At 49.4% G+C, this 68751-nt stretch overlaps 9 protein-coding genes across 9 annotated transcripts; 5 read left to right on the top strand and 4 right to left on the bottom strand.

Annotated features, from left to right (window-relative positions):
- Positions 1-20466: 20466 nt before the first annotated feature.
- LOC131207378 (outer dense fiber protein 3-like protein 2) lies at positions 20467-21225 on the bottom strand. The gene is made up of 2 exons (XM_058199990.1): positions 20801-21225; positions 20467-20734 (listed from the first exon to the last, which is right to left on the bottom strand). Exons 1-2 carry the CDS (start codon positions 21223-21225, stop codon positions 20467-20469), a joined length of 693 nt encoding a protein of 230 aa, XP_058055973.1.
- A 936-nt stretch (positions 21226-22161) lies between these two features.
- On the top strand, positions 22162-24002 carry LOC131209779 (pyridoxal phosphate homeostasis protein). Its single transcript, XM_058202917.1, has 5 exons — positions 22162-22350; positions 22763-22975; positions 23042-23198; positions 23263-23504; positions 23624-24002. The coding sequence occupies exons 1-5, from the start codon at positions 22258-22260 to the stop codon at positions 23699-23701; spliced, it is 783 nt and encodes a 260-aa protein (XP_058058900.1). The 5' UTR covers positions 22162-22257; the 3' UTR covers positions 23702-24002.
- Positions 24003-27412: 3410 nt separating this feature from the next.
- On the top strand, positions 27413-29552 carry LOC131212501 (myosin regulatory light chain 2). Its single transcript, XM_058206392.1, has 3 exons — positions 27413-27570; positions 28421-28630; positions 28735-29552. Exons 1-3 carry the CDS (start codon positions 27568-27570, stop codon positions 29146-29148), a joined length of 627 nt encoding a protein of 208 aa, XP_058062375.1. The 5' UTR covers positions 27413-27567; the 3' UTR covers positions 29149-29552.
- A 715-nt stretch (positions 29553-30267) lies between these two features.
- LOC131207377 (uncharacterized) lies at positions 30268-34086 on the bottom strand. Its single transcript, XM_058199989.1, has 5 exons — positions 34023-34086; positions 31929-33873; positions 31694-31865; positions 31000-31605; positions 30268-30936 (listed from the first exon to the last, which is right to left on the bottom strand). Exons 1-5 carry the CDS (start codon positions 34084-34086, stop codon positions 30268-30270), a joined length of 3456 nt encoding a protein of 1151 aa, XP_058055972.1.
- Positions 34087-34897: 811 nt separating this feature from the next.
- LOC131208532 (uncharacterized) lies at positions 34898-38404 on the top strand. Its single transcript, XM_058201315.1, has 4 exons — positions 34898-35325; positions 35488-35895; positions 35957-36181; positions 37595-38404. The coding sequence occupies exons 1-4, from the start codon at positions 34993-34995 to the stop codon at positions 37802-37804; spliced, it is 1176 nt and encodes a 391-aa protein (XP_058057298.1). The 5' UTR covers positions 34898-34992; the 3' UTR covers positions 37805-38404.
- Positions 38405-47028: 8624 nt separating this feature from the next.
- On the top strand, positions 47029-48578 carry LOC131207376 (odorant receptor 47b-like). Its single transcript, XM_058199988.1, has 6 exons — positions 47029-47117; positions 47205-47568; positions 47642-47955; positions 48026-48230; positions 48297-48452; positions 48525-48578. The coding sequence occupies exons 1-6, from the start codon at positions 47029-47031 to the stop codon at positions 48576-48578; spliced, it is 1182 nt and encodes a 393-aa protein (XP_058055971.1).
- A 3746-nt stretch (positions 48579-52324) lies between these two features.
- On the bottom strand, positions 52325-53026 carry LOC131207375 (histidine-rich glycoprotein-like). The gene has a single exon (XM_058199987.1). It carries the CDS (start codon positions 53024-53026, stop codon positions 52325-52327), a length of 702 nt encoding a protein of 233 aa, XP_058055970.1.
- A 7226-nt stretch (positions 53027-60252) lies between these two features.
- LOC131210955 (uncharacterized) lies at positions 60253-63994 on the top strand. Its single transcript, XM_058204283.1, has 5 exons — positions 60253-60497; positions 62255-62992; positions 63141-63273; positions 63472-63793; positions 63864-63994. The coding sequence occupies exons 1-5, from the start codon at positions 60253-60255 to the stop codon at positions 63992-63994; spliced, it is 1569 nt and encodes a 522-aa protein (XP_058060266.1).
- A 74-nt stretch (positions 63995-64068) lies between these two features.
- LOC131211129 (uncharacterized) lies at positions 64069-64790 on the bottom strand. Its single transcript, XM_058204487.1, has 2 exons — positions 64419-64790; positions 64069-64347 (listed from the first exon to the last, which is right to left on the bottom strand). The coding sequence occupies exons 1-2, from the start codon at positions 64788-64790 to the stop codon at positions 64120-64122; spliced, it is 600 nt and encodes a 199-aa protein (XP_058060470.1). The 3' UTR covers positions 64069-64119.
- Between the last annotated feature and the right edge of the window lie 3961 nt (positions 64791-68751).

Below are 68751 nucleotides of genomic sequence, written 5' to 3'. Positions count from 1 at the left end.
AATTGGTGGCGGCCACGAAAGGTGCACCAACCTGCCAGCTGGCCGTGCGGACATCTCCGGGGACCCCGAACCCCCCCCCTCCTCGGCAGCCTCGGCTTCTGGCAGGCGCTGGTAGCCAGGCTGGGGTTGCCCGTGGTCCAAACGATGCGAAGCAAAGAAGCGGAAAATTATGAGCGCACTTATCACGGTATCAAAACTAATTTGATCATATTACGTTACTCGGTGTGATTCTTCAAATGTAGAGAAAGAGAACCCACGGCCACGAGAATGGAGCTGGCGGACAAAAGGACTGCCACTTAGCTCGCTGAATGGCTCAGTCGCCTTGGACGCCTGGATCTCCCCTCCAGGATCTCGTAGGGGTCCACCTCCGCCTGCGCCCAGAGCCCCGAGGCTCCTATTTACACAACGAGCCACGGAACGCTGGTCCGCTGGTCCGATCGGTGGTCCAAGATATGCAAAGAATGAAAACGACCACAACGTTTCTTGCGACCCCTTAGGAGACACAATACACGGCCAGTCTGATTAGGAGCGGCCGGTGCAACGGGTCCGGGGGAAGGTCTCGAGCTTGATCCTATACAGGCCCCTCACTAAATAGATGACCCCCCGTCGGGAGGCGCTGGACTCGCCCAGATTCGTCCACACACCGGTTCACGCCTCTGTTGAGCATAAAAGCGAGGCGGATGGTGAAGAGTGGGGTGAGCTGAGAACACATCGTTTCCAAAGTCCACAATCACGACTTTGGAGCCCGTGGCCCGCGCCCGGCCATTCTCGGAAGATGTTATTAAGAGATTAGCATCCAACATATTAATTTCCACATCATTATTAAACGTCGCGTTAAATTGAGTCTATGTTTGACGTTCTCGTTGTTGCTTTGTTGTAGCAGCGTTCTTTCCACCCCGTTCTCTCTCTCCCTCCCTCTCTTTCTCTCTCTCTCTCTCTCTCTCTTTTTCTCTCCTTTGGATTTTTTCTTTCAGACCTCACTGGAGGGGTTTAAAGTAGAAAACGTATTATAGTCCGTAGGTTAGTGGCTAGGTCCGGCTTTCTATTACCTTTGGGGCTCAGTTCGTCCTACGCTCGTGCCCGACGGAACACGAGAGACATTCACCGCAGCCAAAGCGAGCGAGAGAGACGCCAATGGCAGAAGGCAAGAGAGATGTTAAAGTGTAAAATATGATGTCATGATATGACTACAATGTCATAAGCTTGTTACCAAAACGAAAATCAGCATCATGCAATCACGACGCCTGATGATGGCGTCCCGTCCGTGCCCCCTGGAAATCCGCAGACCCCGCAGTGGTATCATTTCAACAGGAGACGTGGTGTCTTCGTGGACGTTGCCTCGCACACGGGGCCCAAGACGTTAATCTTGCGTCCGCAAGCTCTGCGGACGATCGGATCGACGAGCGCGCCAAAAACAGCGGGAATGCTGGGGCGCGATAAACATGGCAACGCACCACCAAAACCACGCCAGCCAGCCCAGCCTCAGGCCGTGCATCGCGTTGGTGCGACATTGGTGCGATTTCCGTGGAACTGGCGGGTCTCATCTTTACGTTTGTTTATTTATGGAGCGGAATTAATTGCGACAGCAGCCGCAAGCTCAGGCTGCCTACAACGGTTGTAACACTTTCGAAGCTTCCTTACCAACAAATCGAACGGCGATCCCTCAATCGGCTTCGATCGCAATATTTGCTGCGCATTTAATTTAGTTTCTGAGCAAAGACAACAACGAAAAATTTAATTATTTTCAAACAAAGAATTCATCAAAAGAGTAATAATTGGGTATCATCTTCGAGTCGTGCAATTTTCACTTCACCAGATAATCAAATTCTTGCGTTTTACGCCTTTTTGCCTATTCTGAGCATCGTTTCCATAATGGAAAGTGGCTTAATCGGGCCAGAACAATACACAAGTTATTTGCTTCCATTTGATTATTGCTTAAAGATTGTTGGATTATTGGGATATTATTGTCTGTTTTGGCAACTCTTCGTTCTCGCGGGTGACTCATATAACATGTATGTTTTTTTGGGTAATTTCCTCTTCATTTTGATCTTTCACATCGGCATGGTAGCTGACCTCGACACGATATAACACTGTGTAACATTTAATACCGAGAAGTTTATTCAAGTCAGCTTTAACGTTTAATTCATCATCTATTTCCATAAAGTCGAATCGTTCGAGCATTTTAACATACAGCTTTCGTGCCCTGGTTTTTGTTCTATCTTCCTTAGTTGAATAGTGTTGCATGCCTTATGTTCTGCATTTTCATCATTTTGGTACCATCTTTGACAAAAAGTTTCATTTTTCGTGTAACAACCTAACACCACAAAAAATCGAAAATCAGACATACGTAGCCCGCGTAAATGCAAAATTATCACAACTTTTTCAACACACCTCTGCTCACATCCGGAAGTTGGTTTCGGATCAATAGGCAAGCGATTGTGGAAGCATTTGCAATCTACAGTCGAGGGAAGCGAGCAATATGTTAATAAGCCATATACGGATTTTCAACACTTTTTGCAGATTTTCTTCACGTACATAATGTTCTATCGACTCTATTTTCAACGCATAGTGAAAAGAAAAAAATGCTGATTTCATGCTGATAACATCGAATGAGGTTTCTTCATAGAAAATATTTAGCAGATTAAATCGCCTAACTTTGGTTTCGCAATAGCAATAGCTTTTGTAGTGCTTTCAGTTCAACATTCCACATGTTCTTGTAAATTCCTTATGTTGGAAGAAGAAGAAAAAATTTGAATTTTGGAAAAAAGAGTATTAAAAATGAAATGAAATACAAAAATCTCAACCGACCTGGACTGACCGAAACCTGTAACCGATTATTTTCTCCGCGATCCAGTGCGATGATTCACGGCTCGCTCGGGTGTTCATGTCCGACACTCTGTTCCGTTGCACAACACCACAATCCCTTTATCGGGTGTTACTTATTGCCACATCGAATGCCCCACCCGGCCCACCTAACCTGCCGGTCCACTCTCCTGCCTGGCCGTATCCTAACAAGGAGCGTCCCGTGCCGTGCGATATCGAGCACAGCGCCGCGGATCGGGGCACCGATTAGAACACATTCCAGGCGCGGCGGGAGACTTTCGGGAGACCCCGAAAAATGTCCGATGGGCCACACGCTGCTTTTAAGACGTCTTTATCCTTTTAATATTTCGATAAGATAGATATTAAGATAATGTCCAAATAGGCGTCTTTATAATGGGGCCAGCTCACGCGCCCTCTTCGCTCTCCTCCACTCACCACCCCGAACCCCCCCCGATCAGCCACCCGCACCAACAGGGGGCCCCTACATCGAGCGGCGGACGTGCAGCAGCGAAGTTCACACTTCGCGCCGGCCATCGGAAGGCCCGGCCCGGACCCGGTCCCGGGCTATGGTTATGACCGAGCCGTACCGAGAACCGGAGAGCCGCGTGGTGCAGCGCCCCACGCCGCACGTTAAAATGCGGCTCGGTAAATGATATTTTCTTTCCGTTTTGTTTGATTTTCGACATTCGAAAAGCTCCAGCACCACGGCACCGGATCGCGATCGGGCGCGTTCGGGGGTGTTGCGCAGGTTCTGCCGCAGGTTCGCGCCGTGTTCCGATCTCCGATCTTCGTTTCGCGGCGCGGGTGAAGATCACCAGGTTTTGATTAATGATCGCGCACCGGCGATCACGATCGAAGACCCGCGGAGACCCGAAACGCTGTACGCCAAGAGCATAACATCCCCGATCGCGGCGCGGTGCGAAGTGCCGATCGATCGCCCGTAACTTTGGCGGTATCAAAGCAATAAATTGAAATTTGGAAAATGGTTTCGAATCGTTTGCGGGGCGCACGATCGGCCGGACCGACCGGTCTCTGGGCCTGTTGTCGGTGCACATGCACATCACACCTCGAGAGCCTGCTCCTTGCATGGGAGACACGTGCGGTTCGCCGCACACAATTAGAAGGTGCCGGCCACGACGAGCACCCATCAAGCGCCCCGAAAACAATGCCCCAAAATGGCACAATGGGCGGTTGCAGCGCACCCCAAAAATGCACTTGTTGATCGGCGTCCGGCAGCGAGACGTGCCCATAAATTGCATCTCCCCACTGGGGTGGTGTTGCACTTGTTGTGGCCCCTCGACAAACCCTCGACGCCACCCAACAACCAACGGTAACAATAGGCAATAAAGTGGAGAAATTTTGTTAAACGACCAACGGGCCGACCGTCGGAAAGGACGCATAATTGGCTGTGGGGATTTGGCCGGTTTGGCTCGTGCCGGGCTTCTGAGGAGGCCCGGGGGGTGCTTGGGGGACTGCGAGGTGATTGTATTTCGATAGCGTCCCCGAAGCGCGAAACAAATTTGTTACCGCGATCGGGCTGGTAACGAAAGTGTTAAAAGCACTGTTAGGAGGTGACGGTTCAATGGTAATTGAGTGAACTCCGTTGGAAATTACATCGGGAGAACAATCGAACCGGAAGAAGGCTCCGGAACCCCGCGCCCGCGGATTGGAAGCGTGTAAGGAACGGCCGGTAGCCGTGGACATTAACTTTACGACGTTTTGTGCTCGCGCCGGGGTGCGATCATTGTTTATCATCGTATGCTGTGCCTCCGGGGCCTGTTTAGGGTTCTTGTTTTTCATTACTTCACATTTGAGGCACACAAACCCGGCACTTTGGTGTGATCGATGACGATACAAAGATTCATTACAATCCACGGGTGGACTCACAATTAAACGGTCTCTAATCTTCATTACTATGCTTTGCGCGATGACGCTCAATCATTTTAGGGGAAATAACTCGCCCGCTTCGAATTCTCTGAGTATGTTGGGGGCATTCATGAGCTTCGTTTGGTTATGAACTGCGTTATTTGTTTATCACTCCATAAGCCATTCCATAATTGGCACCCGGAGCGATTGATACGCGAACGCTGAACGGGGTTGGCTTCCTGATCCGGGACCCGCAATTTTATAATCGAAATTTCCGCCATCTTTCACGCCCTTAAAATTGGGAATTCTGTTCCGGTCCTACCGGGTGCTGATCCGGGGTGCATCCGAGTCGGTCCGCGTGTATAGATTCTTCAAATGCGATTATAATCACTACTCATTAATCTTCCGCTGCTGATTGTATCCGTTTGGGGCTCGCGGAAACCGGCGAGCTGGGCGATGGCGTTCGCAGTCTCAGGAGTCGCTGTTTCGCTAACCGGCAGCGGGCGTGCCGTTCGCTAATGATCGCTTACGTCCGCTAATGCATACAGCTTAATGATTGTACTTATGAAATATAAATATTAAATTTGAATTAGCCAACCATTGGCAGGTTTCCGCTTCACGACGATGATGGCGGCGCCGGAGTGCGCATGAGTGAGCGAGTGCATAAAACGGCAGGATGGTTATGAACAGTTTTGCATTTAATTATGACGCCACCATGGTCGCAGCACGGAGAAGTACCATTTGCCGCCCGATTACATAGTGCGCACACCCGGCGAACTAATCATGCAGTTGGCGTCAGGTTTTACAATCGACCCATCAGCAGCACCGGTGGCAGCGCAGATTGCGTTCGCGTCCGTTCCGAAGGAAATGGAATGGAACCGGCGCTCGTAAAATGAAGCGAAACGCGCGGTATCAAAACGAAGGGAAACACATTACGGAAAGATTTGCTTAAGCGCTTAATTACGTACGCTTCCTTCGCACGGCCGCGAAGGCTTCCTTCCGGATTTGCCGGACCCAGTGGTGGTGGTTGTGGATAATGCGCTGCCTAACGAAGCTGAGCCCAGTTATGGTGCTGAGCATAGCGAGTTTCAGCCAAGCGCTACTGCCGTACGCTAACGATGCGCCAACGCAACATAAAATGCATTCACTCTCTGGCGCATTAACTTCACACTTCTTTCTAGACTTCATTTGATGAAGATTGTTTTCTGGCGCAAACGGGACTTAGGATTGCTTGCAGATCTTTTACGAATGTTTTAGGTCGTGTAAAGTCGTTTAGTTATATATTTTTCCAATGGCCTCTAATTAATCATAGATTTGACTAGTTTGGAGAAAGCATTATAAAAACTCAACTGAAAGTTTATTATAGTATCTATTGATTAACGTATCGCTTATTGCTATTCATTTTCTACAAAGGCTCTGTAAAACTCTTTACTTTTCTCCTGTAATTAAGCATCTTGTTATTGATTATATATTATTGCAACTACATAGAATTGCTCTTAAGCCACCAAAAAATGTTTTTAACGATTTTTAACACGGCACATAATTCAGGAATAGACAAATAGAGTGTACCTTTCAAAAACTAATGATCAAAAAGTGTACAGTAATGTTTACGAAAGTATATTAATTTTGTTGTATACAAAATAGAGAAGTGGATTCACTGAATAACTATTAATCTGAAACTATTGAAGCAATATCGAAACAATGTTTTAAAGTATGTCGTTTGAAGACAAGAAAACTGAATGTGGAGTGGAAAACATCAACACGATGATTGTCATGAAACCAAGGACTATTGACCAGAATAAAATTGTCGTTCGGAACTTGTTTGCAAGATGTAGTAGAGCTCAGATACATCTCAGCAAGTTGCTCTACATAACGTGCCAATATCGCAGCGAAAGGGTGATTTAAAGTAACGTTTCGAGCCGACTTCATTTTTATGTTGTTGTTTGCAACTGTTTTTTTCAACTGGATCCAACAACATTCGTTGGGAAAAACCAAACATAAGTCCCATCAGATAAGCAGCGTTGAGCGATGAAGCACATTTCTTCAACTTGCGACGCGATAGAATTCAAGCGCAGTTCATATTATCGAAGAATAACCAAATAAACGACTCCGAGACTCTTTGGCGGCGTTCGGTTTGCTTTCATCTCCTCGACAAGATAGCGCCAACAACTTCTGACACTTTTGCTGGTTTTATAACGCCAAACACAATGCTACCGCCCAATGCCGCTACCGCTGGCCGCATGCGCCGTCCCACCGAGGGCTGTGAAAGGACTGGGAGTTCCGTTCCAAACGGGGCGCACGATCCGATTGGCCATTTGTTCCGACTGTTAACTTGTTAAAAGACAAGATATTACACACATTTGGTGGACCCCCCTGCTAAAGGGTGAACAATAATCGCGCCTCGCGACCCAAATTGGCGCTGACTTGGGGGCGCTTTGAATTCGTTCGGGTCATAAATCGAACGGAAACCGAAAGTTAGCGCAGCATAATCGGTTCTGAATGCTGCGGACTATGTGCATGTGCACACACACCACCCAATCAATGGACAGAACAGAGCGCGATTCCAATTTAAGTCATAATACAATGCATAATTTGTTGCATAAATGTAATCGCTGCGTTGGCATCAGTTCCTTGTCGGCCTTCGCCCTTGTCGGGTGGTATTTTGGAGTGTTTGCTGTCTGTTTTCGGGTGATCAAGTGCCGGGGTTAGCATCGAATTGTCCCTTTGCATTTCCGGAGCCGAGCATGATTTCGAAACGTGGTGGTCCGTAGGTTGATCAAAAGGATCGAAATCGAGCTTAGTTTCCTTTATTTTCAAACGAATGCGTAGAACTCTGATTCATGCAATATTTAATAATTGCTTCGATGCGACCTAACAATCATGGCAATTGTTGGGTGTGTTAAAAATTGTCTCCCGATAAACTTTTGTGTGAACCCAAACGCACCGCAACCAGTCGTCGATATCACGCTGCTCCGGATGGATGATCCCCCTAACTGGAGCATTTGTGTTCGGAACCCCCCCAAAAAACCCATCGCTCTGTTCGATTGTTTCGAATTTATGAGTCCGTTTCACATGTTCCGGCGACTTTGCGCCACCGACTTCGCGATCGGCTTTGTTCCATTCAATGCGCCAGCCTCATTTATTGATATTCGTTGCATGTTTTAGCCCTCTCCGCCAATACTGTGTTCCATTTTTCTCGTATCCTTTCTTGTATCATGTTTTTGGCTCCCGGTCCCAGCATAAATCCAACTCGAACTGAATGGAGGGGGGTACAAATTTGATTGTGAAAATTCTAAATTGCCTCCGGGATTTGAAACGCGAACGTAGAAATCGAACAAAAAATCGTTGACCAGAAACCCGGCCAAACGCGCTAAGCCCCTTGGGTTGGAGCCCTTTTCTCTCTCGCTCCCATGCTTCGCGCGCATTCCCCGTGCGGCAAATGACGTCATAAATCAACGGGTAGTTTATTTGATCATGAATTCATTTCGAAATGTGGCCCGTTAAGCGATCACACATTAGAAGCGCGACGGCCGGACTCGCCCGAAAAAATGGGTGAGTTATTTTATGACAGTTTTGGCCGAGGAATTCGTTCCGATGGTCCTCCGGCGTTTTGTTTTTTTCCGCGTCCACCGCGAAAAAGGCCACGTTTGTCATCGTTGGCCGAGATTTTATTGCCCGGACTGCCTTCCCGAAAGCCATTGTTTTGCGAAGCACAACGATGCAGGAGCGATGCGGGAGCCAACGTAAAGCGAAACGAAGAAATCGAAGTATGTTGACCGATCATTAATAACTCCGGCCCGACAAAAGACTCCGGGCGACACATTCGCCCATAGGTAGTAGATAAATGGCAGCGCAAAAAAAAAACATGCTAAATAAAAAATGGTAAAGATTAATCTCTCATATTGTTTACAAATTTGCATTCGATTGCATTTGGCTTTGGGGTTAAAAAAATGAGCAACCAGAAAAAAATGGAAGCGAATCGCTCGAAAATCGAATCACCACCAATTGGCATTGCCAGTGTCCGCGGCAGCAGCTGCCCTGCTTTCGTTATGTTTTATGCTAGTGTTTCAGCGCCATTCGGGAACGGTTCCCGGAGAAATCCTATTAAGCAATAGCTGCTGTAGCTGCGGCTGTCATCGAAGCCGTCGAACGAAGCGGAGCTCATTAGTTATTGAGTAATGCTTCCTTCCCGGACCGTGAACGGGCCCCCGTCAAGCTTATCCGCGCGTAAATCTTCGAGCATCGAGATGGCCCCATGATGCACGCCGGGGCCGGGAGTGAGTTTTCCAGCACTGCGCAGAAAAAAAAACCGCGAGACTCGGACCGCGAGAAAACACACAGTTTATCACCCGGTTTCCTGCGGAAAGGAGGCGTTACGAGTCGAAAACTAAAGTTCGATAATTTCAAGCTGTTGTTGGGGCAATAAATTATGTTTGCTTCCCTTTTCGCAGCAGCGCAGCGGGGCGGGGCGCAACCCTTGCCAACCCAACGAGCCGGGAATTTTCCTTCAAACGCTACGAAAAGGCTCACTTTGGCATAAACGGCCGTTCGGGTTCGGACAGAAATGAGTTTTTCGGGCCACTTGGCTCGGTGGCGAGGATGGCCACTTGTACCTTGCGACGCACGCCCGGATCGGAGGGGCCGCTCGCGGGCCCGCGGTGCGGGGATCAATTTGGGAGGTTATTTATTTTTCGCTTATTGCGCAATATATATTTTGTACGTAATAAATTACGCTGGTAAATTTGTTTGAAGTTATAAATATTAAATAATTGATACGTGGCAAAAGGAGTCATATTATAATCAGTTGCTCTCGCCCCGCGATGTTCCGTGGCGGCCATCGTGGCGGCGGCTTCGAGGTTTCGATTGCATGGCTGGCTGACTGGCCGGAGAGTGCCAAATGCAAAACAGGGCCCCGGGGGTGCGTACCGGGTGCAACATTACCTCCTCCGAGGCCCCGTGGGTAATTTGAGAGGATTATTCATCAGACCGTTTAGCGGCTCACAAATAAAAGGACACCGGAGCAGCGGAGGTGATCAATTGTGGCCGAACCGTGTGTCCATCAGTGCATTCCTCCTACACCCAGCGCTCGCTGTGCTGTTGAGTGCCAGGGCCAGGACGTCGGTCGTCGAAATGCCACGGAGATGGAGCCCAAAATCAATATCTTTAGTTAATTATAATTTTTGGCCGATAATAAATTGCGTTACGGCGTGGCCATTAAAGCGAGCGAATGGTGCGCTTAAAATTAGTGGACGAACGTAAAAAGAATGGCGTCGCTGGTTCCGGCGGCAGCGATTATCATCGACCGGCCGGACCCCGTGAGGCCGCCAGCTGACGAGGACACGGACACGGGCTAGGCCGTCGGTCCGCCGGTTATCGAAATGTTTAAATAATAAACGAAATAAATTACCATGCTTAAATTACACGGCGAAACTGAAACTGGCCACAATGGCTCCAAACGGCAGCGTGGAGGCACAGCGCGATGCAACCAGATATGTGGCCGGTAACCTATGCCGTGGCGCGTCGAGCATAAAGATGATAAACTGGGCAAAATTTGCTATCCACATTTATGGTCATTAATTTCGTAGCAGCTCGCCCGGGCTTACGGGCGTACTGTTTAGACTCGGGCAGTCTGCCTAATCTGCCTTGCCCAAATGAGGCTTCCACAGTTTCTCCAACAGCCCCGAACTCCGAACCTGCCGTGTCTGCCTTGTCCGACAGAACCGAAACGAGGTAATCTGTTCCAGACACGACACACACTCGTCGGAGGAACCCATTTGGGCAATAAACTTTCGATTATGATTTGAGTGTAAAGTAATCACTTCGTTTTCGCGTTTTGTGGCGAACGACCAGCAAGCACGCAACACGCCACGTCTTTAAGAGTGCGGCCAACATTGAACGGCGCAACAGGCTGGCAACCGGTAGGGTTTCCGACCTCCTGTTCGTGCAGCATTCCATCGCGCGCCCTTCGGTGGATCTTCGCGTTGGCGTTGGCTACAAAATAACCAAACAAATTAATTAACGGGTAACATGACGCTCGTGAGGTGTAGCGACGCCTTTCGCACTCCTTTCTTTCGTTGGGCACTTCTGCTCCGGGCTGGCCACATCCCGGAGCAGCGTGTCGCGCGAAACCCAATCCTGGCAGGATCGTCATAATGGGGCGTGCGAGGATTTTCGCGCGGCCATTTCGCGGGCGACGCGCGCATTCCGTTACATTGTCACAGTACATTAGCAGGACGAATCAATTAGGATTATTATCGCACCATCGGTGGACGTAATGCAGACGACGCAGGGCGGGATCGCAGATGTTATCGAATTACTGCACGGCCTGCTGCGTCCCGAGGTTTGATGCTAATGAAGATGAATATGATACGGGCATGAAGTCATCCTTCGTGGAATGAAACCATAGGAAAAGGGGGCACATTGTTAAACTGTTACCGGGACGGCGTGAAGATGTTCACGTTTCGAGTCTATTGCAACAAAAATGCAGCTCAGCCCGTAAAATCAGGAGAAACAAGAAATCGTCCTACCACGATCACATTTTAGTCCGTCTGTTTTGATTATTGTTTGAAACATTGATAACAGATGAATTGGAGCATCATAAGAATTCAACAGTGACAGAGTATATAAAAAGTAGTAGCAAGCCATAACGATTCACTTGACAGTCAATCTTCTGAGAACTGAATGATACCATATTTAAGGCACAAGGCGCATGAAACCTGAAAGTTGATGATAACATAGCTCTTCCCGTTTTAAAAGTAAGAAAATATATAATACATGGGCTGAAAAGTCTCGCGCCTAAAACATGGATGGCCCTAGTTTTGTTGCATTCACCGCCTTTTCAGTTAGTAAATAATAATTCAAATAAGGCAGAAAACACCACAAAAAATACACAAAATTGTTTTTGAATGATCGTAAAGTGAAATTGCGTGAGTTAGCTGGCATTGTAAAGATATCCTGAGAACGTGTTGGCTCTAGTAGAAGGCTCTGTTCAAAGTGAGTACCACGTTTGCTTACTGGTGACCAAAACCAAGGACTTACTGTTGATTCTGAACAGTGTTTGGCTATGTTTAAACATAACAAACCGGAACTTTTTTGTCGATATGTGACAATGGATCAAACATGGATCCATCTCTTCATTCCGGAATCAAAAACGATCGTCATCTGAGTGGAGAGCAACTGGCGAACCTAGTCCAAAGCGTCGTAGAAAGGACAACAGTCGGTTGAAAAGGTTATGGCCTCGGAAATTCGTGATGTGATCATGTGATGTGTAATATTCATCGATCACCTTGAGAAGGGAAATACAATTAACAACAATAATTATATAGCATAATCGAAGCGTTTGAAGTTTGAAAATACAAAAAAACGAGTCCATTAAAATATGCTCACTGGTAAGAAATTTTGCCTGAATTACCACTGAATCTGGGGCCTATTCTGAGCCAAAGTAAAATCGTTCTACAAAAGTGATATTAAAATGTTGAAGCGGTGCTTGAAAGATTGTGTGACTTTTGAAGGAGATTACGTTAATGAATATAGACAATTTTGAACGAAATAAAAACACGTTTTCTTTTTCAGATACGGGCATTTTTAGCCCAGGTCTTATATTTTCTGCAAGTCCTAAGACCTGAGTTGAGCTTCTTTCAGTTAAATTAATGTCAAACAAATTGTATCTTTTAAATTCAAGTCAATGTTAGACCTCGTTACACCTTCGATATTACTGCAAGGTGCTGCTTGCTGCAATAACAATTGCGTTACAATAACATTGAAATGTGCTATGTAAATATTGAACTATGAAAATGATTGCGAGTGAAGCTAATTTTAAACACTGTTGTCCATCCCGTTCGCTGCGCATCATTTTTGCGCTGCATCGTAAATCAACTGCGCTGCGGAGATCCGTGGAAAGCGGGAACGGCCCAAGAGAAAATGGGCTTCTCGTACGGAAGGCACTGCGATTTGAATAAATCATAAAAAAAACACAGGGGCTCTCCTAAAACCGTCCATTCGGGCGCAAAAGTGAGAAACTTCAGGCCATAACTCTGGCCAAAGTGGGCTCCAGGAGCTAGAACACCGGTCCTGTGGGGAGCCGGTCCTGCATATGCAATGCCGTGAGTGGAATCCTGACCGTTCGGAAGTGAGTAGAGTGGCCGGATTGGACCGGGTGGAGGACGGCAGCCGCACCGCATCCGTCAATCATCCGTGCGGACGAGAGTGAGACCCTAGCACCGAAGTGCTGGAATTAGGACTTATGAGCGTCGTTTTGTTGACTTTAAATAGGTCCAGCGTCCAGTGGTCAGCTTCGGCCACACAATTACCGGCCATCCCATCCCAGCCCCGGCCCCGGCTGCCCGGATAGAACGTCCTCGGCCCCTTGTCCCTTGTCAGCGCACTTCTGCACCTCGTTAACTGACACGCCGCGTCACCGCGTGGCCCTTCGCTCCCTCCGCTCACCGTTTAACTGTGTCTGGGGGGCTACATGAGGCGTGAAAACCAGCGTAAAATTAATTTGTAATGTCAAATCGTTTACGCTTCGTGTGGCAGCAAAAATATAAAAACGAAACGTCAAACGTGTTTACGTTCGTGTTTTTGGTCCGAGGAAATAGAAATAGAAGAGAAATTAATTGATTTCTGAATATTTTTTTTCTGTTTTTTTTCGATTTTGTTGCTATACCAGCAAATAAGAACTAAATTTCTCCTCTGTTTGTAAGCAAAGCGTATGAAAAAAATAATTACGCTCGGGTTTACGCCTCGGCCGACCCGTAAATGTTTTGACAGAGGCGCAGCAGTTTGGCATTAATCTGTAATGTCAAAAACATTACGTTACGCCTCATGTAGCTCCCCAGTGTGACTTTAGTGTTGCCCGGCGGCGGCGCCTCCCCGGAGCCACTGCCGACATTCCGCCGGCTTCGCTGGCCCGCCGAGGGCCAGGAAAGTCGAGCGAATCTCGACTTTCCTGGTCCCTCTCGCGTTTATCGCACGTTTTTGGGGTCGAACGATTTTCGCCCCTAAAATCGGTTCTTAAAAATAATGGCCGAACCAATTTTCGCACCGCCCCGACTGGTTTCGACAAGCAATTTATATTTTAATTTATGTTAATTCAGTTTACCCGGGCCCGGGCCTGGGCTTAGTTGGGCCCCGGATCGGCGCTCCGGGAACGGTTTTCCGCTTCTGTGTTCCACCTCCATTACCGGAGGCTGTTGTTTTAAGCCGTTCGCACATGTCCGGGATGATTTCTGCTTTCGGTTGTCCGCGGTCCACTTCTGTCCTCACACGGGGTGGCGATCTGCACAAACCCCGCTAGACGGCCCGGCCATCAAAGGGTCGCCATCGGCTCGCACCCGTGTTTTGCTTGATTGACTGAGAAGAGAGAATAATAAACTATAATGTTTGCCGCACCGAATGCTGCTTAGGGAAAATTCAATTTCACACCCAATTAGGTGTCTAAACTGAGAGAAAAAGAGAGAAGGAGGGAGAGGGACATCGACAGACCGCAACAGTGCCAAGAAGATCAAGTGACACTCGAGTAGAAGAAGTAACTCCAAAGCCAAACGGTGTTAAATCAACATACGGAACAGCGTATCGATTACCCGGGAAGTCGTGGAAAAAGGTGTGAATGATTGAGTGGCCTTTCCAGTAATTGAAACTCGGATGCTGGGTGAACTTTTTGACTACCTAATCCGCCCCGGCTTAGGACGGTGCGCAAAGGTGCGAAAACACTTCAGCGTTAACGTTTGCGCCCGATTGCAAATTGGCGCAGCGGAAACCAAAATCGCACGCTGCCGAATGGCCAATGATTCAAGCGGTAGAGCCTCGAGCGTTGAATACTGAAGCAAAATGTCGACTTTGCGTTTGCCTTTCAAGCCTGTAGTATGCTGAGAAAATAATAAAAAAAATCGTACTCAGAAGGAGTCAGTCAGATAAACAAGATTTTTTTGTTACCAAATCACCAAGTTAGTTTAGTCGAAGTCGAAAAAATCGAAGAAATCACAAACCTGTACGGAGCATCTTTACATAATTCTTCTAGAAAAATGTGATACCTTGACTGGCTCCCCGCTAGCAGTTCCGGGGCACGTTCGTCGTTCCCGATCCTGTCCCGATTCGCACCCAAATTCCTTTCCTACCTTTCAAACTAATAAAATCAGCGGAACGAATCGACTGGAAATCGAAATTAATTTCCCAAACTGATTGGAGCGTAATTTGTTATCTTCACGATTCGATCTTCTCCGAGGCCGGGGCGGGAGTGGTCGGACGCAGCATAACGAGTCCGTTGAGTGACTGATTTGTGGCGAATGGTGGCTGCTAGAGAGGCGGCTATGCTGCCCACCCATCGCCCCCGGGGGCCAACGCTTACCTAGGGGCCCCCACAGACGACTAGTAATGGGGCCATCATCTTTCCGTCGGGGGGGGCAACGAGAGGCCCGCCGTTTGGCGTTGATTAGGGGCGAGCCTTAGCTCAGCATCACTCAACGCCCTCCGCATTCCACCCCGGGTGGGGGTTTGAATTTCATGCATTGTGGTGATTGTTTCAGTGATGAAGATATCTTAATGATGAGCCCATTTAACACGATGTCCTGTTATCGGCGATGTTTAATGGCACTGGCGATGGAAAAATTTTAGAGCCTGCCCGTGTGATGCCCCTGACCGGACCGGGTTCCTGGTGACAGGTGAGCCTCGAATTCAGAGCTCAGCAGTAACCCGATCGCGATCGTACGTCACGGGGAATGCGTCGAAGGACAGTCAACGGGGCCACGTAAAACGGTGTCTCATTTGAATGCACGACCGGACGCGATGGAACTGCAACGCTCGGAAGTGGCCTCCCTCGAGCTGCCATCGAGCAGCAGTATCAATGATTTAACTGCACCAACCGGAGCCGCAATAGGGGATAAATAAACGAACATAAAAATATCGGCTTTAGAGGCCAAGCGCTGCGCTGCGCCGCCTGACATTTTCCGGGTCCGAGGCTGAAGGGTTAATTTTAAGAGAGCGCTTGTTTTTATGCGCCATCATGAAAGCTCGTAAAATACCCACCGGATCACGCACGGGATTGACGAGGGCTCGGCAGCATTTGAGCGTTCGCCCGAACCGGATACACGCGTACCCGGCGGTAACCCGCCCATTAGGCGGGATATCTGACCCACGACGATTTAGGTTAATCGGCCGGTTTGATCCCATTTCCAAGGATGTACTTTTGTGTGGTGGCCGCGCGATGACCATCGAATCTCCCGACGCCAAATTGGCCGCCCGGTTGATGGATCGGCGACACGATCGGGCTGGCAGGATCCTGGCCGCTGCACCGTGTGCCTCTCGAAAATGATCGTTAATTAACAACCTGACGCCATAATGAACACTGCGCCAACGTCGGGGCGTTTGCGTGCATCGATCGCCTTTTTATCGCGCGCAGGGGCACTCGGCGTAATGATGCACTGGCACCGATCACCCTGCGCAAGTGATGAACGCACACGGGCGGGGGGCCGGCACCGCAAATGGTGCGAACAAAACGGGCCCGAGCAGAGCCAAAGGGCCGCAAAATAACACAAGCGGCTCGGGCCCGAGCATAAGGCCGCAACGCATAATTCGTGCGCCCTCCGAGCATACCGGAGACTGGGCGGGTTGGGGCAAGCGAGTCCGGCGTGCAACTGCAATAAGAAAATCCATTATGCAAATCAAGCACCACCGCCGGAGCCGACGAGAGGCCGGCCGGCCGGTGGTAATTTGTTGGCGCTAGTGTGGTGCCGATCGGTCGGCTGCTCCACAATTTCGCCCAAGATTCGCAACGTATTCGGAAGTGCACAGATCCGTGCCGTGCCGTGGGGCCGGCTAATGAGCTGTACGCGTCACGAATGGATCAAGCGAGACCCGGCCATCAGCTGCCTTCCATTCCGGCAACCCGATCGGTTGGATCCCGGCCGCCGCAATGGCCACAATTAGAGGGCCGCGCCGGGGATCGGGTGAATAATTAAGATAAATATAAGAGTTCTATAAAACGAGAGCACCACCAGAGCTCCAGTGGGTCCAGTGTGGGTCCTTCGTGGGCCTTATAGATTTTCGCACCGTTTCTCGAGAAAGAGAGAGAGTAAGTTGTCAGATCGATGTCCTGCGAAGGGGAAGGAACGGAAAAAAACACCGAACCACCGCCGTACGTAATGCCGCATCAGTCGTGTAATTAATCATAATTTAATTTTCTCTCCATTGGACCATTCGCCCGCCGTTCGTCGCTTTTCGTCGAGTTGGGGTCCCATCTCGGTCGTCTGCCGGAACACCGAATTAATTCCGCACGCACGGGATGGGTCGGAATCGACCGGGGGTCAATTCCGATGAGAAAACACGACTGATTGGCGAATGAGGCGAACATCGGTGAGAACTATGGGCTCGCCAGACCACGGACCTGGTTGTGGACAAAAATCGCGCGAAAAATCATTGCTTTATTTATCTTGTAACTTGTTTCTAGATTAGGGCCATGGTAAGTTACGTTATCCTTTTTTTAGGATTTTTTTAATTTGAGCTCAATTTTCCCAATAAGACTCGGCTTATCGTCCGTTTCAAATATATTAATCTGCGTTCGACGAAACCGTCATTGATGGCCGGTCATCAGGTCATCCTATCGCATCAACGCTTACAGCAGCGTAAAACCATCCCAAGATGCGCACATTTTTACCATCACCCCTGCGGCCACATTCCAAAGACAGGAGCACAGGACAGGATCTTGGACATCTCCGTTGTTTGTTTTTTTTTTTCGGTCAACATGCACGCACCTGCACCGGTCGCGAACCACGGTGGAAGCACTACGGAACGAAAGACGCTAACCGGAAAGGCGGTTCTCGGTGTGTGTGTGTGCGTGTAATTGTATGCAAAACCCCGGTACCCTTTGGGCCCTCACTGAGCCCCAGCCTCCCACCGCCACCGCCGGCCCTTATCAGCGGCGACGATAATGACGGCGCAGGCGAGGAAATAACCACAAAACACAACAAGGCCCACCGACCGCACACTGAACCCTCTGCCGCCGCCAACAACAGACGACAGCAGAAGCAGCAACAGCAGCAGCGGCAGCAGCAGAACAATAAAATATGAATTAATTATATGGTCATTAAAAAAACACAACATGCGCACAAAAATGCGTATAATTAAATTTGTGAGCAAAAACCAACAGTACACCCTTTTCGGTGGCGCTCCCCGCCGCCCCCGACACCGGGGCTCCGTTCCGTCTGCGACCGGCGACGGGCTTCGTCCGTGCCGTGGGGTTCGTGCTAAATTAGCCGTGACGCTAAAGTACTTCAACAACAGGTACCACCGTAATGGATGATGTAAGTACAGAAAAGGTACACGGGCGTCTCCCCTTGTTGGCCACGCGAGATACAGCAGAGAGCAAGAGAGAGAGAGAGAGAGACAGGGCGCTTGTGTATGGCACAAAGTAGATCCTCGTCCCTAAATGGTCCAACGAATCCATCGCGGCCCATCGAGGGGTTCCGAGCTCATTACGGGCTCGGGTGGACTGATCGACGACGACGACAGGATGGATGTAAAACAGGCTGGTCACGGATGCTGGAGGAGTCTCCGGTGCAGCCTCAGCATGTAAAACGTTTCCCGATCGTCCGCCACCACGATCTCCCGAAAGGTGGGTGTGTTGTTTTAGAGCCCAATTATGCATTCCAAGGCTGGCCGGACCACGCGCCCCCCGATATGGAGATCGATTTGTTGATCAAGCACGACAACGCACGTTATGTGGCACGGCAATCATGTGGCTTATGGGCGCCTCGGCCGATGAGTCGTGTCCTTCCAAAGACGAACGACCATCGGGCGGGTCCATAGCGTCCGCGCGTGATAGATGAAGAAGATATCTAACCGAGCCGGGCGTCTAATTGAGACATTACCTGTGCCCACACGAGGGCTGACCGGGCTCGGGGACCCCCGCCCGGGTGTGGTGCCTCCCTGTGGCTGCCCCCCGCCACTCGACGGGGCACTCGGGCGCGCGCATTCGGCGCGATCGGCTTATATAAATATCTAATCAAATTAAGTTTTTATTGCATCTAATCGACTGCGCCACGCCGAACCCGGAGCCGAAGATGAAGGCAGACACGGGAAGACACGAAGGATGATGGTGGGCCATAAAGTGCCTACCATCCTGCCCGGGCCAACCCTGGCACGGCCTACTTGGGCGCTGGAGTCCGGTGTCGCCTGGTGTGTCTCCGATCAGAGTCGTTCGTCCAGGGTCCGGAGGAGTCATTTATGGGCCGCTTATGATCGCGTCGGGTTTCGCTCCCTCTCCCTCTCTCTCTCTCTCTCTCTCTCGAGTAGGTGATTTCGGCGAACCTGAACCTGAAGTGCCAAAGGAAACGATCGCCATCATCATCATCCACAGCGGCGGCGACGGCCCACAGCTCCGGCGAAGCGGATGGAAGGATTGAGTGAAAATGGGGTGTTTCCCGTAGTTTCTTCGCCTCCCCTCCGACACAGCCCACATCGAGACCGAAACCCCGGGCGAAGCTCGGCCGGAGCCTTCCTTCCGTCGCCGGGCACTTCCCACGCTGCCTCGAAAGACGAGCCGAGATTTTATTGCTTTATTGATATCCTCATGACATTTTTCATCCGGTGCGACAAGATCGATTCACTGAATAACAAATGAGTGTGGCTTTTGGGGGAGAGTAATTTGATCCTCGTTATGCCGGTTAATTGGTGTAGGCTCTTTCTCGGGGGACTTCGGGGCGTCTTCGCTCGCCGTCTGCCGCCCAGGGCCGGCCCCCTGGGTCCTGGTATAAGGGGTTACCGGGACCCCTAAAGGCGAGATTCTACACGCGCTTTCGGTTGCCCACGGACTGTAAGATGGACGACGAGGTGGAGCACCTAACGTTACTCGGAAGACGTTCATGGCACTTGCGGTTTTGCTTTAAAATCGGGAACAAAACGTAGCATTTTTATTAGAATCTCTGTGGAACTTGAACATTGAACAAACAACAAATTAGCTAGAGTCAGGCACCAAACTTATTCCGCAATGTCCAGGCAGCTTAAGATGGGCATATTTTTCGTAAGGTCAGCATTTATGATCGTTTTATCATCGAAAAGTGCATTTCAGGGAATCGGTAATTTGATCACTGACATTTTGATATCCGCCTCGATTTTACTCAATTTCTTCGGATTGTTGGTTTCCGTTCCAACGCATAACAGAGAGGAAGTATCGTATCGTTTGTTCCGACAACAACTGCAAATATCAATGAAGTTTTAGATACTCAGATTCCGATCGCTAACGTAGGCTTACTCTTCAGCAGTAAATGAAGGTTTAAATCTTTTCCTCAACTCCAGCCAACCACCACTTACAGATGGTTTTTATTTTTGGCCAGCTTACATAATATTCACATCCTTTTACGAGTCCAGATATTCCTCTCGATTGAAATGTGCTGAGAGGAGACGCTTAGAAGCCAAGTGTCAAGACCTCCCGCACTGCAGAGGTTTGCCAGATTGCCCACTGCCTGACGCCGTTGGTCCACTTAGACAAAACCAACAACTTCACACAGCATTTATCGATCCTTTCGCCTGGTACTACTTTCGGACCGTTTAGCTGGCCAACATTTCGACATTCACCCATTCCCATTCAAGTGCTGCTGTCACCGATAGTCCGGGGAAAAGTTTATGCTTTTAGCATTTGCAGTCAAGCAGACACTCGGGCCAAAGTGCCTCATCATGTCACCAGCCAATTGGGTGCCGTCTCTGTCCCCGTTAATTGGGTATCCGTGTTCGCTCCTGTTGAACGGTCTAGGACACTGGACTACGGGATCGTGTGGGATCGCCAGCTCAACACTGATCGCCCGGCACAATCATGGGAGTAGTCCAGTGTGGATAGCGCACACGGAAACTGTAGCTTGGAGCCGATTCACCCACTTGTTGGTCCATCAGTCCGTAACTGGCGGGTCCGGGATAGGGGTTTCGGTCGACAATCGGAGGAAATCGTGCCCGGATCGTGTAATTTGGAGGCCGCTTGTGTGTTACATCACAGGTTGGAAGAATATATTGGTCAGGGCCAGGCGACTGCAACACTGATGCTTCCTTGTGTCGCGCTCGTCTTTGGGAAAAAACAACAGAACTGTAGAGCAATGATGACGCTCGATGCAGCGCTCATTTGACTTACATCGTATAGCAGGGTGCTGTCGGGCGCACAACACGGAAGTCACCTAGATACTTGTTCGGTGCGGGAAAATCGTCCTTATTCGGGTCCTTCAACCGTGCTCGAATGCTGTAATGTGGAGCACGTTTACCGTTCATTGCTGGAACGAGGTGTGTGGCGTAATGGTCAGGGCCGGGAACAAGGTCTTGCTTCGGGGGGTTCAACCGCAGCCGCATCGAGTAGGACACTTCCTGTGTACGGCCAAAACGTGTCAATTTCTGCACTTCATACGGTGCACCAGGACCCGGGCCTGGCGTTTTGTAAGTGGTGTTAGTTCGTGCTCTCATCGAGTACATCGGTTTTCGTTCTTTTCGAGGGTCATGGTTATCGAAACCGAATGCCGGTGGTAAGTTATACTGATTTGGAGCAGGACCGTTGAAGCGATTCATTTTTTTGTCGTTTACGCGTTAGATATTATTCACTTTGAATTTTGTAACTACTTCGTCGAAAGGTGATTTAAAACTGGCAAATGGAGCCTGATAGTTGATGGTAATTGCGGTGTCAAAGGTAGCTTAGATTAAATGATTTGATGTTTTATCGCCGGGGAAGGTTGACTACCGCCAACTAATTCAATACAAATTCCAACAGTTTGTTTTGTTTATTCGTAATGAAAGAAAATTCAATGGTGTAAGCTAATATAAGTTATTAACAATGGATTAACATTAATATAAGTTATTAACAATATAGAACAAGAATCACTCAAGAACGAATCTGGTTGATCTTCGGCATACGAAAAATCCGACAGTTATTGTTTAAGATATATTAGATTAGAGATTAAGATAGATTAGATAAAGTAATTGTAAACTAATAATTGTAAGGGTAGTTATGTTATGAGAAAACAACTGCGAACAAATAATTAAAATATAGACAGAAGAACGCTTTTGAGGAAAAACCAAACAGAAAATTATTTTCAAAACACTTGGCGCTTCGACCGGTAATTTGAACTGGTTTAACCGGTTCAATTGCGTACGAGTGTGGGGAACAAACTGCCCGAAAGAGGGCGCAACCGGCAGAACCAAACTATTTGTAAATCAAATTCTTTATACCTTGTAATGTCGTGCACACCGCCCAAAACGCAGTTATTGCAAGAATTGCGTAATATATTAAGACTCGAGCAGTTTTTTAAATACACAATGCGGATTTTGTATTCATTGTTTGCTCCTTGTGCGCAGTATAACACAAATTGCAAACAACTGTGATACGACCGTCGATCGACGAAACGTCAAACTGTTTGCAGCCAAACGTCATTGTATTTGTTTTTATGTTGTCGCAGCTGATAAGAAAAACAAACCCGTTTCGACTTCCCCTATCAAGTTGAAATATAACGATTTATTCTGAGATTAGCGGTGCAACATTGTTGCATCAATGTTCATATGATTTCAGATCGCCGTATAAGGCAAAGTGTCGGCTAGTCTCATTAAATGATACGCAAAGTCATGGCCGGAGTGGACGTAAAGTTAGGTATTCAAGAAACACTGCGAAGAATCGACGAGGCATACGGCGCCCGATCGACGGTAAGTGTGACACGAAAAATCATTACTATCAAAAACAATAGAATACGATGAAAATTGCCTTTGTGTGATGTGATTGCAAGATGTTTTCATAAATTCATAACATTGCGAATGTCCATGATAACGATTGATTGGCGAAACCGTTTACATTAATTAATGAGGATTCGCTGAGGAACGGACACAATTCTGTCTGTTTTTTTTTTCACGTCGTTTGTAAAAGCCTTCGAGATGATGATGAACCGTAAACAAAATCTCAACCACCCGTTATCATGGGATAACTAAACGATATTCGTATAATACTGCACACGAGCTTGTTCGTAGTTGCTCATGAGCTATTATTACACGGTCCCATTCGCGGTTTAGCTAACCAACATGTCATTGTGAAAAACTAGCTTATGTTTGATCTCACCCACAGAAAACCAACATTCCAAAACCATTGCTGGTTGCCGTCAGCAAAACAAAACCCGTCGAGCTCATTCTGGAGGCGTACTCAGTGGGCCAACGCCATTTCGGGGAAAACTACGTGAAGGAGCTGGTGGAAAAAGCAAGCGATGCCAGGATACTGGAGCAGTGCAAGGACATTCGATGGCATTTTATCGGCCACTTGCAGACCAACAAAATCAATAAGGTACACCTTAAAACGTTAGTAAACCGTACGCGGTGATCACTGATAATCGTTCGATCGTTGTTTCAGGTATTAAATCTTACGAACCTGCACATGATCCAAACGGTTCACAGTATAAAATTGGCCGAAGGGTTGAATAAAGCATGGGAAAAGCTAAAAACGGAACACCCGGAGAAGCAAGCCAAGATAAATGTGCTGGTCCAGGTCAACACTAGTGGAGAGGATGGTAAGTTTACTTGAACAGCAGTGTTGGAAAAATCTAAAACGATTACAATTTTAAATGTTTCAAGAGAAAAATGGCGTCCAACCGGAAGAAGCCGTGTCTCTGTACCAGTATGTGCTGGATAAATGCCCCAATCTCAGCTGTGACGGAGTGATGACGATTGGCCGCTTCGGTCACGACTACAGCGTTGGTCCGAATCCGGACTTTGGTACGCTGATGAATTGCCACGAGAAAATCTGCTCAACGTTCGAACGCGACCCGGCCGAAGTGCTGGTATCGATGGGAATGTCGGATGATTTTGTACAGGCCGTAAGTATGTCGAGTCGGATCCGCTCAACACAGCAACAGGCACCGGTTCTCCTCAGACGGTTTTGTGTGTCTGCGGTAGAGTAGCACACTCATTTTTTTTCTAATTTCTCTTTTTACAGATTGAAGCGGGCAGCACCATTGTGCGCGTGGGCAGTTCTATTTTCGGCGCTAGGGCCAAGAAACCATCGACTGCGTGATCTTGCGAATGAGCCAAACCAAGAAATCCGCTCTGCTGTCTGGCCGCAGGGCATCTAGAGATTGCAGCTTCTGTTTTTCTAGCCAAAACCGACACAGCCTCGCTCAGCGTGGTGTAGGTGCGAATATTGAATCAACAAGTCACCTATTTTTTTACGAAGCACAGTGCTGGCGGCCACGTAGAAATGATCTTTCGCTGGTTGATATCTGAAAGAAATAATGAATTAATCGTGTGAATTGTTAAAAGAGCAAAATAAACAATATGAGCATGATATAATGATGAATCATTGCGAAGTTACGAAACCGTTAAATAATAGTCTTCTGTCCACGTGAATGATTTTTCTTCCAATGTTTCGGCGCCACAACGACCGTAAAATATGTTCCTGTGTACTCGGCCAGATGGTCTAACAGAAAGTCGAGCCAAACTTTTCCACAAAAATTTCAATGAATCATCGGCTGCAATACGAGCCAATGCACACCAAACAGCGCCGCTACACAGCGACCGTCCGACCAACCGAACTTGCAGGTAGTTTCGTGGGTTGACCGTTACACGTAAGCGAGACGCATTGGGTACGGTGCGAGGAATTGTTATGTGTGAAGATATTATTGGCAGTATTTTTAGCGCAGGAATGTTTGGTCGTCGGTAGGGTATGCTACCGCTAGTGGTAGAGCGGCCCGACTCGTGGAATAGCGTGCGTAACGAACGGGTGTTGGGCGTACCCATCCGAACGGTGTAGAGATGCACTAACAGATTGTGCTCTTCGTAGCTGGTCGTAAAATGCACCAACTATCTGCTGTCGAATTTTCGCCAATTAATTTCGATCGAGCGATTAAAGTACCGCTGGACAGCTCTCAGGTTCTGTAGGACCACATTTGTCGCAAGCTTTGGCAGTCTTGTTGCCAGTAATTAAATGAGGGATATCTGATGATGAAACGATCGTCCCTATCGTAACTACATGTCGAAAGATCGTCAAGATCGTCGAGATCGTCGATCCGATGCCTTCTAACAACGCGAACTGTGATTGCAAATAAACAAAGTAAAATTACTAAGCAGGGTCTATTAATTCCCGTTACTTGCTGTCCCTTTTGCCGGAACATGTTCTCTTTCGCCATATTTTCAATGCTCAGCTTCTTGGTGGTTTCAATGATATCGCTAGAGACGGTTCTAAAATTATCTTAACCGAAATCAAGATCTCAATTGCGAACATTTCGTTCCCACTTTAAAGCGGTTTGCCAGACTGGTGCAAAAGTGATGATTATTTCGAATGGCAATCAGTGAACCATGCTCCCCATTCTTGAGCCTTGATTCTTAAGCCTGTTTACTGATCTTACTAAGATAGTATAACGTACAGCACACAGTTCGGAGGAAAAGGTAGTTGCGACCTGTTAACAATTCCAAACTCAAAACAAACAATTCAAAAACTCTTAGTTATGTTACGCTACTAGAAAATGGTCCCTGAACGATATAAGAAGTCGTAATAGATAACACGAGGCAGTCAAATGTAGTCCTATTTTTTCGTCTACCTTGAAGCTGCCGTGTGCCGCTTTGAACTGCGGCAGCAGTCCTATTTTGAATGCAGCCAAAAATATGGTAGGCAAATGCGCAACAGGAATCGGTCCGAAACCTGACATCCTTTCTAGACGGAAACTGTGTCAGGTTGACACTATGTTTTTATCAGACAGCCAGATATATTCTAAACCATGCGAAGTTAGAAAATTGATGTATTTTGCACTTCATCACCTTTTTACTTATCTGTTTGTCTTCTCTTCTTCCACGTGGCACCCACAACTAATTGAAATTATGTTTTTAAGAATAATTTACGATTGACTGATAATATCTGTAGGAAAAAGGAACAAAAACTGATATCTGTAGATAATGTATTTCAACATCAATTTATATTATTGGCAACGCTACATAACTTTCTTAATTCTTCCTCATCTTACAACAATTCGTTACAATTTCCTTACAATACGAAAGGCGTCCATCGTGAACTAGAGTCTTTGTAGCGCTAAACATTACAGTAATCATCCAAACCAAATATAAATGAGGCATTCTACAATAAAATATTGAAAAAATTAAATCACATCTCGATGAACTTGACGAAGAATGCTCAAGATCATATGTCGAATGAAATCTATTATTTATACACCCTGAGGTGTATCTATACTCAATTCCATTAATAGGTATATGACAATTGGCTGATAAGATTAGGAGAGGTTTCGCATGGGATCTAGAATCTCATTAGTGACAATTGATTGATTTGTGCAATTTTCTTGTGACACATTACATGAAAGCGTGATAAATAAAAAAAATTTAAAACGTCTATTTTAAGCACGATTTTAATGTTATTCTATTTCCTATTTTAAAGATGAAAGTTTGGTGAAAACTGTCAATCAACAATGAACGAGAGTCAATAAAATTACTATGCTGAGATAATTTGAAGTAACTAAGTTGAAATAACCACATTATTTTCAAAGTTAGGTAGGGTTTTAACCTTTAAATTCTTTGCAAATAAATGTGTCCAGAAATAACTTGTGTAGTAGTAAACGCATATACATATTTGCATTGAATTGCACAACCTTGAACCTTGTCTTAGATCTAGGCCAACACGTTGTTGGAGATCTAAAAGCAACACGTAACTGTTCAAACTTACAATTACTGACTAGTTTAAAGTGATAACGAGCCCGGCCAGTATATCCATACCCTCAGGTGTCACAGCAATGAACTCTGAGACCTAGGCCGTCACGTTGATTTCAGTGTCACGGATGAGGCCCTCTTAATCCTCCATTAAGAGATCAACGGTTCCTATTTTGCACATTCCATTTCTACCAAACGCATGATTTATTTGTCACTTGTGCTATCAATGAATATTCAAGGAAATTGAGCCAGTGGTGTTTCTCGTTATTAGGTTTATTTAAAGTATTTTGGCCTAGTATAGGCCAAATGCTAGAGCGGGCTTCATACGTACTTCTTTTGCGCTTCTTCTCTCAAAGACTCCATCTCGTTTGCTTCCTTCTTTCCCGTGAGCATAAAAGCCGTGAAAATTCTTTGTTAATACGTTTCCCTTCCACCGGTCAGAGGAGAAAACTGTTCGCTTACGCACCACATGTGTATTACGTGCTGCGGGATGCTGCGCCAGGTCACAGGAATGGGCCCACAGCAGACCCCGGGGGCAGCAGAGCGAGTAGCCGCCGACGCCATCCACGCAATAAGGTGGGAAATGGCGGTTAAAAATAAGTTTTTCAAATGTGAGCCACATGCTGGCGTTACTGGCTCGGGTCTTGGGATCCAGTTTTCGCTCCCAACCACTTGCCTTCGCTTAGGTTGACCTCGCTAGTGGCAGAACGGAAAACACTAGGAAGACGTAACCCACACCTAGCTATCGGCGACACACCTATACAGCTAGCCTCTGTGAGACGAACGAGGGAAATCGTTACGCATTTTGGCCAGGCCAGGCGATTAGCTCCTCCTGAGATGTGTCCCCAGCGTCCGTACAGGTGGGTCGTCAGTGTTGGACGTTTGTATTTTGTGCGACCACCAGCGGAATAATGACGCACACCAGCACGAAAGGATGCTTATGATAGGCCGCACGCGCATACGCACCCAACGGCCTACAATCGGACGGTCTCGACGATTTCGGCCCGTGCGCCGGGTGCCACGAATTACCTAATAATAGCCACGGTGTGCGCATACGGATTGCGCGCAGGACGAAATATAAAACCGACATTTCACACTCGCCGAATAAGGCGAATAAGATCCGCCGGACGGAAGGGGCAACCGTAGTTATCAACCACGGTGCTTCTTTAAAATCAGTCGCTCAGTAGCTGTACTCGAGTTAAGTCGTTCTAACCACACCAGCTAAGCACCATGGTAAGCACCGTTCTGGTAGTCCATGGTAGGCCCGCTGCCAAAGACCGAATTGTGGGACCAACCTGTTCATCCTTGAAGTGTTTCCGGACCTCATGAATCCTAGTGTTCCTGGCCCTAGATCTGTTTTCGTAGACATGTTACCCTTACCGTCGGTTTACTTTCAAAAGTCGTGCCAATAGATAGAAACAGTTGAGTTCTAGTGCGAGTGACGGCATACCGGTCGTTGATTGAAGTTTGATCGAACCGAATCTTAATTGCATCCTGTACGCGTCGTCAGCCAGTTGCGTTCCTTGTTGGTACGAACTCCGTTCAAACGGCGCGGTCCGTTTTGAGTTTTGAAGAGATAACTCGTGGTGCTGTTGCGCGATAAAATCGAAAAGCACAAACCAAACTAGATTGGTGCGATGTTAAAAGACGATCGGTGTGCTCAATTTGGGCTCGTTACGCAATCGCCCGATCAGCTAGCTTCTGGTGGGTTTGCGGTTTGCCGTCTCGGGGAAAGACAATTTTCCAAGACAGAGTTCTAAAAATAAACTTCGCAGCTTGCGGCGTTGGCGCTGTGACGGATAGTTTAAGCTGATGGATCTCCGTGCAGTTGTTTTCCGCCTTGGTTGGTTCGGGAAATCCGTGTGCCAATGTCACATGTTGGGCGTTTAATTTAGGACAGTTTTGGAGGAATCCGGTTAAAACTGAACCATGAAAAGGATGAACAGTGTTACCTCGTACCTTTCGATATTGTGGATTTCAATTTTCAATGAAGATACTGCCAAGATCTAGCAGTGATCTACTAGGAGAAAGATCACTTAACTGATGATCACCTGTTTTTCTCCACAAATCTGCAATTCCACAGTCTGAGAAGGAGAAGAAGGTCAAGAAGAAGAAGGCGTCGTCCAAGGATGACACCCCGGCCGATACTCCCGGAGCCGATAGCCCGGCGGCACCGACCCCATCGGACTCTCAGCGCGGATCGACCCGCGGCTCGTCGTCCCGCAAGGCAAAGAAGGCCCCATCTTCGGTCTTCGTGCTCTTCTCCCAGAAGCAGATCGCCGAGTTCAAGGAGGTGAGTACTGGGCTGCCTGGAGTGTGATGGCAAGCGACGACACTAGATATAATCCGCTCGATAACTAACGTGTGTTTTTCACGACTGCGTTTCGTTCTCGCTAGGCTTTCGCGCTAATGGACAACGACAAGGACGGTGTCATTGGCAAGAACGATCTCCGCTCGACCTTCGACGCTCTCGGCAAGCTGGTCTCCGACAAGGAGTTGGACGAGATGCTTGGTGAGGCCCAAGGACCACTCAACTTCACGCAGCTGCTGACGCTGTTCGCCAACCGCATGTCCGGCGGTGGCCAGGATGACGATGATGTCGTCATCAACGCCTTCAAGGCCTTCGACACCAACGGCAAGATCGATGGCGAGAAGTTCCGCTTCGCTCTGACCCACTGGGGACAGGACAAGTTCTCCGAGGACGAGGTGGACGATGCATTCGATCAGATGGTCGTGGACGATAAGGGCTTCATCGACACCGCGGCCCTGATCTCGATGCTGACCGGTTCCGAGGAGGAGGCAGAAGAATAAATTTTATAATTAAAACCAAAAACAAACCTAAAAAACTAACAAAAAAAATCAAAACAATGGATTCTGTTTATTTTGTATAATACCTTCGTTTCGAGGCCGTCTTTTTTATACTGACCGTATGATTTCTATTGTTTTCTATTGTTTGTTTTTGTTTCTGTCTTGTTTTACTGTAACTTTAATTCACAAACTAATGTCAATGATGAAGCGAGCGGGGTTCACATACAGAGGGAAAATGATGCGAACATCATCATCATCAACAACATCAACAATGACACAAACAACAACAAGTGAAACACCACTATATAGGGGTCGGGAAAATATCACTAAGATAAATGAGCTAAAATGGCAATGGCAATTGTAACAACAAAGGAGAAGAGGAATAATTAAAGCACACAGGTTCACGACACAGAACTTCTGGTAGCTGTTTATCTTTCAATTGAAGGAAGAGAGAATTCCCAGTGATGTATTTATAGAAGAAAGTCTGAGTTCTCTCCAAGCCATCCGATTTCGTGAGTTTTTCGTTTGTTGCAGTCTGCAGTTGCAGTTTTTCGTTTGTCTGGAGGTTCTTCGTGTGCTGTTTGGTTTGAAGCAGATTATTTTACTGACATTTGGCTACGTCTTCAAGCCATAAATATGAGTAGGAAGAACAGCGACAGGCTTACCACCGTACGTACGACATAATGTTCTCCACAAAAGGTCATAAAAAGCGTTTATTTTGCACGGTCTGTATCATGACTAGCTAATATTTGGTTGGCAAAACTTATCAATTTAATTCGTGGTATCTTTGAGGAATAGCAATAATTAAAGTTGTTGTTTGATTTGAATTTCCGAATCATTTTAAGCGAAGGACTTTTGAAAGTGCAGATGTTCGTTGTGATCGACTGTTTTCGACATTTTACAATTTGAATTTACTGATCCAAAAAGGAGTTCAAACTAATGCATACTTTAAGGCGTATTTGTTTTATTTTCAAAATATTGATCGGTAACCTGAGCTGGGTCAGCCGAGTGCGGCATATATCATTAGTTTCAGCTACAATGTCCAGCTGAGGATGAAAAATGTTTGCGCTGCTGATGAACCTAAGATACTTAAGCCCCGTTAAACGTGCTATGGTGAGTAGTCTAGTTGATAAATCCGCGAGTGAGCAGCCGCAAAAGAGGTATCGTAGTTAAATAGACTATGTTCATTGGTCTCCCGATTCCTGTCGCACTGCTAGTGAACAGGACCTTTGCGTTCTTCTCATTCGGATCACGCACTCCGCACGTTCGATAGGAAAGTGTTCGCTTCCGTTTGCTATTATCGTACCCGGGGATGCTGATGCTCGGGGAATCGAGCCGCCCGACGGCCAGCAGGCGTGAAAAGTCCTGCTCGATCTTGTGCGCACTGGGGCCCTTGAAATGGACGATCATTTGAATGCAGGCATCGTTGTGCAGTGTCTTGGTGCTGCGTGAATCGATCGCTAGCATCCACTCCGGCAGTCCCATCACGTGGCGCACGTCTTCCAGGAACTGTGCTACCACAAAGCGCGGCGGTTTCTTAAGATTGATATACTTTACGATGTCGTGGTCAGGTTCAATGTTTGCGCAGGCAAAGCGGAAGCCGGAGTAGTCCGAACCAAAGATTACTATCGATCGGCCCAATGCGCTTATCGTACCTTCCAGTGGAAAGTTACTGTCGGTGAAAAGCTGTCTCTGGCTACCGATCGATATCGGACCCAGGCGGGCAGATACATCCCCGACGTAGCACCGCAAAGGGTTATCGGGTCCGCATTCCTGTTTGTACAGTTCGTGCTGAAAGGTAGAATCGCGCTTTTTAAATCAGGTTTTTACCGAAAGTAGAAGTTTGACACTCACGTTTAATGGGTCAGCCAGCTGAGTGTAGTAAGGATTCCACACGAAACCCGCTGCCACGCATCGTGTTTCAACCGGCTTGACTGTGGCATCAACTCCTACCGGATTAACCCAAATATTCCAGCTATGGTTGTGCGTCATATTACGATCGTGCTTGCCCGGGTATCGTAACTTCACCTCGATCGATGTATCACTCTGGCTGTTATCGTTGCCAATGAGCTGCGTGAATCGTATGAAACCATACGCGTAGCCCGCCGGGTGATGGAACGAAGCGATGGCTCGGATTTCTCGCGCCTCACTAGGACTGTATCCTCTTTCCAAAGTGCTGCAAGCCCACCGGCGGTTCTTCTCCTTCTTGTGTATCACAATCGATCGCCCAATGATGCTTTCGTACCCGTACAGAGGCAGTCGCGAATCGTTATATGCTTGTTCGTACATCGTGACCCCATCCAGTGTCCCAAACTTGCCGCTCAAGTCTCCAATCTCGTATTCATCCGTGCTACCGACGGCGGGCAATGGAGAACGTTTCGGATCGACACCACGCGGATTCCAGTGCCCATACACGGTAGAGTCTTCACAGGGAAATTCCAAGTCTCCCTCGACAGGCGCCTACAGACGATGAAAAGCAGAACGACAAATGAATGATCATTACGCTTTAGGTTTGCTTCTCCTAGCATTCCTCCTCCCCTCCTCTTACAATGTGCACATGATAGCCACTGTTTTTGTCCAGGCCCTTGAAGTCAACATCAACGTTGGTGAGATCGTACTCGGACTGTTGTATCATTTCCAGCTTCCCTTTCACAGTCAAAGGATCCCCATTCGAATACCAATCCCTTGCAACGACCTTTCTGCGATGGTAGCCACCGATACTGTGAATTGAAATGATTACCATTAGCGATGGAATACGTTTGTCTAGAGTACGCGAAACTTACACCGAACATGCCAACCGTTCGCCTCGAGCTTTCGGTCCGTTATCGTCGAAGATCACCAGAGACCGTCCAATGATGCTCGCATAGCCGCTCAAAGGGAGATTTTGATCGACGAACATCTTTCGGCTGACTCGCGATGCTTCCCGCTTGTTTCCTGCGATTGCCAGGGCTCCCAGGCGGTTCGACAGGTCACCCAATCGGCACAGCTCGGTGGATTGGGGCGTGCAGACCTCATTCCACTCCTTGCCCGACAGAGCGGCCGCTTTGAACGGATTGTAAACGCTCCCCGCGCTTACACACCGATTCTGCCAGTCGTAGAAGTCTCTGCCCGGTGGATCCGCCGTTATGGACCATCGATGATTGGCCGTGTTGTTAACGCTCGATCCGTCAGCGTGAACGAGGTACTCAAAGATGACCGCCGTGTCGGCCCAGGGTTCATCCTTTACCTGTCGAAATAGGACGCGGCCCACGATCGGATACCGGAACAGGACCTGTGCGGTGTGAACGGGAACCTGATACGGGCGGTTCGTTTCGTACGGGGCAACCGTTCCACATGCCCATGGCGACTCGGTAATGTTCGCCGGCTGCGATCGGTTGAACCGTTGTACGGAGAAAGTTCGAAAAATGATCGAGTTGGGACCTTGCAGAGGCAGGAAGGTGTCCCAGTAGACTCCGGACAGTTCCGCACTCTGGCCGGGCAGAAACGGCGTGTGGGGGTCGTTTTTGTTACGATTGAAAAGTTTTCCACTCAGATCCCCCATGGGGTACTGATCCTGGGTACCGTAACCGGGTGGCGGTACCGATTTCGTCGTCACATCGGACGGGTTGAAGATTTCACCTGACGTCAAGCAATAGGTGGCATCGGGAGCGGCAAAAGCTTGCAGAGGTAGCTGATTGACTCTAAAGCTGGACACGTCTTTGGCGTAGTTCTCGTTGCTGAGCGAATCGTTTGCGGTCGATGCGAAGTTGGCACTGATCCACGTCGGTTCGAAGCGCGATCGTTGTGTGAACCGAATATCGCCTCGCATACCCGCTCCGTCCACTAGCGCCCGTGCGGTCCTCGGTTTCTGGTGCCGGATCTTAGCGCACGCTAGGAAAGTGTCCGGATGGCTCGGATCAAACACGACCACGTACAGCTTACGCGAGGGCCCGTACAAATCGCTCGGTAGCAACACGAGCCGGCCATCGTTGAAGAGCTGAGGAAACTTGTTACGCCGCGAGTAGGTGCTGATGCGTAGCGGACCCACACGGCTGTCTATGTCACCGATGGCCTTCCCCGGGCCCCGGTTTTGTGGATCGAAAACAAGCTGCAGCTTGTTGCAGTTTTCTTCCGCATTCTGTGCGTCACTTTCGAAAATATCGGTGACGTAGATCTTCCACACATGCTCGGTCGCGTCGGGATTGCCCATCTTGCGCGATTGCTCGCGAACGTGGAACAGATTCGAGTAGATCAGTGTGTCCGAGTGGTTCGACTCTTTGGCCGCGAGCCAGCGGAAGTAGATCGAGCCGGTGATCGGACTCGCGAACCGTGCCTCCGCCAGATGCTCCTGGGAGCCGTCGCGCGTCGTGATCGTGGCGCATAGGCGCACGTTTGCGTTCGGATCGTGCAGCACCAGCGACTTACCCCACAGTCCCTTCTCGCCGGTCAGCGAAATGGTGTTCAGCCACGTGGTGGATCCGTTTCCCGGTAGCATCAGATAGCCCAGGTCATCGTCGAACGACCATAGCTGCTCGCCCAGCCGCCCAATGTCGCATCGCTCTTGCGGATCGACGATCGTGTAATCGACCGGCAGCTGATGGACGGCCCAGCTCCAGGCCTGGTCAGGGTATTGCAGTGTTGTCTCGAGATCGGACGCAATTATCACTTGCCGATCGTCGTGCTGGGAGAAGCTGATTTCTCCATGCAGACCTCGTTGCGAGATGTACGCCACCAAGTTGACGCCGCCAGCTGAATGGAAACGAATCGAAGGCCGGATAAATAAAGAAAAAACCTTGTTACGAATCTTCGCGTGGATGAATCAACCGTAGCACCCCGGCCGTACAAGGGGGAAAAGTAAACGTGGCAAACGACGCCGAACTTCCTGTCCATTCACTTACCTTCGCTCGCCAGAAGCGAAAACAGTACGCAGCAACAAACGCAGAAGTTTCTGAACCCCGCCATGTAACGTCTGCTCAATGTTGGTTTGCTTTCCGATCTATCACTTCGCGCACCTGCATAACTTCAGGACGTAACAAGGAGAACGAAAATCTTTCGTGAAAGTTTCGAGTTTTGCACCGCTAAAGCCACTGAAGCCCGAAAGTGCCTCATCAGTCCAAGCCTTTCCGCTTCGATCCACGATCAACTACCAACTGACTCAGCGTAACTGTTTCTCTCCTGCGAGCTCTCTCCCTCGCTCTCTCGCTCGTGAGACTCTCACCTAGCGCCGTTCGCGTCGCGATTCTCTGTTTTGAATCCGGCGGCATGATCGCCCAGAAAACCGGTCCACCGTGGAAAAGCGCGCCGAGCTGTGGGGCGGCGGAATGCGGTGTACTTTTGTTTTGATTCCCAACTTTTCTCCCCCTTTATGCTTTGCTGTCCATTTCCGTACCCGGCACGGAAAGTTATGTTGCGCCCCGTTGCCAATAGAGGGACGTAAACATTTGAAATGACCGTTGGCGCCAGTGCTAATAAATTTAAGTTGCAACTAAAGAAACAGATTAAATGAAATTCAAACTATCAGCAGCTCATTGTGGAGGGGTTCATAGGTCCGATTAGTTAAAAAATCATTAAGCTTTGTTTGTAAACAAGAGCACGTGGTACATGCGCCTCCACCGGCCACTCTTCGCCCATCGTTCGGTCGGACGCATGCGTGCCGCAGAAACTCCGTTCGCTCTCCCGGGTTCGTTCCGTAAGGAGAGCAAAATTTATCGACCCGTTCCTGTCGCCAAAAGATTTTTCCGTCACATCGCATCGAAGAAGCGAGGTGGAGTGTCACACACAGTTCGCGGTACCGCGCTGCCATTAGTTGGCGACTGCTTCCGATCAATTGGTGGACGTTATTAATTGGTGTTCAAGGCGCCCGGCGAAATGCTCGACCGACTGCAGCTGTTGCTCGTGGCCAGCGGTGTGCTGGTGGGGCTGCCGAGCTCGTACGCGTACTACAGTGGGCCGTTTCTATTCTGGGGCCTCAGTGACCTGAAGGACCTGCAAACGCCAGCCCTGGCCGGGCTGGACGACACGGTTCTGCGGGACCTGTACTCGAACGCGGCCGCCGTGGTGGTGTTCCTGCGCAACGGAACGACCAAACTGTCCGAGGACAATTTTCCCACCTTCAAGCGGATCATCGACAAGTACGATTTTGTGTACAGCCCCCAGCAAATGTTGAGCTCGAACCCGCTCGATTACAACGTTAATGCTGAGGTAAGAGTAATTTAGAAAAAAATCGAAACATACGCGAGAGCGGCCGCGCGAGAAAGAGAGAGCGCAAACGAGCACACGGACACGTTGCACAACTGACACCTAGATGGCGCTAGCGATGCACGATAAACGACGAATTTAAACTAACGTTAGCCGTCTTCGTAGATTATCAACCTCGTCGGGGCACCGTCGCAGCAGGACGTAGAGTTGTCGGCCCTGTTTCGCGATTCTACCGAAAACTACGGCGAGCACAAGGTGCTGGGCATCCTGGCCAATCAACTCGAGGAGCCACACATGCTCCAGAAGCGTGAGGCAAAGGCGGGCGATGACTATCTGTCGACCAGCACCACACCCGGTAGCCCCACGGACGAGCCTGAGATCGTGGACTCCATTTACAACGTGCCGGGCAAGGCGATCGTGTACATCACCTCGCCCCCGGTTCTGAAGATGCTGAACGATTCCGACGAGGTCGAAACGACCCTCGTGCTGGACAAGCATACGCTGGCCACGTACGATGCGCGTGAGCGCGAAAGTAAGCTGATTGTGACATTTAAGGTGGACGAAGCCAGAAAGGTAAGCCGTAATGCTAGAACAGGCGAAGACACGGAGCTATAGCTGAGTGATGCGCTTTCAGCTTACCCTGAAGTTCCGCTTCGAGATGGATGGTGGCTACTGGTACATGTCGAAGGTGGACGTGTTCGCCATGGACACGAAGAGCAAGGAAGGATCCAAGGCTCTCGATACCACCCTCGAGCTGGAGGGGAAGGCTCCGTATGCTCCCCTCGGTGCCTCGTACTCCTGCGGCCGCCAGCTCGTGTTCCGTAACGGGACCACGGTCCTGACGCTCGAAAACATTCAGGTGAGCTAACGTGGCGCTCCCAGAACCATGGGCTAGATGGGAAAACTGGAGCTTCTGTAACTGGGCTCTTCAAGGGGGGAAAAACAAAGACCCGAGTCTGGCGTAGATTAATCGAGCACGAGCCACGAGTGTCTATTATATTGGATTCACATTCATTATCAAATTACACGCATTCTTCCAAACGGCGTGCCGCGTGGAACCAGGACTAGCCCCGTTTACATGCGCCAGCACACGTAATGGCAGGGTAGCTGCCGCTGGGCAGATGCAACAAATTATGAGAAAATATGTACGCCAAGAAGACAGGGAGGGAGAGCGAGAGAAAATCGAAAAACAAGAGGTGAAATGGGCGATAAAAGTGGAGCAGCCGGTCTAGGGGTGGCAACCCCTAGACCAGTGGAGGAGAAATGCAGAGGAGCGCACCTCATAACTGTGCCGCTCGGCACATGTTTGGTGTGTGACCGTACGCGAGCACAATGTAAACATTATTGTTTATTAGTTTACGCGAAGGTGCAATTGAAGCTACGCGATGCGCCGCGCTTGCTGGCGGCGTTGATGTAAGAGCCCGAGACCGAGACAAAGATCTGCCGCAAGGAACATCTCTTGAGATGGTAGTCAGGCGTCTCGCTGACCTCACTGATCGATCAGCAATTCGCAGGCACACCTGGGCCTCTGGCTGAAAATGGCGAACAATTATTCGATTAGACAATTCGAAGATTGAACGAAGATGCTGAGAGCGTCCCCGCGACGACGAGTGGTTCGTTTTGGCGTATTTGGCAGCTCAAACGCCACGATTATAACACTTATTGCGAAAAGCGGCCGTTCCGAAATTTGGTCCCATTCGAGGCCACTTTCCATAACGACGTCGCCCGTTGAATCGATGGCCGATTAAAGCGGAAACAACCGGTCCGGTATTTCTCACACATGTAAAAAGGCAAACAAATGGCTCACAACATTATGTTCACAAAGTTTTGTGTTTTTTATTTTACATCGGAGATCCGATTGATTTGGGCGGCGGTCGGCCGGTTTGGCTAGCAGTTAACGAGCGAGCGGGAAAGTTGGGGCTGGGTTCCTGGCGGTGGTTTGCATAACGGCCGCCGGTGCGCAAAATGCTCTCACTACCTTAACGATGACAACGCCGCTTCATTAGCTCGTCCGGAACGCTCAAATTTAAACTCATAATAAAACCCGTGCGCTGCGAACGTTTTCGGAACGGCGGAAAACCCAAAATCGCCAGGCGCATTGCGTAATGGCCGGCAGTTGGCGCGGCCGAATCGGTCGATTTGGTTTTCCGTTCGGGGCGGAATAGAAATGTTACTCTCCTTCCCTCTGCCCTGGTTAGCTTAATCAATGCACACGTTGCGTGGTCGGCCATTTTTTTTAACTCTTTCCGTTTTGTTTTTCATCCTCGCCCAGGTGCAACCCGCACTGGAGGGCAAAACCAAGTTCAGCAGCGCTTGGGATTGTATCGGTTTCACCACGGCCCCGATCCTGTCCGGTATCTTCGTCACGTCGTTCATGCTGATCGGGCTGACCATCGCGATCGTGGCGATCCTCAACATCAAGCCGCCGAACCGGTTCGAGTCGCGCACCGGAAAGCAGCTGACATTCACGGTGCAGGAGTAAGGCACCGGGCCGACCTCTGGACGGGTCCGGGTAGCTTCGCGGGTTCACCCCCTTTACGGTACCAACTTTCTGCCGGGAGGAAGAATCGCCCGCCCGGAACCGGAAGAACCGGAGAGCCGTCGTTTGAATGGACTGTCAAAGAAGTTTGCGAACCGGAATCTGCAATGCGACTTCTCACCCCTCGCAGGTTGATCGGGGACAACGGCAGAAACCCGGTTTCGCCTGGTTGGTCTCCGATTCGTTCCAGGTTATAACCTCCATAGCAGATACAAACTTAACCTACCATCAATAAAGTGTCCAGCCTAGATTTCCATTCCGTTTGGCGTTTGGCGCAGTCTAGCCTTTAGCCTTATTTCGCCCCTCAACTTATCTGTAAAAATGGCCGAACCGAGATGGCTTCAAATGTCACCTCCCGATTACGGTTCGGCCTCGTTGAGTAACTTAGCGTTAAAAAATAAAAACAAAAACAAATCCCACTGGAAAAGCGACCACCATAGTTGGGGGGGACCGTGACGTAGCCAGGACCAGCGAAACCGCGGAAGAGCGGAACAATGTAAATGTGTATCCCAAACAGCTTGACGCGAGCAATAAATATCTTCACAGCCGCCCCAAAAAAGGTGTCATACTTCTATCGGCCTAGGTCGACGCTAGGACAACGCTTTCACTTTCCTTGCCGACGGGGCAGCCGAGATAGGTCCATAAGGCCTCGCGATCGAAGAGACATTCCACACGCCGTTTGATTGGTACCCACGGGAAACGGGTTCGCGGGGAACGAAAGTGAAAACTCACCCCGTCGGCACCTCCTGGAAAAGCTGCCCCCTGCTGCTCTGTCTGTCAGCCTACGCACGCGCGCGATCACGCGATAAAGATCGTCGCTACCGGCCGGCGATCATGATGGAGATTACAAATGGGTCCCTTCGTCGACACTTGGACCGCCATACTTGGACACCTGGATAGGTGAACTGTCGCCGCGTTATGAATATGGATTTTACCAACATGGCGGGTGGTCCGTGAATGGCCATTATCGACACTATCGGCCCGTACCCGTAGATTGGTGATTATTGTTGTTGTGGAAGAAGTCAACGACAGTGCACTGTGTGGCGAATCCCACAGCAAACATCACGCAGCATCACGAAAGATTAATCCGGGACCGGCGTCGAGCGCAACGACCCTTGCGCGATAAAGTGCATCCTTAATGACTTCACTCTGACCGACACTCGGACTGGGTTCGAAAGCCGACCTGAAACAGCCAACGGATCGCCAGGAGGCAGCGGTTCGGTTATGCAAAGTGTCCATCGGCCATCGGCCAGCCAATGATTGGCCGGTGCGCTTCCTAGTTATTAGCTGCATTCCCGGTGCGGTGCAGTTGCATCCCTTTCGCTTTCTACGATGGGTCATAGGCATCCCTAGCGGTCAGTGGCGCGATGCCGCGAAAAGGTCGTACGCGGTGCAGTCCCATCTCGTCGCGCATGTGAAAGTGATTTAATTAACATTACTTTACCCTCGTCCGTGCGCCGAAGCCCCAGGAGGCCCTCGGGCTTCCGTTTGCGTGCGGCACGGAGGGCACCGTTTTGTCCGACCCGTCTGCACTGCCGCCGGGCGATAAAATGGAGGCCCCTCTTTAATCGATAAATTTAATTTACCACCGTGCGGTCGGTCTGGTTTCGGGATCGTTACCTCCCGGGCGAATGGCACAGGCCGACCGATCGGCAGGATTCCTCGCCACCTTGGGGGAACGGCATGCAAATGCTGTGACAGGCGCAGCATACGACGGCATCTTCATTAGAGGCGTTGTATGTTTACAAGGGGTTGTTGCTGCGCGCACGCACTTGGACTTCAAGGAGATAACGACGGGCAGCCTGAGACCCGTTTGGCCACCGACGTCTGGGATTCCCGTCGTGCACCCGACCGGGACCGGACTTGCGGGTCGTCCGTCCACATGGTCCACAAATCGTAATCCCCGTGGAAAAACGGTGGTGGACGGCTGGAACCGCACGCTGATGAGCAGCACATCCACCGGTCCGGCGGTGCCATTAGATTCAATCAGATCGCCCCTCAACCTGCCCCGACCAGTCACGGCGCGAGTTCCGTGGAACGGTTTGTCGCGACCTGTTCCCAACCTGCGGCTCGCCCGTCACCGGATGCAGAATTCCGAACCCCGAACGGGGCGCAAACCGGACGGGAAACAATTCTTTCCAGCGCTCCAAGCTCTACGGGTCGACACATCCGAGGGCGAAATTAGGGTTAGTGGAGTTGTGAATCCGCCCTCCGGCCATATCGTGGACCACCGCGCCCGTGTTATTGGGGGTTCCGATGAGCGAACGCGATCGGGAACGGTATAAAATTAATTTGGAGCCGTGATCGGAGGTATTTTTGGGGTTGATTGATGTTTAAGGTACATCGGGCAGCCACCTTAGCAGCGGCTCGCTCTTGATGGTCCAGTCGACGTTTTTTTTTTTCGGGGGGTTTAATTAGGAGCGAAGTTTCTAACCTCAGCAGATGAGTTCCGGGGCGCGCGCCCGTAGCCCTAATGCATTTTCGGAATGAGGCAACTTTACGACCGTTGATGTTCGGTCCGGTTGGGCTCAAATATCCGTGACGGCTCGTTGCGGCGTGATGTCGATAAGCTTACCAATTCATATTACGACCCAAACAAGTCCATAACAGATATGGAGTGGATGTTCCTGAAAATGTCCAGATTCTCAATACCATTTTCACCTACAGGCAAAGGCCTTGTTGGAGCTTCTGCACTCGCCGTATCGCAACGTTCAACGATTTCTAATATGTGGCCTGCCAAACCGGACCTGGGGCATCAAAACATTGGCGCGGTATTTTCGCACAAAACAACACCCCAACTCGAAGAACCTATGTCGTTTGACCCTCATTCGAGTGACACAGCATTGACACTGATTTCTCTATTCGCGGTGTGTCAGTCAGAGTCAGCTCCGTTTGTCCGTGTCTTCGAGTTGTCGATTCCTCTGGCACTCCGCTCCAGGAGGTCACAGCGAGCGGGCTCATCAACCGTCAGAAAGCATTTTTGGGAGTCTCTTCGCCGCGATCGTCGATATGTTTTGGAGACGCACCGACCCCAAAGGCTGGGCGCCCACCTTTGGGAGAACCGATCGAGTGGAGGCGATGTGGCGAACAACAACATAAACACACCGACCCGGACTCACCCGGAGACCACCGACACCCGGCCGACGGGACCTAACGAAAGTGACAAGAAAGCAAAAGTCTCTTCTTGGCCGTCTTAGCCGATGATCCAGGCACCGCTCTCCTGCCACTGCGACGAGTTTATCCTTCCCGGGAGGGGCTCCACGGCAGATAAAATAACAACGTCAACGGGCGGGCCCATTGGAATGATAATGAAAGTGGTCAGGATGAAAGTATGCGCGATTCGCGAGCGGGCTCGAGTTGGCGAATGCTTGGCGCGGGATCGAAGTGCGTCGGGATCGAAATTAACCCTGCAGGCATCGAGTGACCTACTTCCGGGCCGTCAGCGGCAGCGGCAGCGGCAGCAGCAGTGCCAACATCATACGTTGGAGGGTTTTGTTTCTCTTCCCGGCTTCTCGTTTGCTTCCTCGCTCTCGAGCGCGACCAAAGATTGTGGAGTTATGCCGATTTTTTGCCTTTTCACCGCCCATTTCTTTTTATCATTATTTTAGCAACGTTTAGCAACGGGGCCCAACGCAGACATGTTACCCCGTTACCGGTTCTGTATAGGGGCGGGATTTCGTTGGTTTTTTTGTAACTTCACTCAACTCGATGCTATTTATTCGCCTGACAGCAGGCATTCGGCGTTGATAGCAGAAAGTTTGGTTGAGTTCAACGACCGGTGCTGTGTCGGTGATACGACGGACAGTTTCCCAGATGAAACGAAAAGCTTGTATCCCAGGGGCAAAAAAGGTGGAAAAATGCAAACCAATTGAAACATAAATACTTAGACTATTTTAGTGGGCGAACCTAGGAGAACTTGATGGTGAACCTAGGATGATGAAATTTATAATTTTCTAGCTGTTACCGTCCTGCGTAGCCTCATTTGTCGATGATCCGAAGTTTCAGAGGATCTCACTTTCGGGTGACGTATCTTCCCTTCGGTTTCCTTTCTCGCTTCCCGTTGGATGCATGTCAAAACTCATACCTTCTGAATTTTGATCAAATTCCTTGAAAACTATCCCAGTTCAATTAACTGAAATAAACCCAGATTTTGTATGGGAGACCCCCTTTCTAAAGAGGGGAAGGAATTTTTCCACTCGTTTTGTCGAGTGTCGTGGAAGTCATCAGTTCCACACTCCCAGAGAAGCATCTCGTCCAGTGCAGGCAAAAGAAAAACGGATCAACCGGTTAGCTCCAACCGGGTGGCGACGGTAATGAATCGTAAATCGACATGTAAATGACCTGCAGACCACCTGTTCCGGACGATCAGGCAACAGGGCGGATGGTAGGATTAAACTAAAATCGCTAAACATTCAGTGAACCTGCCAATCAGTCGATCTCGGCTCGGCCGCCCGTTAATGGCCGCTACTGTTGGAGTGCGCCGCAATCATTGGCGCTACCGTTGATTACGGTGGCGATCTGGATCCGGATGCGGGGAGATTGCGTGGCGAAGATTTTGCCAGGTGAAACCACACTCAACCGATGTTTTCGCATCGAGCGTCCCAACTGTCACCGATGACGGCAGAACGGTGGCAACCTGTACGTTACAGTACGTCACAGAGAGAAAGCCCCCCAAAGGGTCCCTCTCGGGTGTTGGAGCTCACTGGCCACAGAATTCGAGCTCACAACTTTCACCCCGGGTGCCTGGTCGAATGCCACGCTCAGGATGTGCTCGGCTCTGCTGTTTGCTCGTTCGTATAGTAGGACTGATAAAATTATTTATTGATCTTTGAGCGCCAGTGACCTGGCAGACCATTCCGGCACCGCGCATTAGGAACGTGGCCACGAGGATGCCGATCGTAGCAGGAGATGTAATCGCGTTTTGACGCGACTCGACGATGTCTGGTTGGCAGGAGTCTTCTTCGGAATTTCTCCAAATCCGAGCCGAGCCGACTGTTCAGGCGGGCTGCGCGTGACTTTCGGAACGAAACCACAAACCGCGGTTGGCGTTGATTGCAGTAGAATTGTGAACGATTTGAATGTTGATCAACAGGCATGGGTTAGAGAAAATGGCCCATCTGCCACGACCGCCGCCACATGCATCATACTCGACCGAAGGAACGCGAAAGGGCATGTGGCCCATCTGCCGCTGCTTATCGGTGTCGATTACTCAATGCATCATCGTCTGCATTATGCAGCCCAACGAATGCATGGTCGTGCGCCAGGAGTTCGCAGGCCTGGAAGAGTGGGTCTCGCGCTGGGTCGCCGTGCTGACGGGATGACGACGGCGACGGCGGTGGCCCGCCGCAGGGTGCCGTGCGCTATTTCCTCTTCCGCAGGGCCCATTCCGATGGGCCGTGCCTGGGCCCCGCTTTCGTAATCAGTTTCCCATTATTAGACGGGTTCGGGGTATCATCACGCCGCCTGTTGCAACCACGAGGCCACGAGGTGTTCCGCTGTTTGCCGTACCACATTTCATTACCTCTAACTCCAACCTGCGCGGGTCACGGTATTTACATACGGAGTGGCTCCCGCCCCCCCCCCCCCCCGCAGAGATGCTGGTGATTCAATCAAAAGTTCGTGTCAGGAAATAAACACCAACCCTTCACGGGTTTGGCGCTGACGGTCCCCAAGAGCCGCCCATCGGGATGGAACCAATTTTCGAGCCATCGTTAATATCGGAAATACGAATAAATTAACTGCAATTATTGTTTTACTTTCTCTCTCTCTCTCGGAATCTTGGGTGACTCTGACCGGAGAGGAAGAGAGCGATTTTAAAACGAAAACGGGCAACATGCTAAACGCCGGAGGTGTGATGCTTTTTCCGCTTGAATTGGAATGCGATTTTGTTGAAAGAAAGCGCCCATCGGGAGAAAAAAAAACAGCGGTGGACAAATCGGTGAAGGTGTGCCATCCACCCGATGGTATGCAGGTGGCTACACCTCGCCGGCTTCCCCGGGTGTCCGTTGCCGCGAACGGGGAATGTAAAACTGAAAGTTTTGTCCCCGATGTTGGCGGCGGGGTATCAATAATCGGTGATGCGTATGGGAAAATGTTCGGGCTGCGGTGAAGATGGCATCAAGCGCTGGAGGAGCGTCTTAAGAGCGTTTGGTGGAGCATTATGCTGCGTTTGGAGTGTTTTTCGTGTGTCGTACCGGTTAGCGTAGTATTAGCATCGTAGCGTAATGGCATTAAACATCTGATTCAGCGAATGTAAATAAAAAAGTACAGTAACACCAACGTCCAACATAAAACTCGCGTCATTTTCTTTGTTATTCCAAAGGATAAGGCTCCATTAATTACTCATGTTGTAAATCATTGAACTTGATTGATCAATATTATATCTGATTGATCAATATTATATTAGCTATAATTGATCAATATTATAGCTAATGTAGAATGAAATTTGTGCTGCCAAAAAGGTTGAAAATGTTGCAGAATGCCTTCGCGCGAGAAAACTCAATCGGAAACAAGAGTTTATTAGAGGTACAAAAGGATCGGGTTTCAAAGAGTATCGGGAAAATGAGGCGCTGAGGAAGCGTTGAAAATGAGACACTTCCAGGACGATCATCAACATCAACTTAAGAGGTACAAGTCAATAAAATCGTAGAATCGGTCCGAATTTTCCAGTCCGAAATTTTCCTGACGTTGTTGGAATATCGAAGGGATCAGTGGAATCTATTTTGGGTTTCCATTTGGGCCTCAGAAAAGTAAACTGTCGATTGGTGCCTAAAACGTGGTGTTTTTGCATCACATTTTTGTGATCATTTCGTGATCATTCACCTGACTTGCCATGTGACCATGCGGCTATTCGCTGAACTCAAGAAGCCGCTCTGTGGATACCGTTTTGTAGGTATAGGAAAAGTAGAAACGGAAACGAGAGACGCATTGACGGTTAAACCTGAAGAAGATTTGGTGGCGTATTTCCAAAAAAATCCTTGGGGGCATGAAATTAATTTTGAAGAATAAACAAAAAGCTTTACAGCTATAAGCAAATTCCGGTTATAGCAGTACATTTAATGGTCTTATCATGTAGCGATTGGCAACCGAGATCGGCGGCCCTTTTGTCGCGACCGGTGTACACGTGACGTCTCCGACATCAATCATCCTTTATCGGCCAACCCGAAAGCGGCCCAAACTTTCATTCCTCCTCATTGTGCAGCGTTCCTCGATCGTGGCGGCGAAGAAGTTAAAGCGAAACCCTTCGAGCTTCCGGCCATGCCCAATTGCAGCACAGAACTCCCCATCTACCCGGGCCCAAAAAAAAGACCATATCAAGAGCCCCGAGGCGAAAAACTCTCTTTTTTGTGCAATTTTCACTTCACTTTTTGTTCGATTTTAGCGCTTGACCCGTACGGCGCTCGAAAGCTGCAACGGTGCAGTGAACCGTTGGGAACCGAATATGCAAGCCGCCGTCCAGACAGCGTTGCATCGTGAACGGGGTTCAAAAGGCGGTTGTAAAGTTGCACCAAGGCAGAACCGGTTGAAGGGTGGGTTTAAGCATTGTTCGTGAAGTTTCTTCCAATAAGAATCGGTCGATAGTAAAACTGAGCTGTGCCCAAAGTATGGAACCGGAAACAGGTCACTGGGACAACCGGTACCGGATGGTGCACATCATCAGCCGGTGACCACCGGTCTTAAATGCACCATTTGGTGACAGCTCGGAGTCAACAGAAATGTCGCTGGAGAGCTACGATGAAGGCGCTGGATTGTCTATGCCAGATTCAAACCCACTGATAATGAGAGGTTCTGGGAATGCATAAATCTTACCCCGGAGAGTCGTAAATTTGGACCGTCCCCCTTTTTCTGCCCTGGCTGCCTGGAGCCGAAGTCTGGTCGACGAAATTAGGGAAATTAGGGTCGACCCAGATTTTCTCCACCGACCAACGGTTCAGCGCTCAAAAGCTCGCTCGTTTGGGTGCCAGGAAGTTGGGGAGATCAATTAAAGTCTCGCCCTTACATCCTGGCCCGAGACTTTGGTAATCCGATGAAGCATTGTAAGCTAATCCAGAGAAATGTTCATATTTATGCCGCACATGTAGCCGGGCGTGGGTCGATTCCTTTCAAACGTCGACATACATGTGTTTGGTCAAATGCCGTTCAGCTTGGCTTTCTGTTGCTGGACTTTCGGTTGTGGTGCTTCCGATTGCCGAGGAAGTGGCCACAAAGCCAGACCCTCTTTCTCCGAAATGCGCCACTTTACAGGCCATTTAAATGAAGATTTCGGTCCCCGGGGAGCGTGGGGCCAAAATGGACATTAAAATGGTCGGTTTTGTTGCCTCGTTAATCTGCAAGTCGCATGCGGAGATGAACAGTTTTGGGCTCGTTACAATTTCAGTTGCCATGACATTCCCACCGCTGCTTCGCCAACGCCAACGGAACTATGACATAAGACGAGGGAACGAAGAGCTTCGGTTCCGTTGCAAACACGACATAATTAATGCCGGCCAACCTGATGTTTATCGGAGCGCAGTATTGAGTTGTTTCATTTAGCCCAACAATCATGGATTGAGATTAGCCCGTCGTCTGCGTTAGAGAGAGGATGTGGATCCTGAAGTCTATTATTGGGGGAACTGAATGTTGATAGTCCGTCAGTCATTTATTGAATAGATGCGAGATGCTTTCTGCTAGACTGAATCACATCGTTGCCCTGTAAACCTATTACAGGAACAGCGGAGTCACTGGTAGGACACACGTAAACTTCGGTTCGATATTCTTTCACAGGTGAAGAATTACATTATTTTACTTCTACATCTTGCATCAACTCGCAAGGTAATTAGCAAAATATAACAAAATATTGATCCGATCGACATGGAGATAATTAATGTTTGGCTGTGAAAAACGGGCCAATAGTTTCTCAATAATTCTTGGCAGATGGTAGCAAAGTAATTACGCTCGGTAGAGGTATTAATTACCATAATACATTACCTACCTCGGATATCGTCCCACTACCTGTATACCCACTTATCGTACGGAGAAGGTGGAAATGTATAATGAATGTTACACTCTACAGTACTGCGGCTTGATGCGCTTATCCTTCTATAAAGTACTGCGATTTTCCTGTCGCAGAACAGTTCTCGCAAAGGAGTTCTAGCAAAGCGACTTCATAAGGCGAGCCCGTGTCCACGATGAGGGTGATGGAAAAGCTCTGGTGTAAGATTAACCCGCCCGTGCTACCGGACAAGATGTTACTGAGGCAAAATTTTGACAACTTGCGGTAAGAGAGCACTTGGGCTGACTGTATGGCGACCACTCACTTAACAACGGCCGGGGTTTCCGTGAAAAGCTTTTTCTATATCTACAGAGGCGCATCGAAAGCACCTTTCGGTCAGCAATTTCGCTTCTACGCCCTAGAACTGTTTCTGACGCTGCAATTCTTTCCCGTCGCTTACGATTTGACGACGGTGCTCGATGACATCGCGTTTATCGGGGACGATCTGTGCGTCCTGACCGGGATACTGATGGTTCTGATGAAGCGCTGGCACTGCAGAAGTATCGTCGACCAGTTGGACGAGTGCGTGCAGAAGTTCGACGAGTACTACGTACATTACCGGAGTCGGGGCACCGAGTTTTCCGAGGCAATACGTCGAGAAACGCTGCCCGATCGGATTTTCAGCATCGCGTCGACTATATTGGGTGGAATGATGTGTGGTTTCTTCATCATGCGAGTAAGAATTCGGTTCATTGTATTTGGTGCTTCCTGTGCGCCCATGTCACTGTCAAACTTGTGGCTTTCTCCAGGAGCTGCTCTCCGACGGAGAATCGCACATTCTGAGGGCAAAGTTTCCGTTCAACACGGACACGCCCGTTGGCCACTGGTTCGTGTTTGCGAGTCAAGCGATCCTGCTCTGCCACTCGGTAGTGTCCACGGTTGTGCTCGAAAATTTTAGTACAGAAATGTTAAGCCAACTGTCGGTGCTATTTGTGCTGTTGCGCATGGAGTTCGAACAGGTCGCCAAAGGACATCCACTGCCACGTAGTCAGCTCCTGTACTACGACGAGGCTATCGCTGTCCGCATAAAACAGCTCATCGTGCAACATCAGCAGTTATTAAGGTGAGTGATTGAGATGACAGTTTTGCCCGATCGCAAACCCTCACTGGCTATGGGAAACTGGTTGCCCTAGCTTCGCCGATCGCGTTAAGGAGCTGTACGAAACGAACATTATGGGACAGTTTGTAGCTAGCTCGATCATCATCTGCATGACCGCGTTCGAAGTGATGTTTGCCAAGGGCCAAATGATTCCTATTTGCCGCTTCGGAGCGTACATGGCGATCTGTTTTCACCAAATCTTCGTCTGGTGCTTCGTTGGCGATCGTATGACGCACACGGTAAGAATGGACTGAAGATTCCTTTCCCGTTGGCCAACACTAGCAGCTCACTACAATGCTCCACAGAGCACCAGTATTCACGAAGCCATTTTTGCCTGCAACTGGATCGTGCTGGACAACGGGCTGAAGAAGGACCTCGGTTTTGCGATGATGCGCGCCCAGCAGCCGTATGTCATAAACGTTTACGGAATGTTTCCGTTAACGTTCGCCATGTTCATTGCGGTACGTCTGCGGCGGCGCCGATCTGTCGGCGATGTTCGCCAACGTATTTATTGACCAATTCGTTTGTTTCAGATTTCGTCGCGGGCCTACTCCGTGATGACGCTTATGCAATCAATGATTGAATGAAGTGATCGCTGCCGATGAGACCTGCAAGGATGTTGACTCTAATGCGCGTTTTACGACCCATACCGAAACGGACCATGAAACGACAAGTGAAGCGTGGAATTCCTGAATTACATTGCTTCAACTAATCGTTTGCTTTGACGCTTACAGCACTGCGCTTGCGGAAGGATAATTTGCACCTCAAACAAGCTTACGACGATCCTAAAAGAATTGTCACGAAACTATGGAAAAAAGGCTTTCGTCGGTTGCGGACTTAATGTTGTATGGAGGCCGGCAGAGGGTGGCCTGGATGAGCTTTACTAAATCATTCACATGCTTACTGCTGCATGCATGGCAAAGTGGTTCTAGTAATGGGTCGTCACTGAAAGTGAGTATCCGAAATCAAACTGTAATCCGAAAATAGCACCGAACCACACATATTCCTTACGAATTGTGGAACTTTAAATCAACCATTTTGGTATTCAGTGGTACGTTTATGTTACGGTTTAAAACATGCAATACTTCTGACATGATATCGAAGTAAAGCATGGTCCACTTAGACTCGGGAACAATTGGATTAGCTCTACCTCGGAGTTGGTTTGACTTAGGAAACATAGCAAGGTGTCAAAATGAAGGTCTTTTATTGTACTTAAAGAGGAAAAATGTATAAATTTACTCTGCCGATCGTCGGATGAATTCGGGAACTTTCTTTGGAATGCGCGCCATCATTTTCTGCACAATCTTCTGGTCCACATCGGCGGGTAATTTGTTCCCATTTCTCGCCATCCCGCATCACCTTTTCAGTCTTCTTCAACTTCCTTTTCATTATTGCCCAATAATTTTTGATTGGGTGGAGTTCAGAGCTATTTTGTGGGTTGATATCCTTTGCGATGAAATCCATCTTATTGTAAAAGTACCACAGAACTAACTCCCTACTGTAGTGGCAGCTTGCTAAATCAGGGCAAACCTTAACCGGATCTTTGTGTGACTTAATAAATGATATAACTCGCTCTTTGAGGCACTCTTTCTTGTATAGAGTATAGATCGTCGTGTTTGTGATGAAAACCTTGATTTCTGTCTACAGGTGTAAATTCCTTGTCATATCATTAATTTTTGTGCAAATTTATTGGCCAAAATTTATTGCAAATTTCTAAAGCACAACACGTAAAGATGATTTTGCGAATTTTTGTGTTTTTGAAATTTTTATAGCAGATCACGTGGGATTCCCGACGAGAGTGTGCCGAATTATTTTTCTTCTTTTGAGTTCCATTAAGCATAACTTTCTAAAAAACTCTGCGTTCCAAGATGAAACTTTCAGCACTGAAAGTCGAATGGTTACTAAAGATATGATTATCAACACATTTGAAATCCGACAACCAGAGGCACTGCTAGAAAACGTACAACTTTTTCCAATTCTAAGTGGACCAAGTTTTATTGATTCCATGGATATGGCCATCAATTCTCGGCCGATAGCAGAGAAGTAATTACGCAGCCCGTTAGAGGTATTCATTATCGTTAAAAGGCCACTTATCATGCTGGGTAGAAATGTGCAATGGAATGTACGATACACTCTACAATACTGTCGCTGTAATTATCCTGAAAACGCGTATGGTTACAAGCGAAACCTTAACAAAACCAAACTGATGTGGTTTGTTTCATTACAATCGGAAATGGCCTGCATTAGGCGTCCTTGCTTTGCTTAATGACATAGTTGATGTTTCACAACTGGCTTGCGGTTCCCAAAAAAGTATCGTCCCAACCTACCGATAGGCTACGGGCAACTTGCTAAATGTCACATTCGTGGGATTGTGGCTGAGCTTTGATGCTCTTTCAATCCCAGCCTGTGGCCATCGAAATGTTCGCTGCGTGTTTGCTGCTGCGACAAGAAATGGGCTTAATTTGGGCGTCTAATTTGAGCTGCCTACTCGAGGGCTAGCACTGCTGGCCCAGGATGCCGGCATTCGATTATTTAAAGATCATTGGTCCTATGCGGGGTGCCCCCATATGATCGTCGGAAACGAAGGAGATGATCATCGCGTGAGACATATCGCATTCGCAGAGCTCGGGAGTGGCCCTAATTTGTTTTCGATCAAAGACACGCACACCCATGGTGTTGCGTTAAGGGTGGCAAACGACCAGTTTAGGCTTAGTGTGACAGCAATTATCTAATCGCTGACATGATTTGACAGCAAACGAAAGGATCGGTTAGAAGGGTCTGTTCCCCCGCGAGGATTCGGTGTCCCGATTCTTTTGGGACAACTTCCCGAGACATCGAAGTCCAATTGAGGAATCTTTAATTTGGAGAAACCACTTTTGGTGCCCAAAACACCAAAAACATTCATCACTTGTGCACACGATCTGGCCACCCAAAACAACCATCGAACAATTGGTAGCATAAACGGACGGTGACCGCTCGCCATAAACGGTACGCCCAGTTCCGCCGAAACCTGCCGAAGCGCTTCCCAAAGCGAAACTCCAAAAATTAATGTCACCGCACGATGGCGCATTCCGGAAAGTTCATCTAGCGCCCGCGCCCTTTCACGGCGTTCAACCTGTTCCCCCCCGGTGGACCCGGCCTTATCCCGCCACACCGCCACCGCCGGTCTCCCGGGTTTCTCTCCCGACGGGCCGACCGTTCTTCGGGTTCTCGGCGCTGTTCCACGATCCAGTTACTTTCTCTCTTTCCCCGGCCACGGCGGCGGCTGCGGCGGTGGCGGTGGCGACGGCGACGGGGAGTCGATCTTCACTCGGAGCGATCCTCACGAGCGTCGCGTTCATCTTCACGCGCCAAGCCACGCCAGTCTTGTGTCGGCAGCGATCGCGAACGGTCTCCGCCACTTCGCGTCTTCCAGAGCAGTTTCTTCGCTTCGCTGAGCTCACCGAGACCGCTGGACCAGCGGCCAGCAGAGGTGGTACGGGTGGTGGTGTTACAGGTGCGATCGGCGGTGTTATGAACACACCAACATAATACCTGCCCCGTGGTGACGGTGCGGTTTGTGGCGAGGTCGACGGCGCGCGCCATTGGAAATGGAAAATGGTGCCTCTCTGTGGTGCAATCGTGAGGTGAAACTGTACGGTGGTCGTGGATTGGAAAACCCGCTCTCGTGACCGGTGACGGGGTGGTCAGTGCGAAGTGATAAACAACGGACGTCGCGCCCATCTCCGGCCCCACCGAACAATGCCCCAGTGACACCGAAGCTGTTTGTGTTTCGAGCGAGGACCGAAAAGACCCCGAGTTCTACGTGCGTTCAAACATTGTTTTGCTTTCCCAGCATCATCATCAGGTGGTCGTGCGTTTAGTGAGTGTCGTCCTGTAAACAAGAGATGCACCTCCAATTGTTTACCTCGCGAGTGGTGCTCGAGGCAATGTAAATAACAACAACACTCGAAGCAGATAATTGTTCGGCTCTGCGCCCTGTCAATCAGTGTTCCTGCAGGGGCGACACGCGCCTTTGCTTTGGCGGGGTCAGCACCTGGATCGGGTATGTTTGGACAGTCGGATGTATGTTTGATCTTCTGGTATCCTCTTTCAATGTCCGTTTCAACAGTTTCGGGGAACCGTAGGAATTCGATTGATTGATCTGAAGTCTTAGGTTCAGCTATCAATTACAATACTTCCCGGGGAAGATGGCTAAAGGAACTCAAGATATCATGGTCGAGCTTCCCCCAATACAAGAGAACGAGCAGATAAGAATGGATAACAATTTATTCAACTTCTTAGCCGGGCCGATAGAGGGCGCCTCAAGCGGTTCCAATACGGCTAGTTACTACTAATGGCCACCCTTCTTGTGGCCCCACTTCTTGTGGTGCTCCTTGCCGCCCTTCTTGCCAAAGTCCTCCTTGTGGCTCCAGTGCTTGTCGTGGCCGTGCTCCTCCTTGTGGCCCTTGTGGTCGTGGTGGTGCGAGCCCTTCTTCTTGTGCCCCTTCTTGCCGTAGTGATCGTGGTGGTGGCCACCCTTCTTGTGGCCGCCCTTCTCGTGGCCACCCTTCTTGTAGCCGTGCTCCTCGTGGAAGTCGCCGTGCTTCTCGTCGAACGCCTCGTCGTGGTCCTCGTCGAAGAACTTTTTCTTCTTCTCGAACTCGTCCTTCTTGTGGATCTCGTGGTGTCCCTTCGTCGAGTGCCCCTTCTTGAAGTGGCCACTCTCCTCAAACTTGTGCCCCTTCTCGCCCTTCTCGCCCTTCTTGCTCTCGTGGTGGTAGCCGCCCTCGTCGTGGTGCTTCTTCTTGTGGCCGCCCTCGTCGTGGTACTCCTTCTTGTGGCCCTCCTTATCGTGGTGCCCCTTCTTGCCCTCGTCGTGCTCCTCCTTGTGCTTGTGCCCCTTCTCGCCCTTCTCGCCGTGCGACGAGTGCTCCTCGGAGTGATGATCCTTGCCGCCGCCGTGCTTCCACTCTTTGCCGTGTGGCCGGCCCTGGACCAACAGCGCCACGCATCCTATCACCACCAGCAAACAGAGGGTCGTTTTTCGCACCATTTCGGAAACACCAGCACTCACGCCGGACCACTTGCACTGATCTAAACGCTTCGATCAGCCGTCCTTTATATTGTCACTTTCTGGTGCCGCTGCCTGCCTTTTTTGCCTATCGGGGGCGTTCGTTCCCGTTTGCTGTCCGGTTAAAATTTTACTTCTCGGTTTACCGAAAACCGAAATTTGCGTAATTCTTTCGCGCGACACTCGCGCCACAACAACGACAACAAACCGCCAGCGCAACATGGTGCTCAATCAACCGGTGCATGGAAATTGCTGCAATCGTAAATTGATTTTCCATCGCCAGCGGTTGCAGTGGTCCAAATTTTTTGTCTTCCCTCGCGGCTCTTTTGCCACACACTCACATCCTTCCTTCGGACGCCGGTGCGCTTGAGTGGCCGCCATTGTGAAAAGCGATCGCGACCCACCCGAAAGCGATCGATTACCAAGGCTTTCGTTTGCGTGAAGTGCTCGCGAGCTCCCCATTAGAAGGTGTGCTCTGATCGGATTCCAGGTCTTACACCGGACACTTGCATCCAGAACGCCACGTCTTCCATTTCCTTTTTTACGCTGAACTCTTCCTTGCCTCAAAAAAAAAATGGCATAAACTTGTCGGGCAACATGGCGCAGTTCGCAACTTTGCATCACAAAACCGGGCTTCTTCGCTTCACTTCGCACCGGATTGCCGCTTCCGTCCGCTAATGACAGCAGCGGGAGCAGCACACGTCTATCGGGCAACGACACCAATTTTTCGTCCATCATCATCAACATCAGCAACATGCTGCCCGGCCAACCAGGGGGGACCATTCTCGCAGTACAAATTCATGACTCGAAGCGGAAACGGTTCTCCCGCGATTCGGGAGGCCCCCATTAGCGACCGTGGGACGTTCCCGGGGGCGCGCAAACAATGACACCCGGTCCGCTAGAACCGGGGGTCCATCCAGCCCCCGGCGGGTTGGGAGGACGGATTTTGAATTTGGCTGTTTGGTTTCGCTTGAGATCGCGCCGCGCTGGCTGACCCGTTGGGATGGGGACGTCTCGCGGAGAACAATAGAACCCGAAGACGATGGCGCAGCACTGTTTCTGAAGCAGCACATTACCCACTGACACCTTCAGCATCGCGGCGGGTGACGTGATAGAGAGAGAGAAAGAGAGAAAGGGGAATTGTTGTGGAGGCGCTAAGGGTGACTTGTTATAACACTCCACCAGGCACTGGGCCTATTATACGGTTCGTCACTGGGACTACGGTTGGATGAATTTGCAGGCAGGGTTTGGCACTCGGTTTTCGTTATTATTTGAATGGACAGAGCCGTATTTGCACTCAAATAGACTGTCCGAGTTCGAAAGGACCTCTTTCGCACGGAAGTCGATTAATCGGATCTGAAAACGATGATCTACGAACGAGCCACAGGTTGCGATAAATCTAATCAAATAATCATCTTAAGAAGCAGGAAGGGAGTGAAGCGCGAAGATTAGAAATTGATTGACTGATTCAATTATTAAACTGTTCTCAGTTAGAAGGCACTTAAAGATGGTACAGTAATGCAGATGAAATGCGAAACTCATTAGAATGTATCTCTCTTTTAACAGCCTAACTACCGTACGTCCCAACATTAGGCATTTTTCGATTTCCACAAATGATCAACACTTAATCCAGAACTTCAGGAGTGGCACTACAGTTTTGAAACAATTAGAAAAATCTAATTCGTTCCTCGCAGTGGAGCTCCACACACTGAGCGGGGGATAACAACAAAAAAATGGTAAAAGAAAACTCAGCTCTGTGTATCCAACATCTGCGAATGGAGCCATCGACTGGAACGAAGTGTTGTAATGGAGAAGGAATGATGAAATTGGATACTGGCCCGGGGAAAGCTGTTCCACGCCCGCGGTTGCCAGTGAGAACGATTGTAGATTCTGTTCGCAGCGAAAAGGCGCTCTGCCGGCCGGTTCTAGGGCTGTCAATCACCTGCGGACACGGAGAAGGAGCGAAATCTCATTACTGGCCGAGCTTCCTGCTTTCCCGGGGCTATCGATAACGGGCGGGCGAGAAATAACTTTGATTTAGTGCTGGTCACCTGTTGCGCCAGGAATGTGGAATGTGCAGGAAAGAAAAGTCTAAGAAAACGCACTCCACGCGGGTGGCATTGGATCGAAGCGGAGGGCTCAGGAAGTTCCGCCTGGCTGGGTGGGGGCCTCCCGAGCTGGTGTAGGGTGGTATCGATCAGTCAAGCACCGGCTCTTCCGGTTTCCTGCCACAAAGGTTCCTGCCTCGGGAACCCATCTCTAGCCGTCCCCGTACTGTGAGTTCTTTGATCGGACAATAATGCTTACGCGCTCTCGCCGGACGCTGGCCGTTTTCGCTCGAAGTTCAGCGATCTTGGTCACGCACCATAACTTTAATGCGTTCGCCGAAGATCGCAGCGCGAATGCAAAATGTGCCTTAATTCGATCCTCGCACACATCGTCCGCGCGGCCATATGCCCAGCCAGCGTGGTGGTCGATTAATGTTGCACAATGTGCCCACCCAACCGGCCGGACGTTGAAGAGAGGTCAGCGTGGGCCGGCTCGAGATCAGTGTTTCTGGCCGCTGGGAAGACGACACGACACGATCCGGCCGATTTGCGTTTGATGGAAATTGGTCCAAATTAGCCGGGCTCATAAATGAAACAAAATACCGAAGGGAGTCTTCTTGCGGTGCGGTTGCATCATAATTGTGGCCCAATACTCGTGCACGGCCGTAAACGTAACACTTAGCTAATTACCTTTCGCGGACCTAGATGCAGCACGCGATCGATCCGCCAGCAGATCTGATGTGTTCGGGGCGCCGTTTTCGGCCAGACCGGCACGGCCGGCTCTTAAAGAGCCCGGCGGCGTGAGTCTATCGAAATTAAAATGCAAAGTATTCACTTTTCGCACACTCATTCACACGGCCTATGCGGAGGATCGGTGGCGGAAAACGAGGCGAATCAATCAGCGCCATTACACCATAAACGATGAGCCACAAATGTAGCTTCCGAAGATTAATGCCCGGGGGGCCGCTGGGACCCACCCGGTGAAAGCAGTATTCAAAACTCCCAAAACATCCGCCCGGGAAGCGAGCCCCGTGATAGATTTATTGGCCGCGTAAATCAATAACCGGGCAGCTTTACAATCGTGGACCCCATTCCTGGCCAGCCCAAGGCCAAGGAAACTAATCGGCCATGATTGCGGTGCGGAGCCACGATGCCCCTGATGAGTGTATCGATTTCGGTGGAAATTTCTGCCACCATTAGGTACGTTGTGCCCCCAAGAGATGCTGTGTGTGAATGGAGTTATAAAAATTTGATACCGACTCGGCTCGGTTTGTGGGTCACCGGGGCCGTCGATCGAACGAACGGGCAATCGGATTAGGGAATATGCAATGGAGCATAGGGGGTATCAAGCTTGGTAGTCTTTTTTGCAGTTATTGGACCCATGGGAAAGTCTTTCTTCTCATCGATGCAGACAACAACATGCTTCATCCGATTGGTTATGCCACTGTCAACAAGATTTGGGCGTTTGATCAGCTATCAACAAGCTTGGTTCTGATGCCGGATGTTCAAAATACCCTTTGGTTTTGGGCCTTAGCTTAGCTTAGCTATATACCCTTGGCTATCTCAAAGCTATTCAGTTCCAATAATCGTTTGATGATACTAAATTATTCCCAATCTACCTAACTGTCATCAATTTGTTTCCATTGCTTGAACTGAAGTTACATTGCTCAAATAAATGCATCTGAAAACCAGATTTTTCTCATAAAGAATGGGGTTTTGATAGTTTGATTGCTGATACATTGAAGCAACTGTAAACATTTACATGAAGCTGTGAAGGGTGTAACTTAATATTTGTGACTTGCCATATTTCTTGTTCGATTTGGTTTGTTCCCAAACATTTAAATGGCGGTTAGGTACAAAATGTTACACAATGACGCAACATAAGCACACATTACGCGCGATCTTAAGTTGTTTCTAACATTCGCTGTTGTTAGTATGCCAGGGAAAAAATGACGCCTCACCGTTTCGCCTTGTTTTCTCTGTCCTCTAACGGCTTCGCGTGAGTTTTTCCCATCGAATCACCTAGTTTGTCAATCTTACGCGACTGTAATTGCGGTACGGCCGCAAGCGAAGCCCATCCCATCGAAGATGATGTACGAAGCCGGGGCCGAAGAAGTGTCGGAAAAAGGCGCGCAAAAGAGCCGAGGGCCGAGCAAGAAAACGCGAGGCAACTAAATTGCTTAAGCCCGGTAGCGAACACGAAGATGCGGCACCGACCGATGCGGCGACGGGTGTTACATAATCCAATCTCATGGTTTTTCCTGCCCTTCTGGAAGCCCTGGCCAACGGGGCGGGGGCAAAAAGATGCTCCCCAGCAACATATGCTGGCGTCTGGGCACAGGGAAACATTATTGGAAAAAAGTAACATCACCGGTTGGGGCTGGTGGGATGGAAATACAGTAACAACGTGGTGCCGATCAAGGCCGATTGCAAATTGAGCCTGGTATCATAGCGTGGGAAGATGGGAAAAGCATATGAAACATGTTGTCTTTTGTAAGAAAAAATCCCAGCGGCATGATACGGGCACAGCATCCCTTCCGTGTGTGAAGTATGGTAATGAAGAGTGCAATATAGCTATTTACTGATCAGCAGAGTCAATCGCTGTTCGCTCGTCTGTGGGGCAAGAAACCTTAACTCAGGAGCCCCCTTTAGCTTGTTTGCGGCCGTCAATCCTCCAGAATCGAAAGTAACGGACCAGCAGACGTTTCGGATCCGTACCCTCGTCGTCTGTTCCATTTCTACCGGAACACGGCCCGGCACAGCACATAAAACCCAGCCGTTAGCCCGATTTATGAGATGTCGGTGCATGGCGGGATCGATTTGCTCGCCTGATCCTAATCTGGTCGCACCGCGTGCATTATCATTACTCTCTCATTGTGCTGGCAAACATTGGCCCACCCGTGTTAGACCTCGTTTCCCGCGCGACGCATTCCCAGGTAATTCTCCCTGATTCTTCCCGCGTTTCAAAGTGGGACAACATGGTACAACATCGCACTGGGTTCCCCCCGTGCCGATCCTTGGTGTTCTTAATAGCCGCCAACCATCGATTGCATCGCGGAACAATTTAATTAAACTAGAGCCTAGTTTGCGCCGATGGGAACTGGTTCAAGAGCGATCGTCGTCGGGGCCGGTTAAAGAACGCTGGCTGGCATGCCGCCTATGGTATGACATTGACAACGATCGGCGGCCACCGATGCCGATTGATCGGTCCAGCAAGTGGAGGTTCATTACCGACACGGCGGGAACCGACTGCTTAATGGAGCCACTTAGCCGTGCTCACGACAATTTTCCGTGGCGAAGGTGTTTGGCCACCAATCAAGGTGCTCGTGCGCATGGGCAACACTGTGAGTAGGACACCTCACGCGGAGCCAAGTAAATTGGTCATCTCTGCAAAATGGCACCCTGTGTGGACCAATTTCTAGCAGCAAAGGCTCCCGAACGGACAGAAGATCGCCGAGATCACCTGTTTGTTACAACTTAATCATGAGTTTTTTTTTACTTGGTGTAAGCTTCTGCTAATCTTTCATCGCTCCCCAAAGATAATAGTTCAATGGTGTCAAATCGCAGCTTCTTGGAGGCCAATTCACTAAACAATTTCTGCTGATTATTAGATTTCCGAAGATGAGGCCCAAAATATCGATGCAAAGAACGTAGCGCCATCCTGTTAAAAACCAAATTTGGTTCAAGTTTTCAGCTTCAATTTCGCCGAAGAACCGATCAGCCAACATTTCTTGCTGGCGTACGCTACCGACGGATACGATGGCTCCTTCTTCATTGTTGGAGAAAAATGGGCCTATTTATTCTGCTTATTAACATCGCCACGGAGGAGGAAATGAGCTTTTCACATTTCTTACTGTTTGAGTTGAAGCCTCACCACTTTGGAAACATGCTTTTCATTTTCCCAATTTTCTACAAGCGTAAAGTGTCTCATTTCGTAAATTTCAAAATTTTTACAATAAGTTTAAAACTTCCAGAATGAAATGTAACGTTTTAAATGTCAAGTAATCGTTAGTTTAAAATTCAAACACTCCACCATGCTCCACCGTATACTTCCACGGTGTCGATCCGGGATGTCTGTTAGTCTCGTGATAAATACCAACATTTAGTAGGAGGTCATGGTACAAGAAACCACGAGCCGAACAATTAAGGAACAGAGCATTTTTCCGAGCCCAGTAATTGATGATTTAGTTAACAACGCAGACCTGGGCGCCTCGTAACACCGCCACCGAAACGCTCTCTGGCCTCTGGCCGTTGGGCCGACCATTGTCAAACAGCATAAGCTTAAGCCACTACATCGCACCGCTCGCTTTTCCACTCTTCCTAACCGATTTATATTATTTTCCTTCCTCTTCTCCATTACAGCCCGAATCCCGTTCGCCCGCATCGTCGGTGGTGTAGAATATTGCGGAAAATTGATCGACCCTCGCCCGGAGGATCCTACCGGGAGAGGAGTTAAAACAAAAGACCCAAAGACAACCGGGGACGGTGACGAACGTCTGGCAATCGATTTTCCGTTCAGTTTTCCGCCCGACCGAGTGAACCGACAAATGCGTTGATGACACGTTCCAGTGTGGTCGAGGAGTGCCGTTACCGTAACGTCTAGTGTTTATCGCGGCCCGCTCTGTAGTTGAGTCGGTCGGTGGGTGGCAGTGTCTGTGCGTGAAAATCCGTCCCACCGTGGCCCCGCGGCCAAAGCTGACGCCCAGCCCGGGTGATGTAACCGGGGGCCAGAGTTTGCTTGCTGGCTGGCTTAGAGCATAACTGGCGTTTGCATTGCCCAAACATCACCGACCGAACTGCGTGAGTCGGTGCCTTTAGCGTGGTGAGTCGTGAGAACTTCCTATCTTCGCGAGCAAAGACAGTCGTAAGTGAGCCACGACAAACTCTCGGCGAAGAGTCTTTGTCTGGCTTTTCTGTCTTTTCGGTGCTTAAGCCTCGGTGAGCATAACACGGTTTTGCGCGGTCACGGTGTGCTGAGATCGTGAGTGGAACGGAATGTGGTGGTCGGCGCCTGTAACCTTCACCTCGATGCACGCGTGGACACTTCGGCGCGATCGGATGTAACGCGAATCAGCCCCCCTAAACCCGGTGCGACAAGACACTCGAAATACACGAAGTGAAAGAGCGAGAATCCGCTTGGACTTTCGAACAGCACGAGCGATGGCCGACAGCCGTGAAAGAATTCGGGCACCACCGCGCGATGGCCGCGAAGGGTTCACCAGCCCCCGGCAGGTGCTCCGCCGGCTGATGCTCCTGTCCGAGGGACGCCAGTACCGTGAAGCCGCCACCGTCGTTGGCCGGCTCGGACCGTCCGTGCTGCGCTCGGTCGTCGCTGAGTTGCCGATGGACATCCTGATCGAGGCACTGCCCCACAGCACCTACCTGCTCGAGTCGTTCTTCAACCGGTAAGTATTGGATCGAGCGGACCCCCAAACCCTTCCCGAAAGAGAGGAGTCCTTAGCGGGCGCGAAAGCTTTCCTGTGGCCCACTTTCAACAATACTTTCACCACGGCGGGTGCGAAAGGAGCCTTTCTCGAGAGGCATCCTAAAAACAAACAAAACCTCGCCCGCAGCCGCAACAGAATGGCCATTTCGCCAATTTATTATCGATCGGGCGTTTGATTAATGAAGGTGAAATGAAAAGTTGTTTCTCCGCTTCTCGGTCGGTTCAGTGTGTTAAGGTCAAACCAGTTCTGGTCGGACCGAGGAGCGGATGCTCCGCGCCACCGACTGTCCAGAGTTCATCGACCGAGGGGACCGAGCTGACCCGTGAGGGTAGCTGAGGGTGCACGTTAAGCAGAAAGAAAGTGTCTACATTCGTCAGACGATGAGCATTCCGCGAAGATTTTATGATTTTCGTCAGTCCGACCAACCGCAGGACAGTGGATGTTGTTAAGTTGGCGTTGCCACACGTGTGAGACGGGGCCGAAGATTTGCGATCTCTCCGGCGCTTAGGTTTCGTTTCTGGCAAGGGGCAAGCCATAGCATTTCTTCTGGCCCGGTCTCGGCTCGCCGGCTTGGCGCAAAAATAAAGATTTAATGTTTAAAAGTTGAACGGTTGCCCCGGCGGGACAGCTTTCACTTGTCACGAGCGGCTCACATTTTAAAGGGACCCCTAATGGGCCGCCAACCAACCGGGCTTAGTTAGCAAATTTTGGCACCCGGTTTTATTGGGCCAATCGAGGGACTCAAGCCGCCGCGGTCTCGTCGCCTGTCGTCGAGCGCGGAAGAGATTGGAAAAACGAGCTGACGTCGAGTTGAGGAATCATTAGCGCACCACAGCCAACAGCAAACACGGCCTGACGATAACCCCCTTCCGATGGGTTGGACCATTGGAAACGCACGATTTACATTTAGAAAACGCGGAACACAATCATCGATCGTTAAGCGGAGATCAACATTATTCAAAGCCCAGCCCGGAGCCAGGCTGCTCGTTTACATGTAAAAATTTAGGACAGCCAGGGGGGGATCGAAAGATGCTGCGGCATGACCCGTTTTCTGCATTCCGACAATCAGCCCTCGTGTGGCTTATGTTCCGACGGGCATAATGACGCGATACTCCGGATTGCACAAGAAATGGGCTATCGATCGCGTGGCTATCGAATGTACGCCCGAAATTACGAAAGTGGCTCATCCGCTGGCGCTGACCGCTCCAAAGTAAATCAGCTCGCACATTCATGGCGCAAGCCTCACGTGGCCTTAATTACTGGGTTGAACTGTTTTTGTTACACCATTTCTCAATCAGCGTCTCGTGAAGGAAGGCCAAAGTTTAAGCGTTTGTGCTTAGCGCGAAGGCCGCCACTGGTACAAAATTTACAGTAACACCAGAGAAAGAGAGGCCCATCAATACCCTAACCTAACCGAGGGCTAACGGGATAGCCTATCAATAGCTATCCGAACTTTCATAACATTCTGGCAAAGATATCGTTAAGCAAAAAGGGGGGGCAATCATTAAAAATCACGTAAAGTGTTTTCCGTTAACCACCTAAAATAATCTGCCTATACGGCGGCTCCGCTTAAATGGGAACACGGGTTAATTGATCTCCGATGGTAGGTCCACTTCCTGGCTGGGAGTCCGGGTCAATTATAACAAGATCAGCGCGTCAGCATTCGGACTTCGTTCCGCCACTAAAGTTTCCGATGTTCTTCGATTCGTCCGCAGGTTGAATGCCGTGGTGGCCGTACCGCGACCGGATGTGCCGTGCGAGGCCATTATGTGGCATCTGGTGAAGTTGTTCAGCAACCCGCACGAAACGGGACTGCGGCAGCGATGCACCAAGCTCGTCCAGGCCATCGGTATCTGGCAGCCGGCGTTACGCGAGTCGCTGTTGGCGCGTCGAAAGCAACTGGACCAGGCAATTCAGGGACTCGGTGTCCATGGTCTGACGGCTGACCAAACCGGGAGCCTGATCTCGCTGCACATCGCGCTCAAGAACGAACTGCAGCGGCACATCGACACGTACAAGACTGCGATCCACAAGCTGGAGGAGTTGAGCCCAGTCACTGCGAACCAGGATCCGGCTCAGTCATCACACCAGCGCCTACTGGCTATCAGTTACGCCGACATTCAGCAACGGCTGATCGACAACAAAACCCTGCTGACGATGCTCGACAAGCCCGCCCTGAAGCAGCTCGGCCAGCTGGTGGAAAACCTTTCGCAGCGAGTGCAGAACGATAAGGAGGTGCTGTTTTGCGTGGGGCAGATCCGAAGAACCGACACGACGGCCAACACCGAGGAAAGGCCCGCTGCCGGGCTGCTGATGAACTATTCGCGTGGCTGCGACACGGTGCTCGGGCTGATGGGGCCGCTCTCGATGCCCCCGAGCAGCCCCACCAGCAACGGATGTAGCAGCGGCGGAAGTGACGGTTACCATTCCGACTCCGATGTGGACGAGACTAAGTATAGCCTTCACGCACTCTCTTCCGACCTTTCGCGGCCGCTGCCTTACTAACGACTCTTTCTTTCGCCTTTTGTTGCCGATTTCGCCCGCCCTTCGCCGGCTGATCGGTGGATGTGTGTGTGTCGGATCGATTGCGGCCCGCTCCAGTTCCGAGTTGGTGCGACAGTACAGCGTGATGTACAGCAAAAACCGCATCGACACCCTGGACTCACTGAACGCGCTGCCCCAGCTCAAGCACGCCCACCAGCTGAAGGCCAAAATACTGTTCTCCATTATTGTGGTAAGTCGGGAGGGGCTATCTCACCTTGTTAGATGCCTTCATTAGGCAGGCGAAGGTATCCGCACCGCGAGGCCGCGACGATGGGCGCTAAGTGATGACCTGGCGATTAGAAATTGACACCTCGGGAGCGAGGCACACCCCGTTGCCGTTAGGCAAATGAGCGCTAATGTTGTCGCGGCGCGATCACTTTCTTTTCAGCTGGCGTTCCGCGCCTGTCACGGCTTGAAGGAGCGCAAAGTGCTGGAGGTACGCCGGACGCTGTACGTGCTCGATGCAAATGACGACGCGACTGCCGCGCTCGACCGTGCGGTCCGGCAGCACCTGAAGGAGACGGCCGACCGGTTCCCGATGGGAGACGTTGAGCGGCAGGTCTCGAACCAGGTCCTGTCCACGCTGCACGAGTATCCCTGTCTGGAGGCCTGTATACCGCTCATCCACTACATCAGCGACTGCGTGCGATTAGCGTGGCGCATGGTCAATCAAACCAATCCGTACTATCTGGATACGGACTTTACTCTCGGTAAGACCGAAACACATTCACACGGGACATTGCCTCAACTAACGATGGTCCTCCTTTCCACGCTCCGTAGGCCTTCTGCAGCCTGAAAAACACGAACGATACCCCATCTCGGAGAAGCGCTCCGACATCATCCGGGCGTTCCTGTGGCCAGCGCTCATGCAGAACGGACACTGCGTCTACAAGGCGGTGGTCGCCACCTGATCGCAGCATTCGCCTCCAGCGCTCTGTACATAGTCCGGGAGTATTTTACTGTGGAAGAATAAAATTTTATTTACGTACTTCGTTTTAAAAACCAAACGGCAACCGGAGTTTGTTGTTGCCGCCGACTACAGCTGCAGCGGGATCAGTTTGAGCCTTGCGATCATCGTGGCCCGGGTACATTCGAGCGAGTGCAGTTGGTAGTAGGCCACAATGTCCGAGGGGAACTTGAACCGCTTTTCGCACCGTTTCTCCAGTCCCAGCGCGTACATCCCGTTCTTTCCGGCGTTCCGTATGAACAGATGAAAGTAGGTCCCTTCGGCACGGATCGATAAAATGTACCGGATGTTTTCATGCTACAACGGGACAGATGCAAACAGAGAGAGTGAGAAAAGGGATAGGGAGCCGATAATGACGCTGAGGCTACCTTCAGCTTGAACGGTCGCACCAGACAGGTCCCTTCTGGGCGATTCTTCAGCAGAAGCTCAGAAGCTCGACGATCGATGTCGTAGTAGAAGGGCTGTAGCTCCACGGTGTCGTTTAGCAGGACGTAGCGTGGTTTGGTGCTCGCGGATAACACTGGTTCCAGCTTGTTGTTATCGGGCAACTCGGGCACAGATTGCTTCGTGCTACAGTCTCCGCCCGACGAAGCGCCTGCCCGATTTTCAACACTTTCGTCCGATTGGCTCGACGGCTCGTTCCGGCAGCGACAGTAAATCACATCACGCACCGTCTCCAGGAAGCGATCGACCAGATTCAGCACCAAATGGTACGAGACCGTCAAACAGCAGCAACACATCTCAATCGACTAACGATAACAGTCCGCCCGGAACGCCGGCGAACCGAACGCTGGATGCGTGTGCAGAAAGCTAGAACCGTGGCAAATCCTAACACTGCCATCCAGACGGACGAGACGTACCCACCATCGCTCATTGTTGGTCCCGATCAGTTACACCGAGTGCGCCGATCCCCACGTCGTAAATGGTATCCTCATTGTCGGGCAACCGTATCGCACATGTGTGGTTGGCAGTTTTTCATGAAGCGGGTCATTTGTTACACACTTTCTCACACACTGCAAATGAGTCAGGCGTGCGAAGACATGGAAGATTAAAGTCCCGGGATGATCCCGAGGTCATAGTTCCCCCCATGTTAATGGAGGCGTTGGACCACTTTTTTTGGAGGAATGGAAACGAGTTTGTGGACCATATGTACGCACATCAAGCCGCCAAGTGGTGCCGGACTTGGACTGCAGCGTTTTGTCCTGCTCAGAGTTGCATTCTGTTTTGTTAAGGTTGACGCCGGTCCTGATTTCTGTATCCAGTGTTTAGGAACGGTCAGAGACTAGAAAATGTTCCAGCAACGTTCAAAAGAACTACTTTCGCCAAAAAATATCGGGAATTTGCTTATAATTTGAAAACTCTTTCTTTACATTTCAAAACCTATGTCATCACCATTAAATAGCTCGCCTTTAATTAAATAACCAATAAATAGTCCCTACTCTATCCAATACATCTATGTCTACATTTGATCCCTTTTTTGAAACGATATTGAAAGTTCTTTTTAAGAATAGACTTCAACACATTCTCCGTTTCGGATCCTATCTTAGCTGTAAAAGGTGGCCTCGGATCGGTTTCTTGAAGTTAGCGAATAGCTAAATCAATTCAACACGGTGGTTGTAGAGCGATCTGGGTCGATTTTGTGGAGAAATGATCACGAAATGATTTCAAAACAGTGTAGTGCAAAAGCAGCACAAGAAGTAGAAGCAAAAATTGCTTCTCCACAAATCCTTTCTTTTATGGCCCACAGCATTACGCAAACGACGCATAACATTCAATTCAAATAACATTAGTATTCTTTGTTGACAGTATGACGATCTGGAAGGATCTTATTTTATAGGAAGGAACAATTCTATCATTTGTTAGGCGTTTGCATTTTTGCAATGGACAGTTTGGGTCAGCACTGGAGAAAATAGCATCGTAAATCGTTCGTTAAATAGCATCGATTTGAATTGTAAAATTACTTGTTGGTAAAGTTTTGCGAACAAAAGATTAATGGGAAAAGTGAAAATGTTATTTTTATATCTGTTTTAATTTCATTCCATCAAATTAAAATTCACTGCCGTTGAAAACCGTGAAAAATTTCATAGTGAAACATTTCCGTATAACAGTAAGTTCTGTTATACCGAAATATTTATATCGAAATGAAATGTTCTGTATTGCGAATTCAAATTTTCCTTTTACCGTTCAATTTTGATTTGAGTGATAATAAGAAAAGAAACAAATGAGATAAGCAAATGAGTTGCACAAAATTTCTGCTTTTCGTGCACCACATTCTCACCATTACGTTGATTCTTCACATTGATCAGTTATGATGAAACGTGATACGATCACCGACCATCCCTATGAGCGTTCATTAGAGTAAAATGCACCTGAAGGATTTAAGCGAAAGGTGAATCAATTCCCAAATTAACAGTTTCTTATGAGTTACAATAAATCAAATCGACAAGCATCAATTGACTCTTGCCCCTGTTGCCTCTCTATCGGTATACCGTGACTAAGCCTCTCTACCAGCCCGATACTGTCATAGTTACAAGATTGTTGCCATAAGCAGTGTTTGCTGAACTCGATAATCATCAGCTGTTAGTCCTCGCTTCTTGTCTTTGGCTTTACGCATGCAAATTGCACCGTGGCCTTTCATCACTGTTCTATCTCGCGCTGGCTGCTGGTGACCAATAAAGCCTTGTCTATTCACTCGTAATCACTGACAGGTTTGCATCTGCAAAATTGTATCGAAGCGTAATTTGCCGAGCAATTAAAGTTAATCATTATGTTCTGACATTAATTTACTCTAATTCTCTGTTGACATAAGGAAGGTCTAGGCGCGACACGCTGCTAGCCTCCTCTTTTTTCCATTCTCTTGTAAACAAACTGATAACAAGTTTATGGTGTGTTTAAAGTTTGACCGACAGGGTGGTTGCGTTGGTCTAGATAGCGTACTAAGTTGCCGCCAGAGGCATGTCAGCTGTCTGCAAAATTGTGCATCGTTAGGAACAACCTCAATGCCATGTTCAAACCGCATAACGATCTTGAACCTTCCGTCAAGCAATGCCCAACGGCCCAACGTAGGCTTAGCAATGGCCGACGCGACATAAGCTGAGCTGTGCAAAAAGCGAGAAGCAAGCACCATGACCCTAGCAAAAGCAACCGTAGGCAACACTATGCCAAGGTAGACCGACAAGTGAGAGTAAAAATTTGATTCTACGGCATTGCGTACCAGATTGTGGAGCAAGTTGAAGGTCGGCAACGATTAGTATTGACGGAATATCGGTTTCTAATAAGTACAACGAATCTGTTGCTTTTCAATTACATTGTCAGAACAGATCCGCGGAACAGGTGCCGTAGTAAATCATAAATAAACCGTTAGAGTGGGGTTTCTAATGAAATACCCAAGCCGGTGAACGTACTCGGTGATGCAACAGTGCACAGTTCCGTGACCGAGGCTCGTGTCTTAGCTAACTACACGGTGATAAATCAGCAACGCCGTTACCGCCAAGCTTATGTCGCTGACGCGATTAATGGATATGATGACAACAATCACATCGAATTATGGTAATGGTGATGGAGGAAGTGATTTAGTGCCGTGTAACAAAGCCATTCGGGCGAGTTCGAGTAATCCAACAAAAAATTGGTCAATTTGCGACACTCAAAAACGATCATTTAGTGTCAAACTGGCCTAGTGTTGTCAGGATGAGCATTTGATTGCCTGAACCTGTCTTGGGCCGACGTCTGATAGTGTTCATCAGGAAGATGATTTCCAGTGTTCAAACTCGCATAATTACGACGTTGCCGAGATCGACACAGAAACTAAAATCCGTGGACGTGCACACCGCAGCAGTCAATCATCTCAACTGCTAATGACCAAAGGCGTCATTCCGACCGCGGGCTGATAGTCACATTGCATCCCCAGCTGATGCAAGTCATCGGAAGAGTTTCATCAGCCCGTTAATTCCCCACAGTCGCCGGGCATCGATCGATAGAACTTCTCAACTCTGTGTCTGTGCAGTGGATGCAGAAAATCCAATCGCGTAAATTAGTCTCCTATTACAACTCGAACGGAGCCGCCACACGGTCACCCCAGTCGAGAAAGGGGTACCAACATTTAATTCCATGATGCAAGACATCTTGGCGCCACCGGGTTCGGGTGACGTCCGCGGTTCGAAGTTCAGGGCAACGAGTAATCGCTGTGGACGGGGATTTCGCTTTTCTCGCTCGAAGATGTATAATTGCGTTGCGCTGGTGGATTGATAACTGAAGTGAGCATAGAACGAAAGAAAACACAAAAACATGGGAAAATTGATAACGCCACGGGAAGAACGCGATTCTCTGGCACTAAATTGACAGTTAATAAACTGCTCAGGGTTAAGCTGTGCCCACGAAGGACGGTCAATGTACGATGATCGGGTCAGCACCATCGAGCGAATGACGCGAATCAAAACTTTTCGCATCCCGTACGACAATAACCCTCGAAGACCGGGTGGAATCTGGTGAAAATGCAAGTGCACTCCGATTCGGTCAAGGAGCAACAGCAGGTTTGAAACGCCAGTGACGCATGTAAGTCCCGGTGAGGTGAGGAAGCGGACATCCAACCGTTGTGACGTTACCACGAGGCTCTCGCAGCCTCCACCGAGCATGCGCCGGGTCTCCGGTTGGAGCCTCCCCTCAGCCGAATACGTCACTGCCTGAGCGAGTATAGGTATTGCC

This window comes from Anopheles bellator, chromosome 2 (assembly GCF_943735745.2).
Source record: "Anopheles bellator chromosome 2, idAnoBellAS_SP24_06.2, whole genome shotgun sequence".
Classification (NCBI taxonomy): domain Eukaryota; kingdom Metazoa; phylum Arthropoda; class Insecta; order Diptera; family Culicidae; genus Anopheles; species Anopheles bellator.
The sequence above is the reverse complement of the archived record's forward strand: the minus strand, read 5'-3'. Positions and strand labels throughout refer to the sequence as shown.

Excerpts from the sequence above, each read along its gene's own strand:
- LOC131207378 (XM_058199990.1), bottom strand. The coding sequence starts at position 21,225 with ATGAATCGCTTCAACGGTCCTGCTCCAAATCAGTATAACTTACCACCG. Across the intron at positions 20,735-20,800 it reads ACAGCACCCTGCTATACGAT|ACGAGCGCGACACAAGGAAG; the intron begins GTAAGTCAAATG and ends TTTTTCCCAAAG.
- LOC131209779 (XM_058202917.1), top strand. The coding sequence starts at position 22,258 with ATGATACGCAAAGTCATGGCCGGAGTGGACGTAAAGTTAGGTATTCAA. Across the intron at positions 22,976-23,041 it reads AGACCAACAAAATCAATAAG|GTATTAAATCTTACGAACCT; the intron begins GTACACCTTAAA and ends TCGTTGTTTCAG. Across the intron at positions 23,199-23,262 it reads CAACACTAGTGGAGAGGATG|AGAAAAATGGCGTCCAACCG; the intron begins GTAAGTTTACTT and ends AAATGTTTCAAG.
- LOC131212501 (XM_058206392.1), top strand. Across the intron at positions 28,631-28,734 it reads AGATCGCCGAGTTCAAGGAG|GCTTTCGCGCTAATGGACAA; the intron begins GTGAGTACTGGG and ends CGTTCTCGCTAG.
- LOC131207377 (XM_058199989.1), bottom strand. The coding sequence starts at position 34,086 with ATGGCGGGGTTCAGAAACTTCTGCGTTTGTTGCTGCGTACTGTTTTCG. Across the intron at positions 33,874-34,022 it reads TTCGCTTCTGGCGAGCGAAG|CTGGCGGCGTCAACTTGGTG; the intron begins GTAAGTGAATGG and ends GTTTCCATTCAG. Across the intron at positions 31,866-31,928 it reads GAACGGTTGGCATGTTCGGT|TATCGGTGGCTACCATCGCA; the intron begins GTAAGTTTCGCG and ends TTCAATTCACAG.
- LOC131208532 (XM_058201315.1), top strand. The coding sequence starts at position 34,993 with ATGCTCGACCGACTGCAGCTGTTGCTCGTGGCCAGCGGTGTGCTGGTG. Across the intron at positions 35,896-35,956 it reads AGGTGGACGAAGCCAGAAAG|CTTACCCTGAAGTTCCGCTT; the intron begins GTAAGCCGTAAT and ends ATGCGCTTTCAG. Across the intron at positions 36,182-37,594 it reads TGACGCTCGAAAACATTCAG|GTGCAACCCGCACTGGAGGG; the intron begins GTGAGCTAACGT and ends ATCCTCGCCCAG.
- LOC131207376 (XM_058199988.1), top strand. The coding sequence starts at position 47,029 with ATGAGGGTGATGGAAAAGCTCTGGTGTAAGATTAACCCGCCCGTGCTA. Across the intron at positions 47,956-48,025 it reads CAACATCAGCAGTTATTAAG|CTTCGCCGATCGCGTTAAGG; the intron begins GTGAGTGATTGA and ends TGGTTGCCCTAG. Across the intron at positions 48,231-48,296 it reads GCGATCGTATGACGCACACG|AGCACCAGTATTCACGAAGC; the intron begins GTAAGAATGGAC and ends AATGCTCCACAG.
- LOC131207375 (XM_058199987.1), bottom strand. The coding sequence starts at position 53,026 with ATGGTGCGAAAAACGACCCTCTGTTTGCTGGTGGTGATAGGATGCGTG.
- LOC131210955 (XM_058204283.1), top strand. The coding sequence starts at position 60,253 with ATGGCCGACAGCCGTGAAAGAATTCGGGCACCACCGCGCGATGGCCGC. Across the intron at positions 62,993-63,140 it reads TCCGATGTGGACGAGACTAA|TTCCGAGTTGGTGCGACAGT; the intron begins GTATAGCCTTCA and ends GGCCCGCTCCAG. Across the intron at positions 63,274-63,471 it reads TACTGTTCTCCATTATTGTG|CTGGCGTTCCGCGCCTGTCA; the intron begins GTAAGTCGGGAG and ends CTTTCTTTTCAG.
- LOC131211129 (XM_058204487.1), bottom strand. The coding sequence starts at position 64,790 with ATGTGTTGCTGCTGTTTGACGGTCTCGTACCATTTGGTGCTGAATCTG. Across the intron at positions 64,348-64,418 it reads TGCGACCGTTCAAGCTGAAG|CATGAAAACATCCGGTACAT; the intron begins GTAGCCTCAGCG and ends GTCCCGTTGTAG.